Raw genomic sequence first — 72089 nt, 5'->3', positions numbered from 1 at the left:
GTATCAACATTGAACACTCTCGTTCATGTCCCTATTGGATAAGCCAGACAAAGCAAAGACGCATTTTACTCGTAAATGTAAAAAAAGTTTGTTAATTACCTCATACAGTGATTTACGACCATGGCACTGACAGAAAGCTGCTCTGACTTGAAATTGAACCATTCATCTTCTCAACTCATTTAAGAACAGTGTCAAGGTTGCGTCAGGATTCATGATAATATTGCCTTATAGTTTATGTTACAGTGTATCCTAATAGCAAGCGATAGGATAGGCCTGATTGTATGCCTATATGATATATGTTTATGGCCATGTGTGCATTTATCTTGTGAAAATAACATGCACATCTACGAAGCCATCGTTTCTATACGAAACTGTTTCATATACGCCGGTCGTCTCTTAAACAAAAAAACCCATCCTAACCATCATATCAAAATGCAAATGAAAAAGGAATTGCATATCGAAAACCATATATCATGCAGACCTGAAATGTAAGTTTCGCTACCACTCGGTAATGAAAGAAGGATCATGTTTCGATCGATATCAAGTCCAATCGTTATTTTAAAGATGTGTGTCATTTAAACAATCCGGGGTAGACAACACAGGTGCATTAACCACTAAATCCACATCGATTGCCCTTATAAAGAACATAGTTCCTTTCAACCGAACAAAATCAAATTTATTTGAACTTGTCTTCTGCTACAAGTACAAGATAAGAGTGGCCTAGCTACTGAAGCGGTGTCTGGTGTTCGCAAAAAAAGGGGCTGTGATTGTCATTCTCTTGGTGGAGTATCGATTGCCTTATACCAGACATGATTTAACAAAATAGTACACGTATGTATACGAATATCTAAACAAGGTATATTAAGCTAAAATCAAGGGGGGGGGGGGGGGGGTAAAGACTCGTGTGTCATATTGATGATACTTTTTTTTTCGTTTTGAAGGGTAATTGTTAGGGTATCTTTGTCAATATTGAAACATTTTCCGAAGAATGTCTGTATATGATGCATGTACAGTTTCGATATCTGTGCAGCCACAATATAAACATAACGACTGCCTGTTCCCTACACCACTACCAAACAGGAATATGTACTCTCCAAAAAAGTAGGCATCATGAACTATAAATGCAATTGCTGTTTCACATGGGTCTTGATTTTGACACTTCGGTGAAGGGTCGTCTAATCGCTCTCGGCAAATAGTATTGAGAGGTAGTCGGTAACTTCAACGTGTCTCAGGACAGTGTAGATTATTGCACTGATGTAGCTACTTGCATGCATGTATGTGAGTAATGGCGATTTGTTAGTGCTACCCCCACTGAGATACCATACCGTGGTTTAACATGAATATCCTACCAAGACACAGTTTACTGACTACCAGCCGATCAGTTCTTGTTTTAGCCCCTTTGTGCCAAGTGCCAGGCAGGGTAACAACACGTGCCATCATTTAACGTCTTTTGGTATGGCGGGGGATCGAGGCCATGGAGACCACAAAACCATGGACTATAATGATACGATGCGGGATCACTATGGCAGCCACTGCAAATTGCCCATGGAAGAGTCACTGGACAGTACTACCGAGACAACATACTGGCGCCAAAGATACTGCCGTTTGCACGCAATACTGGTCCATGGTTTGTCTTTCAAGACGATAACGCTCGTTCCTACCGTATCGTGACTTACTACCTCGAGCATAAAAAATATCACCACTATGCAACGGCCAGCCATGATTCCTGGCCTTTCTCCTAACAGATCACTTCTGGGACATTGATCGGGAGACGTGTACACCGATGTCAGTGGAACCCACTACGTTCGCCGAACTGGGCAAGGTGATGCAAAATCAGTGGAGAGGATTCCCTCAAATTGCCACTGGGAGATTGATTCGGACCATCACACGCTGTATAAAAGAAAGTTTGACCAATCGTGTGAGCTTAACCCGTCATTGATCAAACGTTAATGTATTTTGACTACACACCTCTGTCGTCGTTTTTGGTTGTTTGTAACCTTAATACAACGCCAATATGTTCTGTTAATTGTCACGTGACACCTAGTCTTCCTTTTTCTGATCTGCCCATTACCCTCAGTCGATACCTGGGAGCGCCTCCTGATGGCGAGATAGCACACACAGACTGACAGCTGTTTATCACCTGACTGAGCATTTTGAGTTCTTGTTCAAGGGTTGGGGAGGAAGTACAGATTTTGATGTGTTTTATAGTTTTTAGATTACTTTGTCAATTCCATTGGCGATGAGTTGATAGAGAATACTTTAGTTCCCAAAAGTGAGTTTCTCAAGGGGAATTGGAACAATCCCTTGGAGATACGAAGAGTGATAAGGATCCTGGTTGTAGGGGGATATCTGTGGATATATTTGTCCGCGCCTACATGTCGGGACATGTTATTACAATTATTTGATACAGTATTCATATGTGGCTCTAACCAGATCAGTGTGCTTTCGGCGTCAAAGGTAATCCAAATGATCCCTCTAATTATAGACCTATTACACTTTTAGAAATAGTAGGCAAATTATTTACAAAAACTGTTTGTAACAGACTAACAAAGTGATCTGCCCTTGAACATTTTATTGCTAATGAGCAACAGGATTCCGACAATATCGTTATTGTTATCCCCACCACGAAGAGGGGCAGGAGAACTAGGAACGGAGTTCGTTCGTCCGCCCGTCTGCTTCTCAAAGTGGACAATTTTTCTCAAAAACTATTTAAATCGGAGAAATGCTATTTTACACACCGATCATGATCTAATAAAACTGGTGTTGTAAATTCATTTTTTACAGAGTTACGTCCCTTGTCCCGTGATTTAAGTGCTTACTGCGTGAACTGGGGAAAAGTGTTCTCAGAAACTAACGAAGTTACATAAATGAAAGTTTGCATGCTTATCTGAGAGATATGTGTCAAGACTGAGTTCGAACATTGGTCCCGACAATTATTGTTTTACAGAGTAATGGCCCATGTTTCGTGCTTTTCAACTAAGTGCACATTGTGTGAAATAGCGACAAGTTTCTCTGAAACGTCTGATGCGACTTGAATGGTTTTTATGCCTATGTAAGAGATACTTATCAAGTGGCCTTTTGTGTGTATTAATTTCACATTTAATCATTTTTTGACATAAAGCGGCCAAGTACCTATCTCTTCTTTCGGCTTTATTGGACTCCTTTTTTATAGTTTATGTTCACTACTACATGAACAAACAAATTCTAGTGTGTCCCATGGCGGGGGATAGTGATAACGCTGTTTATTTATTACATAAATACTCGTCTCAAATTCTTCAATCCAAGCTCTTGTCTCTTGACGTATTTTTGATATAAAAGTGTTACCAATTCTAAATTACGTAGCAGAAGTTTGGGGATTTCATTCTTCATCCGATATCGAAAATGCACACCCTCGTTTCTGTAAACTTGGTCTGACTTTGCATAGAAACATGCTAAATAGAACATCAACTGCACGATGTAAAAGTTAGAAAAGGTGGCAGAAATTGGTAAAGCCTGTTGAGCTGCTGTTGTTAAATCTTTGTTATATACATATGGTTTTGACGAAGTTTGGTTACATCAGGGTGTTGGAAATGTAAATGCATTTATATTGTTTTTTAAGTAAAGATGTAAAGATATCTGCCAAGAAGCATGGCATAATAATCTAGTTATGCCCTGTCAAGGAAATTTATAATTATGACCATCTAATACAAGTATACATCTAATACATCTATCAAATAACACTTGGTAGGTTTAATTGTTCTAGGCATAGTGCATTAGTAAAAGCAGGTAGGCATTATAAGATACCAAGGCCAGAACGTCTATATCCCTTTTGTATTGTGCCATATATAGAAACTCCACTTTACACAATTCCACTTTTGTCTCGAGTGCCCATTTTATTCACATTTGAGGGAACATATGCCTCCTAGGTGTTATTAAACATGTCAAACTCTGGATAAACAGTTATATAACTGCAACCTCTATGTTCTTGATGACAAGAAAAGAAACATTTCTCTTAAAAATGTGGAACTATTTTTTAGTAATATGCTATTGTAATATTGTGAGGATGATTGTTGCCAATGTGTGTATCATGTGTTGGACTCGATCCACAGCGCGTCCGTATGTCATGATCGGCCTTAGTAACTTATAGTGCATCATTTTTTTGCGCTCAGAAGAGTGACCACTACACTCACGAACATTCGTGGCTTTGATCGTCCCCTGGGGTAATAGTCAGCTCTCTATACAGGTGAACCGATAAACCTATTGAACCCTGTATAATGGGCTGATGGCCCCTTTACGGAATAACCTCATTCATCCATTCCCTCGATACCTCTTTGTATTTCTATGTGATATTTTCGAATAGTCCCTACTTTTTTTAGATTATACGATTGATATTTTATGCCATGCGTGCATACAACATCCCCCCCCCCCCACACACACACCTCCCCCCCCCCCCCCCCCCCCCCCCCCACACACACACACCCCGTTGACAGCTGTTCTAGACTTCTTGATCGGCTGTAGCTGCGTCAGTATTTCTCGGTTAGATACATTTCCCAAAATGCAATATCCTTTTGTGCTTCACGTCCAGTAGACGGCTGCCTGCCACACAAGTTCGCAAGTTGTAGAAAGGACATTAAGAAACTATTGCAATCCAGACTCTAAGCATGACATAAATGTGAAATATGAGTGATCACATATCCAACTCTGGTGGTTTGTCTGAAGGTCAACTATATCATTGTCATAGGATCTCTTTGTCACAGCGCTTATCAATATTGATTTCAAGACATTTATTAGCGATGTATTACCAAAGAGTCTTTTTTAAGACATGACAGTGAGTGAGGTATGTCTGACGCAGAATTCCAGTTATATCAACTAAAAAATTGGTTCATTTTTCCTATATATTTGATCATGAATATTGAAACATATCAACAAACCAAATACATTGCAACACACTATTTGTATCTGTAACAATGTGTTTCGTATATAATATTTGCACTGCGCGGGGTCGTTTCCTGATTGAGCCATACACAGTTCGAAATTAGATGTTTAATTGTTGACAGGATTTTCTAACACACGCACGTTCATGCTCAGCACACTACTTACACAATCATGATGACTTAACGAAACTTTCAATAACCTTTAGTTGTTTCCTCTTATACTGCCTTCCTATGATGTCTTGTAATTTTTGACAAGACATTTAAACCACATTCAATGAAGTCGTTAACGATTTGGACCAGAAGGAATTTACAGGAACACGTGTACGCAGATTGGTCAAACAAAGCATGCAGTCGGTTCAAATGTGCTCAGTAAATATATAATATATAATAAAATATATAACGAATAATCAGTTTCAATTATCCGCCCAAACCAATTCCACTGAGCGTAACAGGCAAACTAGAAGTGAGAATCAAACGACCATGAATGGATAACTGAAAACCTGTGCGCATGGATGGTGACCATTTCCGCATCCATTTGCATATCCAGACTCTGTTAATTTTAACTGTTGATTCAAAGACCCAGAGGTCACTCTTGTGGTTACTACATGAAAGACTCTCAATATCTTTTTCAAGATATCATCATTCTGAAACACTACAGAGTGCAACAGGTCACTTTTGAGCTTGTTTAAAACAGTCTCGTCATTTGGGTACAGTTGGATTCCTTTGATGATGAGTGAGTGAGTGAGTGAGTTGGGTTTAACGCCGCTTTTAACAGTATTCTAGTTACATCACGGCGTGTCAGCTTACTGTGGGAGGAAAGCCCAAAGTGGTGCAGGTCTCAGACGTTTACTACTTTGGTGAAACCCACGAGCACGGGTATGGTGCTGACAAACCTAGAAACATAATCGGGGCGAACCGGGTCGAACCCACAATCACAGGTTTCTGGCGTGCCTTAGGGACGCAACTCTGCACAGCGAATCGCGGCGCCTTAGACGACTTGGCCACCCGTGCCCCCTACTTTGATGTTGAGCAATCTCACAGATTACAAAAACACCGAAGCTATCAGCACCAAAGACGTCAACAAACAATCAACAAAGACAACACTACCCCAACAGCTTAACAGAACTCATTAGACCTCCCAAACAGATATCGGAACTGTACCTCACCCAGACCACTATCAGCCGTATGAGAGTCGCATGGATGTCGTCAAAGATCGGGGCTTGTCATGCATCCATCGTATCAATTGCGGAGGTCGATACTCATGATACTTAATGATAATGTGTATAGTTAAATTGCGCCAGACTCCATACACCGAGATGCATGCTCAAAGAGCTAACATCATTACCCCTGTCAATGGATCAGTTTGCACTCGATTTTCATTCTCAGCCTTCTTGGGAGTACACAACCAAAGCTGCCCTGTGAGGTGCTAGAAGGTAAACAGTCCAGTTTACATAGCTGTACAGATATGTTTTACCTACATCTGTTTCTTCGTACACGATATTTAGCTGATGTTTTACTGTCCATATTCACAAATCACGAAGCTATGTTGTTGATATATCACCTACATGAGGTAACATAATAACACACGATTACAAATATGTTTAACGAACTACACAAGAATGTCGATTGTTAAGGGGTTGACGTTCTTTCGCACAAACACCATTAATCCCACGAGTCGATATACGACGTCGTGGATACATTACGCTGAGAGACTAAAACTATTACTTTAAGCACTCCGCTAATTGACTAGAGCCAACGCCTGACCCGGCGGACAGACAACCACCTTCAATAAACAGGAGAATGTCAGTTAATCACTAAATGAGTGTGGCACCACTTGCCAATATTCTTTACCATCACAAAGCCTAGACTGACAGTGTGTCCACTGTTCAAGCTATTGTTGTGCGATCGTGGTCTACGATGAGGTCCTGAAATTAGATAAACGAGATCGTCCAATCCTTGTGTATCACGGCAATAACCTCCACTCGAAGACATACTTGAGGGAATTAAAAATAAAACTCGTGGAAATGTTTCTGGTTTTTCTCTTTTGAATGCAATAAAAATGACACCCACATACCAGGCATTCAGAAAGACATCCAATGATAACGGCTAGACCCATATTCCTAGCTATTTATACCTAGGGGTATAATCTATCAGATCTTCATTTTTATCTCCCTTGGGAATATACAACCAAAGGCTATAGGTGAGGCGCTAGAATCTTAACAGTCAGATTATCGTGTCATCCTACCGAGTACCCATTACTGCTATTTCTACACTGAGACTGCGAGCCCTGAGTTTAGTTCCCTAAACTATATTTGATAGGTGTTCAGTTTCGAGATAATATACCATTGTATTCGTATTGGTTGGACGTTCGGCATTTTCGAGCATGGTATATGAACTAAGTACATTATCTGTCAGCGAGGTACATGGAACAGAAATGCCCATTAAGAAAACTATCAGAAATGAGCAAGATGATATATTTTAATTATATATTTCAATAACCTCTACTTTCTGACAGGATGAGTGAGTGAGTGAGTCGGGTTTAACGCCACTTTTAACATTATTCCAGTTATAGCGCGGGGAGTCAGCTTAATGTTGGAGGAAAGCCCGAAGTGATGCAGGTCTGAGACGTTACCTTTTCGGTGAAATCCACGAGCACGGGTATGGTGCTGACAAACCTAGAAACATAATCGGGGCGAACCGGGATTCGAACCCACAATCATAGGTTTCTGGCGTGTCCAAGGGACGCAACTCTGCACAGCGAATCGCGGCGCCTTAGACGATTGGGCCACCTGTGCCCCCTGACAGAATGAGACACATTATTAAATAATAATTTGAGCGATATTAGCGACGTCTTCGATGGTCCTACACAAAATGAAGTTACGACAAGAATATCCAATATATCAGTTCATTTGTAACGATTCCTTAATGACAACATTAAATACTGTAGACTATAATAATACATAACAAAAGATATTCAACTGATAACTGATGGTGTATAACGTATGGATTATTATGTATATTTGTATATTGCCTTGTATACATTTCTTGATCTTATGATGTAGTTTTGTCACTTTTTGAATGTTGCTATTGTAATTATTGGGGAAAGAATATCTACAGACATTTAGGTGTTTGATTACCAGTCCTCTCTCCCGTGTTTTGTATTTGGGATATAAAATATTGTTGAACGTAATCGGAGTCTGTGGTATTACTCAAACGAATCTAATTCGGAAATGTTTTTGTAGGCAATTCACTAGAAACATCGACATCAAAGAAGCCATGTATAATCATGTGTACTCTATCGTCGTCTGCAGACACTACATCAACATTTCAGAATTACAGAATGCAGCGAGGTGAAAGGGACGCCTGTGCTTCAAATTAAAGTGTTTAGCTGCGTGAGTTTAAATACAGCATGATGTAAAAATGTTATTTTGTTTTCTTGCTTCTAGATGCACAGAGCATCACAGAGCTTCAGAACTTGACATATATACTTAGAAGATCGCGTGCGCGCGTGCGTGCGTGCGTGCGTGCGTGCGTGCGTGCGTGCGTGCGTGCGTGCGTGCGTGTGTGTGTGTGTGTGTGTGTGTGCTGTACTTGTCTGGACTTATGTCAATTGGTATCAGATGGAGTGTTTTGATGTTGAGCTGTTTGTTTGTGTTGAGTGGGACCAATATACACACAGATGTTATTAGCATCAAAAGACTTCAAAAGAAATCAATGCAACACTATCCCAACAGCTTACCAGGAACTCTTTAGACCACAGATACAAGAGGTACATGGATGTCACAAATGTACATCTTCGTGATCCATGTCATTGTATCCCAGTTGCGGACGTCAATAATAATGATGTAGACTCTATACACAAGGCGCATGCTCAAAGCGCTAACATCATTACCCCGCCAGTGGATCAGTTTGCACTCGACTTTCATTCTCAGCTGCCTGGGAAGTATACAACCCAAGGCGCTAGAAGGTCACAAAACCATCTCATCACGCCGGGTACCCAATTTTACTGCTAGATGAATAGAGGACCAAAGCCCTAGAAACTGTTAGGAGTCAAGTGATGTCAATCACTGGATTAATTGGTTCAGACTCGACTACGGAACGACGTCATATAGCTGGAATTTTGCGGAGTGCAACGTTAAACGACAAACGAACAACCAAACATAAATGTACTCATTATTCACCCATGATAGGTGTATATGAATAATATATACACATATAAAAAAAAATTCGGAGGAAATCAGGTAACTGTTACTTATTGTAACGTTGCTAATGCTACTTGTATACTCATATATGCTCATTAACTAATCTCGGTGTTATAGTGCGAAAAAAACGTGCCAAAGTTTAACATGGATACGCAACTCAGACACAGCATACTGACTCCGGATCAACCAGTCTTTGTTATATCCCCTTTATGCTAAGCTCCAGGCAAGGTAAAAACGTTTTTCTTTTGGTTTTGCAAAGTCTCAAATACTCAAACACGTGTAGAAAATGTCCCTTGCCACTTCATCATATTAACCTGATTCCTTTGCGAAATAGACCTATTTATATAGTCTCCTGGCAAAGTATTAAGTCACAAACAGGGTTAATTCCTATTCACCACTGATACTCCACTTGTCGCAATCTTGTTTATCATGATTGGTTTCCGGATACAATATTGAAACATCTCGATGTATTTTGATCAAACGTAGTTTTCAACTGTCCGACATGAAAGCTATATGCTTAAACTGCAACATGAAGAAGAGTGAATTCCACATGATACTTTCAACAAATATTGCTAGATCCGCGTGTACACATGTCATGCACATTAAGTGAAAATCAACGGTCGAAATTTCTCCTGATCAAAGGAACAGGGGATGAGGTCGAACAAAAACGTATGGATGAATTTAGCTCAAACTGAATGTGTAAACAAAAACTGTACCAATTTATTATATTTGAATGCGCACTCTGAATAATAAACTTAAAATTGTTAAAAATAATACGTCTAATGTCTTTAATCCTTTAAGTTACTTCAGAACACATCGACTACAAATCAAACATCTGGCACATGAAGAAAACAAAATCATTTGTTCACTGCGACATATGATGGACACACAAGAACACACTAGTGTGGGCATCCTTTGAACGCCTGATAGCCATACATCAGTTCAGTTTCCGGAGGAACACCCATTCATCATTCAAAACTACAATGCATTAGCACAACAAGATCATAACGTGAACAAACGAAAATGGCAAACTACCAGCTTTTCTCTCATCAGTGTTCTTCGGTGTCCGATAACCAGATCAGTTTCTGAGTAAAAACCTTTCTAACCATTCATGTACTCAAAACCTGTGATTTGCAAACATGCTATGTGAACATATTTCGCGGTAAATGACAGACTACATTGTCAATATTATTCAATGGGAAAATTTCTGTCTGCAATTAGGATTATTACTGTTGTGTTTTCTAGATGCAATAAGGATTAGAACTGATGTGTTTACTATCTGCAATTATGTCAGGTACTGTTATGTTTACTATCAGCAGTGTGGATTGGTACTGTTTAGCTTTCTGTCTGCAATTTGGATTGATGCTGTTATATTTTCTGTCTGCAATTAGGATCAGTAATGTTGTGATTTCTGTCTGCAATAAGGATTAGAACAGATGTGTTTACTATCTGCAATTAGGTCAGGTACTGTTATGTTTACTATCAGCAGTGTGGATTGGTAGTGTTTAGTTTTCCGTCTGCATTTTGGATTGATTATGTTATATTTTTTGTCTGCAATTAGGATCAGTAATTTTGTGATTTCTGTCTTCAATAAGGATTAGAACTGATGTGTTTACTATCTGCAATTAGGTCAGGTACTGTTATGTTTACTATCAGGTATGGTGATCTACCTTCAGTTGCTGGCGATCTACACTGTATAGCCTGTTTTTAAAATGTAATGTATATGTATAGTGCTATTGATTTTATGATTACATACTAGTTTTAAATTTATTTCTGTGATAAGTCTAGTTGTTTTACTGTCCCTCGTTGACAGTTTTTTACATACGTTTCAATATATGTATTATATCTAACTTTTGATAGTCACGATATGGCTGAAATATTGCCGATGTGACTTAAAATTTTAACTCACTCACTCACTCACACTATCAGCAGTGTGGATTGGTACTGTTTGGTTTTCTGTCTGCATTTTGGATTGATGTTGTTATATTTTCTGTCTGCGATTAGGATCAGTAATTTTGTGATTTCTGTCTGCAATAAGGATTAGAACTGTTAGGTTAGGGTAGGTTTTAGGTTAGGTATTGTTATGTTTACTATCTGCAATTAGGATTGGCACTGTTGGGATTTCTGTCTTCAATAAGACTTGATGATCTTCTGTTTTGTCTACAATGATGATTAATACTGTTATGTGTTCTATCTGCAGTGTGGATTGGTACTGTTCAGTTTTCTATCTCCAATTAGGATTCATACTGTTATGTTTCCTGTCATAATGCCGTACTTTCACAAGTGTGGTGGTCCACGTTAAATACTTTTGCGTGCCTTCTTCAAATTTCTTTGTGTCAATATGTGTTTCACTATTGATGAATATGAAGCTTGAACGTCATTTGGGAAGAGAATTGTTTGCGTGAATGTGCAAATGTTAAATTTCCTATCCCCTCGATTTCCCGAATTATCTCGTTAATGTCACCTGGCACGTTTGTTAATTATCGTATTCTGTGATATGCTATCAAAGCATTCAAAAAACACAATGTGTGTGACACCATCAGTTACCGCTATCTCATGGCTTGACATTAAAATATTAATCTTCACGACCTTTTTTTAACTTATAAAATGGGCTATGTCGCTTTTATTTCAGTGTTCAAAGGAGTTCGATGCAAATATATACCCAATGATTTTAAAAGCATTTGAAATAAAGACTTGACGTTGTAAAACGCACTATCCAAATTATTTTCAAAATTGGTTTTTGATTTATAGCGATAAGCTTAAACTGCTCAAGGATGCTCACCGGATGATACTTCCCATAAATATTGATACATATGATTTTAACTTTGTTATTTTGAGCTTATGACTGTATCCTTTTTTAAGGCTAAATCTATGCAATAACATGCTACTTAATACGTTTTATACTGAAATCCTGTTTTCTTTGAACTCGTGGTCTTACGTGATCAATATGTCTTTGAGCGCAGCTTATGCCTGCACATCAATGCATATTCAGTTTCTTTGATTAGATTCTGTGTTTGATGTTGAATGGACTTGGCTTCGTAAATTCAAAAAGGTGACTTTACAGTCAAATGATAATGCTTCCATATATAATTATGATATAGAACGTCTGGTTAATTATGCTGAAAATATTGGAAACAGATTCCTCAGTGTGCACAAGAGGCGATCAATACTGTTATAATTACATTGAAACAAGAAAACAGCGTTATTACTATCCCCTGCCATGGAGCACATTAGAATTGTGTTTGTTCATACAATAGTGAATATACAATTATAAAAAGAGTCCTACACAGCCTGAAGAAGGGATGGGAACTTGGGCAGCTTTATGTCATCCAAAACAATGATTAAATGCGGAATTAATACACACAAAAGGCCCCTTCTCTGGAAAAAAAATATCTGAGGCTTGATAAGTATCTCATACATAAGCTAACGTCAGTAGTGGCTGAAAGAACCCGCCCCCATTGCACTTTGCACCAAGTAAAATAACATTGACCAAGGCCGTAACTCTGCAACAAAATAAATGACGTGACCAATTTTCTAACTCCGTCTTGACAACTATCTCTCAGGTAAGCATGCACACTTTCATTCATGTACTTCATATGCAACGTTTGCATTATACCACTCACTATTACAAAATACGCGACTGCCGTAAACATGGTATAAAGATTTTTCTTGTGATCCCAAATATTGCTTAACAAAAGACTAACATTCATTTGCCCCAACAAAGTTTATCACCCTGATCTCTCTACCACGTTGGCTGTACATTACGCACATGCGTTACACAGTCTGACTCGATAGTCAGACAGTTCGATGAATAGGAAAAATCGGTTAATCATTGATAGAGTTCTGCGATTATTGTCAAAAAGTGGCCATGGGAATCGTAGAATTTCAAGTTGTCTACTATCTATACTTCTGTCGTGATTTATACTCTGATCTGGACATTACATTGTACTTTAGCGAGCCTTGGTGAGATAAATACATATTGTTTATTCCTGATACGGAATATTTACCATCCCAAATCGCACGCATGTGATAACCTCTTTATCATATGATGTACTTCTTTAATTTTGTCGTCAAATACCTGTTCGCATCTCCCCAAAACATTACTTGAGTATTGTAAGTATTCCTCGAATGTGCGCATTAGTAGATATTATGTCAGAAGGTCAGTGATTTGTTAGTCGGACTGTTAATATAGTTCCGACTGAAACATGTTTCATAAGACAGTGGCATAACAACATACAGGCAAACTATCAATTGCCTACACATATTCTGTCTGCTTAGTTTTCGTGGCAATCAATCGGTCCGTACGCTAGGGTAACTACCCTCTATCAAAGGGAAGCTACTCTAACCCTAGTCTATGAGACGTCACCTTTGTTCAGAATCTGCCTAGCCTGTCATTACGTTACGAAATGCTGAGTCAAATATACACACATCGATAAAAGGAAACAAGGTAACAATTCGCACAAATTTCGGCCAAGTACACCTTTTTTAAATTTGGGTAAAGGGCAGAAGTCTAAAGGCACAGATATGGAAACAGATCCCGCTAGGCTTCGTGTCCTCGCCATAACGTTTCGAAATGTACATCTCCCATGTTGTTCAAACTTATAAAATGCCTCAGCTACATGTACGTTCCAGTTAGACACTGCTCTTCGGTATTTTAGTCTATTGTTTTGACAATGATACCACTTATCCCAGTAGTTTCTCAAGATGGTTCAGTCTGACTCGATCGCCCTTTGACAAGTGCAACTCCGTGTTTGTTTGTAAACACTGAAAGTATTACCTACCTGACCGCTCACTATTCACTAAGGCTATGCTCTTTTAAAGATAATGGACTTGAGTGATTGACGGAAACTGTGGACATTTCCAGACCTCCCGGATTCGATTGACGGTACATTCAAGAGAACCATAACTGCCGTACAACGCTCTTTTGAAAGTTCTGCAGCTATATGATGTATCATTATGGCTGGTGGCAATGAGAGGCGAAGTCAGCAGTCAGATAACATAGGTCATCTAAAGGGGTGTGAGTTTTTGAAGGCATTGAAGGTACACAATGGGAGTCTGCCTGTTGCAACGTATCAGAGATCTCTCAGGTTGGTATTGGAGTGTGTGTACTTAAAGTTAAACTGGAATTACACCATGGAGGGAATTTAAGACAAACAAATGCAGATTTATATATGTGTGTTGGATGATGATGATGATGATGATGATGATGATGGAGATTTAACGACCGCTTCCGGAGGTGCCGATTTCGGAAGCTGTTCTTTGTGCACTCTTTGGCGTATCCAGATTTGTGGATTTCATGAAGACGACTGCTGCAATAATCTAGTCATGATGTTGTGAATGCGTGAACTATTCATGTTTCACATACATGATTTCGTTACATCGTTTTATTTTAGACCTATAAGATATTTGAAAAGAGGACTCAAACCTCTGGTTATAACGCTTGGCCTATTTTTTAACCACACCCTCAACCACAGTTTTGCATGACGTTTCAGGGGATCGTTTACTGAGACACGAATACCACACACTTTTTGTAAAACGATAAGTATTAACAGAAAATCACCTCTCATAACAAGACTTATAGACGTAACTTGAGTTGAAATGATTTGATACATGAATATTTTCGTCAGGTTCGAGAGTAACTGTGAAGGGGTTTCAGATAATTTGAATTCAGTATCGTTAGATACAATTTCATCAAAAAGATGGCAAGGTAGACTGAGCACATTGTTTAATTATAAAAAAGTCACTGTGTTATATAAAAAAGTCGACTTTGTTGGTCACCCGATTAAATAAGCAATCCTTTGACAAGAATAGACAAATGTCCTCTAAATAGCGACTGGCTGTGGGGTGGAACTTTTGTTTGAGGCAGAAGACATTTTTCAATAAGCGCTTCAAGACAAACAATCCCTTTTCTCTGAAAGGAGTTGGAAAACATTTTTCTTTACCCACAAGACATTAAACATTAGAACATCCATCGTGTCCTGAGAACAAGTATGTTGTAAAAACTCAGGATGAATTAGTTTCCATCATTTTCTCAAGAGCCCCAGCCCCTATTCATTCGCATCAAATGTTTAAATGGAAATAAAAGGAAGTGAGATAGGAACATCAGTCTCGCAATGAAACACAATATTCCGAAAGAAATTGACTTATTACAACTTACAAACCATTTAGATTTTTATGAAAATATAATCATATTTTGCAATACAATAATGTTACAATTAACTGCTGTCTTTCACTATATGAAATCGTTCGATAAGAATACCTCCTGAAAAGCAAAAAAGGAACTTCTCATAATGACTTTCATTACATTGTCTCATTACTTCAGAATATAATGTTGTTACGTATCCAGGAAGAAAGCATGTAACCACCAAATGCAATCCGATTAATTTAAACTAAAAGAAAACCTCGATCAATGGAAGAAGACCAATAATCTTGCTGACATGATGGAGATCCTATTCTATAATTAGTGTAGTCCCTTTGGATAGATAATATTATGTTTTCTTATCCTAACGAGAAATGACGGAAATATGCATGTGTTTCGTAACTTTAGTCAGAAACAGACATTTTGTTATATGAAATGCCTCGTTAATTATGTCTTAGAAAGGAAACGGATTCCTCGTTATTTCCGCATAAGGGACATATGACACATTGATTTGTTCCCTGATGTCTTCTCGTTCTCGTATGATGCTTTTGTGCGACCGAAAGAATGCTTTATACCAATTATCTGTGATGTCTGATTGCTATCATTTCATGTGTAAATAGACTTTTGTCATGAATGCCTCATTAAACCTGTCGTTATGATCATTCTTCATTACTATAATAATGCATGAGTGTTTTGTATATTGTTTGACGTCGCACTCGGCAATATTCCAGCAATATGACGGAAGTCTGTAACTAATCACATGTTTACACTGAATAACAGTTAAACATGCGCTATCAATGTTGTTGGACACAGAATAGTGCCCCAGTACGATGTACCCTTCGCCGTGTGAGGTGACCAGTAGTCGGTCGGGAATAGTGCGTAGATGAGCGATCACAAGGTGGTTGTGTGGCATTGGAATGTAGACCTCGATCACTGCTTTTCAAATCCAGGATCTATCACTTGATGTTTCAGAAAGGGCACTCATCCACTAGTTGGATATATATATATCAAATTCAACAAATCAGGAAACTGATGCTATGTTTAAAAATGATAAAAGTGAAAAGTTTCAATAAAATGTGGATATAAAGAAACTTCATACAAACTATATGCCCAAATCCATCAACGTATCTGCGCAATGTTGTTCCCGATATAGAAAGCAAGGAAACCAAACAAGACTTTGTTTGGAGGCAATGATACAATTATTTAGGAAAACCACTGACCGGACCATCCATGAAATATTTTACGTTCGTAACTTCTGGGTTGAGTCAAATACGTTGATCTCTAAGTTTATTTAGCACTCGTGAAGAGCAACCTCCTCGTGGTGAGTGCTGGGTAGCGCTAATAGCTTTTCCCCTCTGTGGAACCGGGGTAAAATATTTCCACAGCACCCCATTGCTGGTCGTAAAAGGCGACCAAAGTGGGCAGCCTGTTTGCCGCGGGTTTCGTCCCTGTGTCGGCGGAGGACGGCAGTCTGATGGTTGAGGGCACTGGTTCCAGGAACAGCGTTCCTTTGCCCAATACACCACTTCGACCCTTACTTCGCCTAGACGGGTGGTAAAATGGGCCCGGTCTTATCAATCGGCTGGTCATGCCAAGCCCTGAGCACCTTAATTTTTGCTCACTTTTCTCGCTATTCAGGCTTGGACATTTCTATGTATAATTGAATTGTTTGAGTTTATGACAGAAATGTTTGAAAATACATGTATATTGATTATTACACTACTTGATAAATTCAAAATTTGCCTAGATGCCAGTGCCAGAAGGCGGTGGCTCATGGGCCAATCTGGTGGAACATTTTTATGATGTTTCAGCTTGAGTATATACTCTTGGTATCCTTGGTGTCGTCTGTCGGAAACACACAGACATATGACATTGTCCTTGTTGACACTCCATGGTGGGTGGGGACCCAAGAGGATGAATCAAAATTACTACCACCACGGAACCCCCACTAAAAAAACGTTCACATGAATCACATGATTCGTTTGATACAGACGAGGATAATCCGAGGACGCCTGCAATAACGTTTGAAAACTGGCCTAGATTCCTAGTCATTTCTTCTTTGGATGACACTCCACTGAAGCTGAATCCATTTGCTGTTGAAAAGGCTATTCAAGGCATAGCTGGAGATGTTGAAGATGCCCAAAGATTGCGCAGTGGTTGTTTGTTAATCAAATGTAGGCGACACAAACAAGCCGTTAGTCTTCTCTCTATAAAAACACTTGCAAATGTTCCTGTTGTTGTTACTCCACACAGGTCCCTTAACAGCTGTAAGGGAATTGTACGAGATAGAGGCCGTTTCCTGGCTGATATGTCCGAGGATGACATTTTGGAAGAACTGAGAAACCAAAATGTACTTTCTGTCAAACGCTTTTCCTCTAAAAGAAATGGTGAGATAATTAAGACCAATACTTACATGTTTACTTTTGGTCTTCCCAAAATTCCAGATTCCAACAAAGCAGGATATTGTAGCATCAAAGTGGATATGTACATACCTAATCCGCTGAGATGCTACAAATGTCAGCATTATGGTCATGGATCAAGAACTTGTGATAAGCAGAGTGCTTGTCACAGATGTGGCGGCGATTGTGCAGACAGTTCTCAGTGTTCTAAAGATCCCTCATGTGTGAATTGTGGTGGACAACATGTTTCTTCTTCTAAGGAATGTCCCACATGGCAGCGTGAGTCTAAAATTGTTAAACTCAAACATGAACGGAACATCTCTTTTCAAGATGCGAGGAAGATTGTTCGAGATGAAGAACAGTCTTCTCGAAGTTCTTACTCTGTAGCTGTTTCCCAACCAAATTCCAAACCTGCTCCACAACATGTTCCACAAACTAATTTCTTGCATATCTGTGGGTTGTCAAAAAAATATACCTGGACTAAAACGGTATCACCTCAACAAATTTCCCTTTCTGTTGATTCAACATCTGTTTTAGAAACAACCAGCTCAAAAACAATTTCTCTGGATCAATCTCAGTCAGCACACAAACAACAATCTGAAACAACTGTCAAGCAAGTCATAAAGAACAAACCCAAACCAAGAACAGAGTCATCAAAAAAAGTATCAGAGTGGTAGACCCTCAAAAGGATCAGACAACCATCCTACTATTTAACAAGTTTTGATCCCTTGAGGATATGGATGTGTCTGACAACAGCCACCATAGGACACATAGTTTGTCGCCTTCAAAGATCCCCAATTAAAATTCCGAAAAGGTAATGTCTTCACACATTATACAATGGAACTGTAGTGGACTCCGAAACAATTTTAATGATTTACAACTTTTAACTCAAGATTTCAATCCATCAGCATTATGTTTGCAGGAAACTTACCTAAAATCCACAGACAAATTTGATTTCAGACATTATGATTCCTACCATTGCTTCTCTCCTCCTGGTGAGAAGGCTACTGGGGGGGATCTTCTATTTTGGTGCGTCAAAGCACCATTCATAGCCCTGTTCCGCTTAATACCCCTCTTCAGGCAGTTGCAGTGCGTGTTACGCTACATATTGCTTTTACTTTGTGTTCACTCTATATTCCGCCATCATATTCTCTACGTCAGTCAGATCTCCAGGCCCTTTATGACCAACTCCCCCAACCCTGCATTATAATTAGGAGATAAATATTTCGTTTTGTAAGATTTGCGTGATGTTATGCTGAATGGATGTACGGAAAGTTTTCATTTGAACACTCCGCCTTACGGCGTCGTGTTCAAATGAAATTTCCGTACATCCATTCAGCATAACATCACGCAAATCTTACAATACAAAATATTTATCGACATTGTAACACGAACGTTAATTAAAATCGATATTTACGAGTAAGTAATTTACTGAGCGCATGACACAACAAGACTGTCGTTAGTAATACGTCTCCTCGTGCTCACCTTCGAAAAGATGCATGATATGGGCAAAACCGATCAATGGTTTCGAGGTACTCCAATGATGATGGTCCATTTTACGAAAGGGGTGGTCACATGTTCAAGCCCATTTCTCAGAAAATAAACAAACAACAGGAAATATCACAAATTCAATTCTTTATCACAGTTCCTCATCTTACTTGTAATTTATAGTTATACGTATCTATAAAATACAAATAATCAAAATTAGAAAAGACGTACATACTGTTTGGCCCCTGTACAAGATAGTGTCAACTCGCCTGAAACTGAGGTGGTGACAAGAGACGTCAAACATGTGCTTAATTTCAGACATGCAGCTTAGCTGGGATGGAAAAAGTTGTTTACTGTTACAGTGGAATAACATATGTGAGAGAGACCGTGGGAATTGTCAGAAGAATTAACCTGGAAATTATTCACGGGAGCAGTGGACAGTGTCAGGATATTTGTATCTTAGACAGGTACCAAATTACGTTCGTTAGCGAACTGCTGCTGTCCCTGAAAAATGTTCGAATTATGTCGTTTTTGAGCCGAGCTCGAGTCAATGGAATACGACTTCAACGATTCATCGGTTTTGTGGCCGGTAATTTTGCAAATCTCTCGATTTTCAATACCTGCGTTTGACAGCAAAGTGACGGCAGTTTGCAGTGTGAAATTCCCGGTCTTGGATAATGTTTATGCTGCGCTCAAATGGCGGTCCCCTGATATGCCTGTGTATGGCAACACGCAACCCAACAAAACTCGATTTTGAGTAAAGGTCTCCCTCAGCATTTCTGACTTCGGCATAAAAGAACCTCAGTCTCTCATTCAGTTGAAAAGCAGGAAGCTCTTCGAACGTGGGTTCAAAACCTCGGAAACCAAGCCATTCTGGAAGTGAAAAGATTGCCTTGTTCAGGGTACAAATGTGACAGTAAGTGGGAGTAATTCGTTATTATTACGGTGTCGTGTTTAAATGAAATTTCCGTATATCCATTTAGTATAACATATCTCAAATCTTACAAAACGAAATATTTAATTTATGTTAAGATTTTGGTCAATCTCGTTATATTATTGCCAATTTTTGCGATGACACATTGGTCACGCTTTACATTGCTATCATGGCAATGGTGTAAGGGAGGTAACTCTCGCTGATGTTAATCGAATCTGCGTAGGAAATTTTGGTATGTGTTCATGTATTCTTTTATGATTCAATGGCTTACGTCGAAATATTTTAACTGCCTGTAGATTTGGAGAGGTTCTCATCCATGATGTCCTGTACTGCTTTTTTATCAAGGGACGTGAAGCGGTCACTGTATCCTCAAAGGGGGTTGAAGTAGTGTAAAATTATTGTCCCCCTGAGAGGGTATCGTAAGTCCATATCATTCAAAGAATGTTATTCCAACTACTGTTTTAATCGTAGAATATGTGTTCCTTTAATTTGGCTAAATTTGTCAATTGTCGCCAACACCTGAAGGGATGATGTAAATCCGGCTTGGGTCCATGCAGGTAGCAAAAGTACTGTAAGTCCCCATGGACCCTAGCATGGTGATCTACCTTTAGTTGCTGGCGATCTACAAATGTATAACCCGTTTTTATAATGTCAAGTTTTGAAAAGTGCTATTGATTTTATGATTACATACTAATTTTAAATTTATTTCTGTGATAAGTCTAGTTATTTTACTGTCCCTCGTTGGCAGGTTTTTATATAAGCTTCAATATATGTATTATATTTTACCATTGATAGTCACGATATGGCTGAAATATTGCCGATGTGACTTAAAATTTTACCTCACTCACTCTAAGTTTATTTACATGTACACACTTTTGTGTAATTTAGCAGTGAAGATATGAATACCTATATCTAAATCTAAACAGTATAATACCGTAAAGTGAAGGAGTATGAATTGGGTTTGTTTCTTAGGTTTATCCATGTACACTCTTATATTTTGATTTAACAACATAATGGAACAAGCTGTGTGCAGTGCAGCCGTCGACATCGCTCACACAAAATGGCCAACAATTTATCATATACCAAAATCACTTACTATATAATATTACATCTGCAATAACCCGTGAAAATCAGGATTAGAATAGGTCTTCAGCAACCCATGCTTGCCGTAAAAGGCGACTATGCTTGTCGGAAGAGGTGACTAACGGGATCGAATGGTTAGGCTCGCTGACTTGATACATGTCATCGTAAACCAATTGCGTAGATCGATGCTCATGATATCAGTCACTGGCTCGTCTGGTCCTGAGTTGATTATTTACAGACCGACGTCATGCAGCTGGAATATTGCTGAGTACGGCGTTCAATTACAAACAAACAAAACATCTGCAATAACCTCTAACTGGCTTACCACACGTAACGTTTGTTTGTTTGTTGTTTAAAATGTCTTGTCAGAATGAAAAGGGTTTTGTCGCTTCTATTTAGTAACTTGCTTTGACAACTTTGATTCAAATAGACATGGTAGCAATGTTCCCGAAAATGTCACTCGGTAAGTTAGTAAATTGCTTAATGCTGTGACATAGGTCCCAGACATGCTTGCAATGCAATTTATTTCACATAATGCCTGAGGCTGCTCTCAGCAGCAAGCTTGAAATTCAATCTCCGTTTTCACTTTGTCAACAACATTGGCCCTGATTGCAGCCATGGTAAACACTGAGATGGTACTACTTTGAAAAGTGCGACCACATCGATTGTGTAAGATTACAGAAATGTTTTATTTCAGTTGATTTCTGTGATTAATGGTCAAATCTTGCTGTATGATTATCTCGTATATTTCCATCTACATTTTGAAGTTGAAGTATAGTTTAGAGCCTTTGTAATTGTAAGACATGACATAGATATCTGCACTAATCTCCTCACAAACGGATTCATGTCCTTAAATGTTCTTCACAAGTATTAATTAGTGTCCCATTAAAGTAACTCATTATGCTTTAAGTGGCAATTTGCTGTTTTCTTATTCCATATTCCCTTTGTATTCCCGTTAGTCCATCTCTGAGTATAAATTCAGCTTCGAGACATTCATCCGTTGATAATCTAATCAAAACAAATTTCAAATTTAATGCATTGTTGCCATGTGAGTGAGTTGGGTTTAACGCCGCTTTTAACATTATTCCAGTTATATCACGGCGTGTCAGCTTAATGTGGGAGGAAAGCCCAAAGTGATGCAGGTCTCAGACGTTTACCACTTCGGTGAAACCAACGAGCACGGGTATGGTGCTGACAAACCTAGAAACATAATTGGGGCGAACCGGGATTGGAACCCACAAACATAGGTTTCTGGCGTGCCCAAGGGACGCAACTCTGCACAGCGAATCGACTGGGCCACCCGTGCCCCATGTTTTCATGTGAAGAAATGCGAAATGGTCCTGATTTATCTATCATTTAGTTGTGACGTAGCCTCTTCTTAATACGAAATTTCGCAACTATGCTTAAATAATAGGACCGCCTCCGTGGTCTTGTGATAGAGCGTCCGCTCGGAGAGCGCAAGGCTGGGGTTCGATCCCAGACAGCGCCATACCAATAGACGTTAAAAGATGGTACTTGTTATTGCCCTGTCTGGAGCTCGGCATTAGGGGGCTAAAACAAGTACTGGTCAGCTCAGAGTCAGTATACTGTGTCTGAGTGGGGTAAAGCCCATTTCACCTCACCTCACCTTAAATAATAATACATTGCCCATACGTATGTCTAAGCATACTGAGATGAACGTATTTCTAGTGTTGCTATATTATTAAAATGATAATGAGAGTGGGAGATGAAAAGAGGTCTCTTTGTTTTCATTTTGTAGACGATCCAGGAAACAAGACTCTAGTAATCTCCAAATCCGAATATTTATGAATTGCAACTTGCTTTCTTTAGTCATAAAGCGCATGAGATGGGCTTCATTCAGCTGTTATTTCAGTGATATCACGGCGTGACAGCTCAATAAATTGTTAAACATTTGGTATCATACACGAGGACGAAAATGCCAGACCTGCTTGCAAACGAAGAGTCGAAATCGTGGTGAATCTTAGTTTCGATACCACGATCGGCATTTTAGATAGAGCCAAGTGACGAAGGTCTGCATCGCAAACTGTGGCACCTAAGACGAACGTGCCCCATTCTTACAACGAATTGATTGGCAGGATAAATACAATAACTAAGATTGTTAGTGGCTGTATCCTCGAAGGGGGTTGAAGTAATGTAAAATGATTGTCCCCTGGAGAGGGTATGTAAGACCACGTCATTCAAAGTAGATTTATTCTTACCATTGTCTTTAATCGTAGTATATATGTTATTTTAATATGGCTAAGTATGTTAATAATCGCCAACACCTGAAGGGATGATGTAAATCCGGCTGGGGTCCATGCAGATAGCAAAAGTAATGTAAGTCCCCATGGTCCCTAGCATGGTGATCTGCCTTCAGATGCTGGCGATCTACAGCCCTTTTTTATATTGTACTGTTTCATGACTATGTAATGATATCTTTTTATTGTTGTATGCTAGTTTTAACCATTCAATCTGTGATATTCTAGTAATTTTACTGTCCTTCGCTGACAGGTTCTTATTTGGTTTACATATATGCTTAAATATTGTATAACTTCTCGTCACGATATGGCTGAAATATTGCCGATGTGACGTAAAGCATAAACTCACTCACTTACAACGAATTGAAACTTCCATGACGAGAGACGACAGTTTACCTTTCACTGCACTGATGTCAAGATCATGTTCGGTCGCTTTTTCCATACAACTAGTGATCATGCTTGGAATACATATATTAGACAAAAACTTACATCCATTTATTATATCCTCCGCCACTTAAAATAAACATTTTAAACAAAAAATGTTATCCATTAAAATATAGCCACATGCTTTGAACACAGATACAGTTCATAGCTTTATTCAAAGGTTCAGGACAAGTTGTCAAAAATGAACAGTCGACAGTTGATACAGTCGAGCATGCTCTTTCTACCAAGATTTTTCTCGTACGACTCTTGCTCAGAAGTTGTTTGATCAAGGTTAACATTCAAGGCCTCAGTAAAGCTTTCAAAAGTTTTGAGGTAGACATGTGGAGGACATTTCCGAATTTTCCAAATGTTCTCCAAAGCAATTCCCTATTTTGACTTGTACCATATGTTCTCATGTTTTTTTCAGGTGAACAACTGACTTGCCGTTGCATGTGTTTGTGACAGGTGCCTGCGTTGGGGCAGGATACTCTCACCTTTTCGCGAACACCTGGTAGCATCACTATTTGATAGTGATTCATAAGCTCATACTCAGGACATAGTCGGAATCGTACAATCGACGCTGCCTTTAGCAGATATTCCTATTGAATATTGATTGGCTTCTGTCGCTGTTTTTGAAACGTGCAGTTGGTTGTTGACGATCACACTTTAACAGCACATCATGTATGATACCAACATTTTTCATTTACCCTTAAGCATGACATGTTTCGTATTCCAATTAATCATGAATATAAGGAGAGTTTGCTTACAAATGTGAGCGATATACTAATTATCCAGGTTTCAGCGTGAGAATCTGTTTCCAACCATGCAGATGAAGTGTTCAGGAGAGATGGCTATCGGCGTTAAAGGGTACTGTAATGTGCTTGATGGTTAATTACAAATGCAACAGGCACATGAACTGTGGTGTGGATGTGGCAAGGAAAAAAAGAATTTTTTTTTGAATGTGCTATTTGTCCCCGTTACGCGTCCGACGGTGTCAATATGCCAACGAAAATTTCGAACAGTGTTTACTGGACTCGACTGATATACCGTTCAAAGAAGTGCATGCATTTTGAGTACTATATTTTACCATAACTTTAATGAATGCCTGATATTGATGGTTAAATAGAGGTATCTTTTTACCTACTGAAACTTTTTTTTAAGGTCAGCCTTTTCACACAATAACTGTGTGAATGATCACAACGACAGTATACATATCGATTCATAAAACATGGCTGCCGATAACCAATCAGAACTGTATACCGTATTTCCTGTATTACATGCTGCGACAGCAAATACAGAAGAGAGGCCGCCTCATAAGTTAGATATGTGCATAAAGAGTTAACGTGACAAAAAGTCTTCCCACAAGACTGTAGGACTAGATGGATAACGCCAACTTTTCTATCGTCCACTTTCCGACCATGTCTGGCAATATTCCTGCAGCTCCAGCCTTTGGTGTCTACATTTCACGGACAGTGCTCTTTCTATGAAAATTCCAAAGAGTCCCATACCACTCTTGCTCAAGGATCAACATTCAAGGGCTCAGTAAAGCTTTTCAACGGTTTTGTGGTTGACACGTTGAGTATATTTCTATATTTGACTCATCGGTGACAAAAATGAATTCAGATACATTTCCCTATTTCGGCTTGTACCATGTGTTTCCATGTTTTTTTCAGGTGAAGAATTGACTTGCCTTTAAATGTGTTTGTGACGGGTGTCGCCGGTGTGGCGGGCTACGCTCACCTGTTAACGAACGCCTGGTGTCATCACTATTTGATAGTGGTTCATAAACACATGCTTATGGTAAAGTCGTAGTCGTACAATCGAGATTTCCCGTGGCTATGGAAAGTGTTTCGTCGCTTACATTTATGTGGTGATAAATATGCATTCTGCTCTTCACCTACATAATCCTTCATATCATATGTTGGACCTTTCACTCTTCCACACTCCATCTGTTGGAATCCCTGATCGTCCCGATTATGTTTCTAGGTTTTGTCAGCACCATATCCTTGCTCGTGAGCTTCACCAAATTGTTGAACGTCTGAGACCTACATCTCTTCTAAATCAAGTGGTCACTATAATCACCTGATCATGCACAATTTAGACGGCTTTTGAATTTCTAAAAGGACCATTACATGTCTTTTGGTTTGGTGCAACTGGTGGGTCAGGATACGCTCAACGTTTCGCAAATAATGAAACATCAGCTTACAATAATTTGATTGTAATTCACAAACACATTCTTACGACATGGTCGGTATCGAACAATGGACTCGAGATGTCTTATGATTCTGGAAAGGGTTTTGTCGATTATATTTGGATATTGTCTGTCACGAAATCTTTTGTGTTTAAGGGAAAGATATAGAAGAAATGTCAAAGTTTCTCCCTTTGGTGCCGCTTCGTCGGCGTTAATTTCCTTTTGTTTAGACCCTTGGCGACTCTGCATCTCATCACCGTCACTGAGTATTCATGAAAAGCATTGTCTATATATCTGATTGTACTGTTGAAATTGAATTCGAGTAAATAAGTCATCAACAACGATTTATTCGGGAGGTAGAAGTAACAAGCCATGTTCAAACCAATTGAAACAATACTAGCTTTGCTGAAGGGATTGTGAAATTAATCGGACGTCAAAGGTATCATCTTGATTCACAGGTTCGTTGTGTTGAACTGATTTACATTATCCAATTGATTGTGAGCTGATGTTTCATTTTAAAGAAATGCCTGTACGATTTAATCAATTAGCATTTTAACGAATCTTCTAGCTAAACCCAAAGATCTTCCACCTTGACAAACAAGTGCGATAAGTGAGTCAAAATGATGCCAGATATGTATTTGGGAAGGTGTGATTTTAAGCACTAGGAGCTGTTTAAGTCTTCGACATTCATAAATCAGACCAGGGTTCCATCGACTGACATTAAGAAAATACAACATCAAAGACATACGTCCTTTTCAAGAAGCAAAGTATTTGCAAGATGATGTTAATGAATTATAATGTTACAATCGTGCTGAAAAATCAGAAGCAGTGAAAGTCCCCATGATTCCCAGGAAAGTAGTATCTTAAATTAAAGCGACGCAATTTTATTCACAAACATAAGACATATCTCCCAATAGCAGAGTCCATTGTACGATTCTGTGTGTTTATGAATCACTTACAGCCCCATCAGTGTCACTCGTCACAAACACATATGTCAGTTCAGATTCAGCTATATTCTAGTTTTATCACGGTGACATTAAGACCCTGGGTAGGATAGGTCCTCAGCAACCCATGCTTGCCATAAAAGACAACTATGCTTGTCGTAAGAGGCGACTAACGGGATCGGGTGGTCAGGATCGCTGACTTGGTTGAAACATGTCATCGTATCCAACTTGCGTGGATCGATGCTCATGATGTCAATCACAGTATTCGATTATTTACAGATCACTGTCATATAGCTGGAATATTGCTGAGTGCTGCGTTAAACAAGAAAGAAAGAAAGACATGTGAATAATCGAGCCAAGGCAAGGCAAACCAGACGTTGATAACTGAACATGATCAACGACGTTGGGGTAAGCTGGAGCACACATTGTGACGATCGGATTCTAGTCGCACCCTACGTCATGCATAGCGTGGCTATTCTGACAATAAAATATCATCAGGTACATCGACATTTGTCACCACGGAGTCAAGACGGCTGTCGCTGCAGAGCGTGGTTCTAGAGTAACACAGCATTGTGTAGATACACGTACCAGATCCAGTTAAGTACATTCAAGAAGAGGAACAGAAATGTCGGAAAAGGACAGATTAAAATGGTATATGTCCTGCATTGTAGACATGTACAAAAGGCCAGTGGCCAATACATGCCGAAATAAAAGAGATGCTGATTGATTGAACAAAACCATGAATATTCCGATTACAAGAGCATGGATTGGAATCATTTCAATTTTAAGACTTACCCTCTTCAACGTTAGGCACGTTTCGTGCTGACAGTACAATTCTCTGACCTTAACATTTAATTACAACGATGAGAAAGGCAATTACACACGAACATTATTTTTTGGGGTCTCTGACATGGTTGCTTCCATTATGTTCGAATTTGATCTGATGACAGAGATACCAGAATGACTCTCCCTACAAGTCTGAGTGTCCGTTGATTTCAGTATATGCATAACTATTCTCTGCATTTGACTAAAACGATAAGTTTGTTGCAGTGAATTCTATAGCGCAGAGGTTGCATGCCAATAAAGCGCCAAGACCCTTTCCATATCCAATAGGAACATCTGCCATGCCAAGTCCTGTAGTGCGCATATTGTTCAAGTATCAACTGGTGCTGCGTGCCTGGATCCAGTTATCGTTGATTTGATTCCTTGATAATTCTAACTTTCGATATCTTTGAAATCAAAGGCCAGAAAATTAATACGTTAAAACATGTGCCGATGATCTTTCACGTGTGAACCTGTGGGAAAATCTATTTGACATTTCTTACACTAATCTATGATTCTTTGTAGCATCGTATGAGCTACAAATAGGGAATATACCATTCAAAACTTGAAGCCTTGACCCTGAAGTTTTCAATACTGCAAGTACATGTACGTGAAAAAGCGAGTTACAAAATATCAGTCTGTTAATATGATTGACCTGAGGGTACATAGCACATCCAAAACAGTTTAATCCGTCAATGTACGTGCAGATTGTACGCGTATATATATATATATATATATATATATACTTTGCAATTATTAGTATTTAACAGCAATACATTAATACGTGGGTCTGTTGTACTTCGCTTTTACCAAATTGAATACTCCATATTCACAATACTCCACATCACGGCGGGACAACAACAAGAGTTTTAACATATTGTATCTCTGTGTGGAATCGAACACGGGGATATAAATCGCCTTAGGCAATATTCAAGCCATGCCCCTTCAGATTGACACCAGAAATGGCCTACATATTTCAAGAATGTGGGATTCGCACCCGGATCGTAACCATGATGAGCTAACGCTTTAACCACAAAACTACACAACCGCCTGGAACAATATATCAACATGTATTGTAACTATACTGACGATTCGTAACAAATATTGTTCTTATAATTTGTGGTCATTTGTAGCCCTCACATGATAGGTGACTTTTTTATTATCTTAAAACAAGTAAATCAAAACAAAAAGTGACAGGGCTCACTAATAACCCCGACTTCGACTCCAACATATTTCTAAGTTCAAAACATGAAAAAAGCAACATTTCTCATAAAATTCCACTTTAAATCAAACTTTGCACTGCATCTCTCCAATAACAATATTACCAGTTGGAAAGGAATCCATGAAGTGGTCTTCAAGTTATAGGTCGCACAAATGTTTTCAGAAAATACACATAACAAAATCAATCTGCACCCCTTCTTTAGTTTAGTTTAAACATATTTTATTCACATGAAAAGGATTGGGCACAAGTTATCACAACTTAGAATACCCTCTCCCGTAGATTTACATGTATGCTTATTTACAGTTAATAGATCAAATGACAGAAAGGAAAGGAAAGAGATAGAGAAACGTATGTACATTCACACTGCTCACTCAAACCTTTTTGTTTTCTTTATATATGTATGTACATTCCTAAAAATGCTTTCGTTCACATGATTAGGTAAACTTGCATTTCCAACTAGCATCAGGTCAATATTTACGTGCCAAGTACCCTTTCTTTAGGTATAAGAAGTGTTCACCAATTTTGAGAAGAATTAATGTAGTAATTTCCAAGTTAAATGTCGCACAACAAATGTGCTTGGAACAGACAGAAACTAAACACCCCTGCCTTTTTAGGTCGGGGTATAATAATAAGTGGGAAATATTGTGGAAATGTTATCCAGCTAACATATTTTCTAAGTGAACCAAGACTGCTTTGTCGAATTTGGTGAACTTGTCGTTACCTTTGGCGTGCCTTAAAAACTGTTTTTGGACGGTATTGTAGCCTTGTGGAAACAGAGTAATGCCCAAATATCGTGGGTTAACCCCTTGTAATTTCTGGAATAGTGCTAAAATGGGCGTACAATCCTAGTACGAGATGTTAGGTCTTAATGAGACCTGTGTATTATTGATTGTAATTATAGCTACTTACTTGAACACTAATATCAATGCTAATACTACTCATTTCACATCAATATGCAACACAGTCCAAGTCCATGTTCAACAAATGACTGAAATAATGCCATTGAAAATGTCTGGCAGCTCGTGAAGGACAATGTTGAGAAGTTGAAGCCTGGACATCTTGCGCGAATGAAGGACACGATCGGCGAGAGGGCGGTTTAATTTTCCTTACCTACCATAGACAATTTATCAGGCAGTATGACCAAGGCTATAAACAAGTGTATCGACAGACACAGTACTATAACAGAACGTTCATGCCGTGCTTGTGAAAGACTGGACCCTTACACAGCTTATCATATAAGTATATTGAAATATATGCTGTATTCCTTTTATAAACATATTTTAAGAAATTCGGTTTTATATACTAACAACGCCTTATGTACACATTGTGAAGAGAAAAGACATCGTGACATGAAAGTGTCCTATCGGGGGCACGGGTGGCCCAGTCGTCAAAGGCGCCGCGATTCGCTGTGCCCGTGCCCGTGCTCGTTGGTTTCACCGAAGTGGTAAACGTCTGAGACCTGCATCACTTCGGGCTCTCCTCCCACATTAAGCTGACACCCCGCGATATACCTGGAATACTATTAAAAGCGGCGTTAAACCCAACTCACTCACTCAATTTGACGCTATCTCTCCCAATCCATACATAAGATCTGATACATAATAATGTAATGTTCTTTCGTGTCCATATAGTGTGTTTCCAAGACACAGTAAACATGACTGAACGATGTCCTACTTGAACATCAAATGAATTATATGGGTTTTAACAGTGTCATGTCACGACAGGGGCAAATTACCTTTGTTAAGGACATGTAATTAATGTAATGTTGTCAAGCCGATTATCTATAGGGTAATTAAAACAAAGTATCAGCGAGGACCTGGTATTGAACAAGGTATTGAATTAGGTTTTTCATAATTATCATGAACAGGTCTTGTAGAGATGCAATAAGCATGGATAGACATTGTTCACTTAATGTGAACAAGTGTGGAAATAGGGGTCTTGGTGGGGTTGGGGTATTGAAGGGTCGGAATAGGTCCAGACACCTTATGGTTGTCATATGTGCATGGATGTTTCAGCGTACATTATTGTGCGTTGATATGAAACTAACGGAGGTTCGAGTATTTACAGTCCGTCGCTGCAAATCTAGGGTATTGCTATCAGTGGTGTAACATACCAGTATCAGATCTGGATCGATCTTGTATATAGCAACAACCAAATATCATACAACTTCATAAATGAAAATGTGTATGCAGACTGCAGACGACTGCATGGTCCATGTCTATATGGCTCATGTCATAATAGTATTATCTACATAATGACGTGGAAATATTAGATCTGTAATTTGCTATAATTATCCCTAAATGATTTTGGATCTCCTTCTATGCTCTGGGACATGCCGGGACGGGTTGGTATTTGCGGTAGTTCTCAAGCACAATACAAATCTTCAGATTCAGTCATTACTCATTTTACTAATTAAAGGTTAGCTTCTGGGTAAATAAATAGCCAATACTGAAGATTCACAAGAGTAGCCAGATATAATGAACAGCCTGGTGATATATCTTAATGTAGTCGCCAGATAACGACCTCCTTTGAAGGCTTCATTGCATATTCGACTTCTTTTCTATAAAAGCTTGATGAATACAGCCGAATAAGTACTTGGTGTCGTGCAATGTACCATTCAGGGATTTGCTATGATTACGGAAATGCTTTTGTCGCATTTATATACAAACCCTAAGGTATCGATGATATTCACGATAAAAATCGTATACCAAAATAATAAAGGATAAAAATAATATTCTTCTTCTCAGAAATCACAACACCTGAAAGCAAAAGTAACAGAATCTTCTTCTTCAAAACCAAAGAGGCAATTAAAGAAGCAGCAATGTAACATGGGTGGTTTCCATCGTGACTTCTCTGACATTTGTTTTCAAATCGTTTCCCCTGAATGTTTTGCAAGTGTAAAAATGTAATATCTAAAATCAGATCGAGCTAGATGAGCTAGGATTTTTAAGCTATTTCCATACCGTGAATGAGTACTGTGCAACAACCTGCATAACTTTAAATTTCATTTGCACAGGTGCCGGAAAAAAACTTAAGAAAGATTCTCCGGTACTTCGTGGTCAGTAAACGTCGGTAGCTCTGATGAATCTCTACTGTGTAATAAGCTATTAGGACGACCTATATTTGCTGATGTATGTCATAGTTTATAACATTATTTACAAGATTAGCGTTCTCCAACATCACAAATTAAGTATACAGAGGAAGTCTATGGGTGTGCTTAGAAACAGCAATTTACTGGTTTCTAATTTGGTGTTGGACCAGTTACCACATTAACCGACATTCAGCTTATGAAGGCATTCTAACTGCCTCATCAGCTTTTAGATAACCAACTGTTATTTTGACATACAATCATTAAGGACAACCATGTTTTGTCTATAATTCAATTTGTATTGACACAGTTAATCTGCCAAGAAGCAGCTGCGCCATCGTATTTATTTTTTTATGTACATGTATAGAGAAGTACGTTTGTCTTACCTTTACGAAGTAGCTGTCTTCTTAGTTGTTGCATTACATTACATTAATACATTTCTTGGTAATATTACGTGATAAGATAAGTATCTTTGTGTTGCGTTTTGAGACGTATTCTACTCCCTTACCAAAGAAGGTCGAGAACACATTACCTCACACGGTCTTCTGGTTCGGGCACTCGTGAAGAGCAACCTCCTCGTGGTGAGTGCTGGGTAGCGCTAATAGCTCTTCCCCCGTGTGGAACCGGGGTAGAATATTTCCACAGCACCCCATTGCTGGTCGTAAAAGGCGACCAAAGTGGGCAGCCCGTTTGCCGTGGGTTGCGTCCCTGTGTCGGCGGAGGACGGGATTCTGGTAGTTGAGGGCACTGGTTCCTGGAACTGTGTTCCTTTGCCCAACACACTACTTCGACCCTTACTTCGCCTAGACGGGTGGTAAGATGGGCCCGGTCTTATCAATCGGCTGGTCATGCCAGGCCCTGTGCGTAATATTGTATATGCACTCCTGTGTTGTATTATAATGTATATTTTGGACTTGGCCATGCATACTTTGTATGAATTACCAATTTTTGATGGAATAAATTGCCTAGAGTCTTACGCCAGAAGGCGGGCCAATCTGGTGATGTTGACCTCTGTATTCTGTATGTCTCCAGTTTCTTGTCATGGACTGAACCTGCCTGGCACTACATCTGGTAGATAAATATAGCTATTCAAGTCATATTTGCTGGAGTATAACATCCCTGTATCCCTGGTGTTTGCATGCTGGAAATCCGATGCGCTACAACACTGTCCTTGTTGACACTCCATGGTGGGTGGGGAGCAGGTATGCTGAAACACTTTTCTTTCGCCATGTCTACCAAACAACCTTGTTCAATTCGTAACGATAAAAAAAGACGTCTTGAAGATGATGATTCTGGGAACATTCCCACCAACTCCGATTCATGGGCCCGATTCCTGGTGATCGAGGCTGCTGACAAACTACCTTTAAAACTGAATCCGTTTGCTATTTCTAAAGCTATTAACGGACACTGTGGAGAAGTGAAAAATGTCACTCGTCTCCGTAGTGGTTCTATTCTTGTGGAGTGTCTGAAGAAACAGCAATCTCTAAATCTCTTGTCGATCAGTCAATTTGCAAATGTTGAGGTTGCTGTTTCAGCACATAAAACTTTAAACTCCAGTAGAGGCATTGTTCGAGACAGAGCTCGATGTCTTTCGGACATGTCTGAACAAGAAATTGTTACAGAGTTAAAGGATCAGGCAGTGACAGCTGTTAAACGTTTCACCAAAAAGGTCAATGGTGTTATCACTCCCCTGAATACCTATCTCTTCACATTTGACAGACCAAGTATCCCTCGTTCAATTAAAGCTGGTTATGTTAATATCGGAGTGGAGGTGTATGTCCCCAATCCACTCCGGTGTTATACTTGCCAAAAGTTTGGTCATGGTTCCAAATCTTGTGATCGACCTCATGTTTGCCAGCGTTGTGGTGGTAAACATGACAGCACTGAATGTAGGGAGGACGTCAAATGTGCCAACTGTAATGGCCAACATGAAGCCTGGTCCAAATCCTGTCCACTCTGGAAGACTGAATCCCAGATATTGAAACTCAAACATCAAAACAACATATCATATCTGGATGCCAAAAAACAAGTAGCAAATCAGCTGCCATCAACATTAACATATTCTGCTGCAGTGTCTCGTTCTGTTGCCACTTCATCCATAGAGTGTCAGACTGAGCTGACATGGGTTCACTCCGTTCAACCAGTTGAAACAACGTCGGTCATTCAGCCAAACAAATCAGATTGTCAGCCCACTACATCATCTTCAGAATCACAGACTGATCCACAATCTTTACCTGTTATTGAAAAACCAGGACATGTTCACATGTCAAAGACAGAAAGAAAAAAACTAAACAGACAACATCTTAGGACACCCTCTCCTTCAGAGGTGCCTGTCCATAACTCCTTTGGACCTTTGGACATGGAGGTAACTCCGTCTTCTCAGGCCAGTGCTAGGAGTTCTTCACGCTCGCGTGTGAGATTACCTATTGAGCCGCCATGACCCACACGCCTCATTTGATTCAGTGGAATTGCAGAGGACTCAGGAAAAATTTTAATGAGATACAATTGCTAATTCAGGACATTACACCATTAGCACTGTGTCTCCAAGAGACTTATCTTAAGCACAGCGATGTATTTGATTTACGGAAATACAATTGCTATCATTCCTTTTCACCTCCAGGTGAGAAAGCTACTGGAGGTTCTACTATATTGATCAGGCAAGGCATCATCCATAGTACTGTTCCCCTCAACACAAATCTTCAAGCTGTAGCTGTCCGACTTACCTTGCACATTGCACTTACTTTGTGCTCCTTGTATATTCCTCCTTCGAATACTCTTCAGCAGGCTGATCTTCAGAATCTCTATGATCAGTTACCAAAGCCCTGTATCATCATGGGCGATCTAAATGGGCATAACCCTCTATGGGGAAGTCCAACTACAAACAGTAAGGGAAAAGTGCTCGAAGACTTTATTTCAGGCAACAATCTCTGCATATTTAATGATGATTCTAACACTTATTTGCATCCTGCTACAGGAACATATTCAGCACTAGATCTCTCCATCACAGATTCAGATCTTTACAACGAATTTGAATGGTCAGTTCATGATGACCTTTGTGGGAGTGACCATTTCCCTACCATCCTTAAAACTGTTAACCCTACTGATCGTCCACCAACAACACGGTGGAATTTTACAAAAGCTGATTGGTCTTTATATGAATTATTATCCACTGAAAAATTAACACCTGACATTTTTCAACTGGTTCAAGATCCGATACAGTTGTTTTCGGACTTGCTGAATGAAATTGCTGATGCAGCAATTCCAAAGTCCTCTGTAATTCCACATATTCGTAAACCATGGTTTAACAACGAATGCAAACAGGCACGAAAATATAGGAAGAAAGCGGAAAAGTATTTCCGCCGCCATCCTACAGTCCATAACCTAGATAAGGTCAAAATTACCAATGCCGAGGCACGACGTGCTTTCAAACAAAATAAGCGTCAGTCTTGGAGGAACTATGTCTCCAAAATAAATTCCTGCACGCCCATTTCCAAGGTGTGGAATATGGTGCAAAGAATAAAAGGCAAAGGTTCAAAGTCATCTGTTCACCATCTTAAGGAAGGTGACACGTTATTAACGGATAAAACTGATATTGCAAATAAACTTGGAGAAACGTTAGCGAAACATTCTTCAACATCTAATTATGTCCCGGAGTTTCAAAAATTTAAGAAACAACAGGAAAAGATAAAAGTTAATTTCTCTTCTGATAATGGTGAAGACTATAATGAAGTCTTCTCATTACATGAGCTACATACTGCCCTTGGGCAAGCTCATGACACAGCAACGGGAGCTGATAACATTCATTACCAGCTTTTAAAACATTTACCAGATTCTTGTCTCGAGACACTTTTAGATATTTTTGACCAAATATGGACATCAGGGAATTTTCCTACTTCATGGCATAATGCCATTGTAGTCCCAATACCGAAGCCTGGCCGAGATCATTCAGATCCCTCGAACTATTGACCTATATCCTTAACAAGCTGCGTATGTAAAACCATGGAACGAATGGTTAATAATAGATTAATTTGGTATCTGGAAACCAATAATCTAATTACAAATATCCAATGTGGTTTCCGAAAAAATCGATGTACTATCGACCATTTAGTACGCTTAGAATCCTTTGTGAAAAATGCTATTGTAAACAAACAACACGTAGTATCAATTTTCTTTGATCTTGAGAAAGCCTACGATACTACTTGGAAGCATGGCATTCTAAAGGATTTACATGACTTTGGTTTGAGAGGCCGTTTGCCTCATTTTATATCACAATTTTTAACAGACAGACAATTTCAAGTCCGAGTGGGTTCAACCCTGTCTGACCATTATAATCAAGATCAGGGTGTCCCACAAGGCAGTATTTTGTCTGTCACCTTGTTTAGCATTAAAATTAATAGTTTGTCCCAGGTTTTAAGTGATTCAGTGGATGGATCACTGTTCGTGGATGATTTTAATGCATCTTGTTGTGGTAAAAATATGCATACCATAGAGAGGCAGTTACAAATCTGTCTCAATAAAATTCATAAGTGGTCTCTCGAAAACGGGTTCAAATTTTCTATGTCAAAAACTAACTGTATACACTTCTGCAGAAAATATAAGCCGCATAAAGACCCTGAATTATTTTTGAATGGCACCCCTATCAAAGTTGTAAAAGAGGCCAAATTCTTGGGACTCATCTTTGATAGCCATTTAACTTTCTTACCACACATTAAATCTCTTAAAGCTAAATGCCTGAAAGCACTCGATTTGTTGAAAGTTGTTTCTAATTCCAAGTGGGGAGGGGATCAGACTACCCTCCTACACTTATACAGGTCACTGATCCGTTCCAAACTTGATTATGGCTCCATCGTCTATGGTGGAGCCTGTAAAAGTAATTTAAAAAAACTTGATACTATCCATCACCAAGGACTGAGGCTTTGCCTTGGAGCCTTTCGCACTTCTCCTATTCCAAGTCTGTCTGTTGAAGCAGATGAGCCGTCTCTAAAACAGCGCCGTTTGAAACTTTCTTTACAATACATCACTAAATTATATTCCAATCCGTCAAATCCAGCCTTTAATTGCACATTTAATCCTCTTTACGAAGATATTTACAGTCAGAAAACATCTCTTGTTCCACCCCTAGGAATAAGAATTAAATCAGTCGTTTCTGCTGCGAAAATTAACTTTCAGGATATAGCTCCCACAAAACTATTTTCATCGCCTCCTTGGCAGATGGTAAGACCAACTGTAGACCTCACATTAACTAAACTAAAGAAATCTGATACAAATCCACTTATTTATAAACAAGAATACAATCAATTAAGAAACACTTATGACACATATAAATCTATATTTACAGATGGATCCAAGGATGGTGGCGCAGTTGCTAGTGCCACCATCATTGGATCCAGAACAGTATCTTCACGTTTACCCGATAATAGTTCCATATTCACAGCAGAAGCGCACGCAATTTTAACAGCACTACAATATATCAAGAAGAAATCAAAATCTAAAGACTTCATTATTTTTTCAGATTCACTTTCGTGCCTTCAGGCTATTAAAAATATGTCATGTAAACATCCATTTTTAATTGAAATTCTTGAGTTATTTAATGATCTTGCGACTGGCCAATATGACATCGTTTTTTGTTGGTTACCAAGCCATGTTGGGATTGTTGGTAACACACTGGCTGATGCTGCCGCAAAAGCAGCACTTAACAAATCTGTGACACCACTTCTTTTACCATACAGTGATTATAAACCTGTTATTAGATCGTACATCCGAGATCTAATGCAAAAGAAGTGGGACACCCAAGTAGGTATCAATAAATTACATGAAATTAAACCAAATATCGGTTACACCTATTTGGGTTGTCAGTCCAGGTTTGAAGAGGTCATTCTGCGACGATGTCGTATTGGCCATAGTAGATATACCCACGAATATATTTTAAATGGTGAAGATCCTCCATTCTGCATCCCTTGTGATGAGAGAATCACCGTCAAGCATGTCCTGCTTGATTGTGTTGATTTTTCCATCACAAGGGATAAATATTTCAAAGTTTCATCCTTAAAGGATCTTTTTAGTATCAATGCTCGTTTAATTATTGCATTTTTAAAGGAAATTGAATTGTTACTTAAATTTTGATTGATATGTTTTGTATAAAATATAGTTTTTATAATTGGTAAAATAAATTTGATGACTGAGATTGTTAGTGGCTGTATCCTCAAAGGGGGTTGAAGTAACGTAAAATTATTGTCCCCCTGAGAGGATATGTAAGACCACATCATTCAAAGTACATTTATTCTTGCCACAGTTTTAGACGTGGAATATTTGTTTATTTTAAGTGTTGGCTAAATTGCATATAATCACCAGCGGCTGAGGGGATGGTGTAAATCCTGCTGGGGAGTCGTGCAGGTAGCAAAAGTATTGTAAGTCCCCACGGTCCCCAGTAAGGTGGCCTACCTTTGGTTGCTGGTGATCTATAGCCCATTTTTATATTGTGTTGTTGAATTGTTCCATTGTTCTTTTATATACTCTCAAACTAGTTTTAACTAAAATCTGTGATACTCTAGTTATTGTACTGTCCTTTGTCGACAGGTTTTATGGTTCATTTTTTGTGTTTCATGACTTTATAACTTGATTTAGTCACGATATGGCTGAAATATTGCCGATGTGACTATAAACCATAACTCACTCACTCACTCACATCAGAGATCTAATGCAGAAGAAGTGGGACACCCAAGTGGGTATAAATAAATTACATGCAATAAAAGCGAATATCGGTTATACCTACTTGGGTTGTCAGTCCAGATTTGAAGAGGTCATTTTAAGACGATGTCGTATTGGCCATTCACGTTATACTCATGAATATATTTTAAAAGGTGAGGATCCTCCATTCTGTGTCCCTTGTAATGAAAGAATCACGGTCAAGCATGTCCTGCTTGACTGCATTGATTTTTCCATTACAAGGGATAACTATTTCAAGGTTACATCTATGAAGGATCTTTTTAATACTATTAGTTCTCATTTAATTATTGCTTTTTTAAAGGAAATTGAATTATTGCATAAATTTTGAATGTTATTTTCTGTACATAATCAGTTTTTTTATAATTGGTCGAATAAAATTAAAAACTGAGATCGTTAGTGGCTATATCCTCGAAGGGGGTTGAAGTAGTGTAAAATTATTGTTCCCCTAAGAGGGTATGTAAGACCGCGTCTTTCAAAGTATATTTATTTGTACCACGGTTTTAATCGTAGCATATGTGTTATTTTAATGATTGCTAAATTTGTCAATAATCGCCAACAGCTGAAGGGATGATGTAAATCCGGCTAGGGTCCATGTAGGTAGCAAAAGTACTGTAAGTCCCCATGGACCCTAGCATGGTGATCTCTCTTCAGTGGCTGGCGATCTATAGCTCATTTTTATCTTGTATTGTTTCGTATGTTGTTATATTTTTATTGCTAACTACTAGTTTTAGACATGATCTGTGATAAATCTAGTTATTTTACTGTCCTTCGTCGACAGGTTTTTATTTCGTATAATTATGTGTATCATTAATGTACTTCTCGTCACGATATGGCTGAAATACTGCCGATGTGACGTTAAATCTTAACTCACTCACTCACTCACTCTTCTGGTTCGTTAATCTTACATGCGAGTCAGAAAATTATGGACCACCACCTCTCGTGTGTTAGTGCGTGAATACATACATATGTAATATCAAAACTTGCCTCATTCAAATGTGGCGAAAGTAACATGCAGTTAGCAGGCATGCTATACTGTGCAGAATGATCTGCATAACAATGACCTTAATGATGCAGTGCGAATAGGGATTCGAACCCACGACAAGCGGATCCTGGCATGGCTACTGGAAGGTACGTCTTTCGTGTTATAAAACACTGGTATTCTTTAAGGATCTTAACAATCAATGTAGAAAAGGAGACATCACTCTGAAAGTACCGACGAACGCTCCAACAATACCTGATTCCTTCATTGAAATACTAGTAGAAATTTAAAACATTAAATGACCAGTGTTTGAAGACATAACATAATTGTCCCTGCAATTAACCCTGATTTCTATCGACCTGAAATAATTACTTCAAATGTAACCACCGATTTCCTTAACCTAATCAGATATCTAGTAGTATGTCTATTAATTACCTAATCAGTCCTGACATGATCATGTTCCACATATCCACCTCCAAGAACAACAGAAATCCACTATTATGTTTTAGATTATACACTTACATGTACATCTTCCATTATGATCTCATTTCAAGCAACATAAAAATTGTCACTTTGATGGTTATCTATTATTTGAATGACTAAGAGAGAGAATACGTCTTATTAATGTAAGGCTCCGAGGAAAACTATTACATTTCCTGATTCAATATTCAGAAACAGGCAACAGTTTCATTGTCCTGTTAGAACACCATTGCAGCCAGGTTGTTCAATCATACGTGTAGGAAAGTGTTGCAGAACGTGGACATGGCAGCTGATGATGTAACCTCTACGGTATTCGGCTGCCAAGACTCATCATACTGCTATCGAGTTGGTCCTTGACAGTAAAATTATTAAATCATATATTGTGAACTGTCAGCAAACGATTTGTGTCACGACTGTAAATCATTTTGGAAGTTGTCGACGACATGGGCCAGAAGACACTTTTTGGAACTGTTTACTGTCTTTCGGAATTGGTTTAGTCAGTGCGGGATGTTAGCCTTGGCAGAATGCACAAACTAAAAAAGAGGAAACACAACTGGAGTAAACCCATTGTCTCCTAGCCCGTTTTAATCTTAAGTGCGTCTGCCATACAAGAAAAATTTGTTGTTGTTCCTACTGACAATGCATCAAATAACATAACAATTACATGAAAACATCACGACATTCAAAATTATTTTTGATCAAAGAACTTGATATAAGTGACATACCAAATTAAGCCACATCTAAGGCCAGTATGTTACTAGAGGACGAAAACTGCCCAAACCACGTGTGAGTACTATCAACTTTTGACTTGACTCTAAAACCTAAATACAGATATCCACTTCTCTATTTCACTGGATTCAAAAGTTTAAACAAATCCGCACAAAGACAGGTATATTGCCGGGTCCAGCAAATATATCACCAAATCCCTGTCTCAAAGATTAACCACAATTCTTGATACAGTCAGGGAAGGACTTTCGTCATAATCACAGAAAGTATTTTAGACAAGATGAATTTTATACCATGTGGATTCTCAAAACTATTAGATATTTCATTGTGTACACCACCATCCCATACGACAAACTTAAGGGAAAACTATATTCCTTAATCCATGGGTCATTTCTCCAATGGTTTCCGAAACAATTCTTTATTTTGACTTGCACCATATGTTTCCGTGTTTCGTTTCAGATGAGCAATTGACTTGCCTTTGCATGTTTGTGACGGGTGCAACCGGTGAGGCAGGATGTGCTCAACGTTTCACGAACACCTCGTATCATCACTATTTGAAAGTAATTCATAAACACATACTCATGATGTAGTCGGAATCGTACAATGAACTATGGTTTTAGCAGGATTTCTTTTAACAGTGGAGAGGCCTAGGTATTTTGTCGCTTTTGCTTACTAAACACGGTGAGATATCATTATCTTCATAGGTTCAGAACAATTTGTCAAAATAAAAGCAAAACATCTGAAGTCGATATGAAATTGATGATAGGACATTTATGCAGTAAGTAGGCACCCCCGGTCCTTGGGCACAAATTGTGCTCCCCTCCTGGCTGATCTGTTTCGTTATGCATGTGGATCGGAATTTCGTTTTGGTTGTGGCAAAATCAAATCAAGGTAATTACCCCCCAAAGTGTAACTTAAGCGTATCGTTCAATAATCATCAAATGGACAATTCCCTTTACTGATTTACTGATCCACTGATTTATCCACCTGATCAAAACATAAAGATCTGAGCAAAACAAAAAACCATCCACAAGGCTGTATGAAAAGAAGGATGACTTCAACTTTCAAATAGTCAATTTCGAGCAATATTCCAGCAACTCCAGCCTTTGGTGTCTACATTTCACAACTTTTGAGGTACAATCGAGCATGAATTCTACGATGATTGCAAAAAACATCATATGGCTCTTGCTCGAAGGTTTCTTATTGTCAGTTTTACAACATTTAAGGCCTCAGTAAATCTTTCATGTTTCTCATTTTATAGTAGACTGTAGAGGACATTTCAAAATGTGACGCATCAGTGACCAAAATGATGTCCGTGCATTTCCCTGTATTATTTGAACTATGTGTTGCCGTGTTTCTTTTCAGGTGAACAATTACTTGCCTGTTACATTTGTGTGTGTCTGGTTCCACCATTGGGGCATAATACCGTTTCTTGAACAACAGGTATTATCACTTCTTGATATTGATTCATAAACATATGTTTATGACATAAGCTGAATCGTACAATGGACATTACCTTTATCAGCGATTGTCAAGCAGGGATCAGGTTTGACACAGATTTGAATTTTGATGTTGTATAAGTTCATGCGAATGTAGATGTAAATGGTAAGGAGACAACAGATAAATGATTCCAGTCTGTCTTTCAACATTTCAGGGATCGGGTGGTCAGGATCGCTGACTTGGTTGATACATGTCATCGTATCCCAATTGCGTAAATCGATGCTCATGATGTCAATCACTGTATTGTCTGGTCCAGACTCAATTATTTGCAGACCGCCGTCATATAGCTGGAATATTGCTGGGTAAAAAACAACAACAAAGAAACAAAAAATATTCTCCTGAAGATGTCTGCAAAGAATCTGTATTACCCTGACCTTATAAAACATCTTGCACAAGAATTGACAAAATATAGTATCCCAGATCGTCATGTTTCTTCTTGCTTCGTCAAACGTGTTGGGTTGTTCTGATAACCAGCCTCTTTTGAGTCTTTCCAATAGAAAGGCTACATGGTAGTTTCTATTTTGATTTCAACATATTGATGCTGTAATATGACAGTGTATTATATTGTTAAACAATGATCGTAACTGTATTACAATGCTTCTGTTGAAATTCGGTAGAAGCTCATTGCATTGTATCTGGACAACGATTAGTTGGCGGGGATGTAGTCCTATTTAATGTTAGCAGTTTTTAGGAAGTTACTATATCTGGATGCTAGTTTGATGTGTAAACCGGTATACATGGAATGAGATGGAAACATGTGGAATACTCTGTGATGGCACAGAGGAGAAATGTCCTGACTCTAGTTAGGATGCATATAAGGGGACAATCTCGTACATATTTCATTACATCAAGACCAGATTTCTTGTGAAGATCACTCATAACCCCCGATTCCCTGCTTAGACAAATATCAGAAGCTTGACCACTGTCGCCGTTGGGTGAAAATATTATTATCACTGACTTTTGCTATCACCACTGTATTTTTGTATTTGATACTGACCACTGCCATCATATCATATACTGTCACTGAATATTGTATTACCACTCTATTGTGTACTGTCTATGTAATCGCTGTGGAGTAATTTGTGTTGATGTGTAAACCTTGTTACGTACAGTTGTTGATTGTACACCACTTGTTGGTCGTTGGTTAGTTTCACACAAGTTCGTTAACGTAGAGATTTCTGGGCTGACATATTGTTTCAATTTGGGAATTGACACGTAAAAATGCTTTCAGAACTAATTCACCCGTCTGCTCGTGTGTTGATCAGCAGCAAGACAAACATGTTAACATACAGATGGCATAACATATAGTGAGTTGGGGATTTTGATTTGTTGTTTTGATCAATATTTTAGTTTTACCATCTGGTGTCAGCTTCATGAGAGAGGACAACCCAAAGTGACGCATGTGTTTTTGCCGCTGATGGGGCAGGATACGCTCACCTTTTGGCGAACACCTGGTGTCATCACAATTTGATAGAGATTCATAAACACATGTTAATGATATAGTAGGACTCGTACAGCGATTTCTTATGAATATGGAAAGGTTTTTGTCGCATTATTGTAGTACACAGGAGTAAGGCATCCAAATCTACACAGTGAATTCCGATGCCTTGGACGACTGGGCCAAACGTATCACCCATAACTTATAATTATACTATTCAGTCAGGCCTTATAGGGCGCCAATCTCCATTAATATATACAACTACCACAACGACTACAAACGCTCAAATACTTTCTTCGTGACGCTATAAGCCTGAAGGAAAACTGAGCACACAGTGTTAAGTTTTCAGTATAGTCGCTATCAGATTGTCCAGTTGATTAATGATATATGAATAATGTACGTTCGCACAAATATATGGTTGTATTGTTATAATCTCGGAAACCTAAACAATAATATATACCACTTACCACCAATTAAATTCTTAAGTGGTTATCGACAGGCGGCATTTAATGTATATATGTTTTACTTGTGTATTATCAATAAGAAAATATCTTTGAACTAATTACACTTCCGCAAATTTTTCAAGATCTCCTTTCTTGAAAGGCCACTTCAGAAAAAAGCCACATTTTCATGTACCTAATTGGGCTTCATCTCATGCGTAAGGAGGTTACGAATGGCCCGAATAAAGGATAAAGAGAAGATAAAGCTTCTTTAAAAGAGGCTGTTTTCATGCGACTGACTGTAGTTTCCCTGATCTGCACAACAACGTCGTGCCCAACTGGTAATTTATTAAACGCTTATTTACGCATGAAGTTCTTGCATGCTGGCAGTTAAATCAATGAAGAGTTTTCTCAAATTTGACTTCGAGGATGTGAATGATGACTTTGGAAAGAGTTTAAACTGCCAACAGTACACGTTTCATAGTCACGATTTGCATGAAATGCAACTTAATGCTCTTTATACTTACTTATTAGGGATAGCGATTTGAATTTATGAGTATTTTACTGAGAAATGAAAAAAGTCGAAGCAAGATTCTTCTCGATTGGTACCTCCTTGGTCACGCCCTATGTTGTCAGTGGGTGACTGGTGTCTCCTCCACATGATAACGGCGTACCAAGTCTGACGCCCTATGTTGTCAGTGGTTGACTGGTGTCTCTTCCACATGATAACCACGTACCAAGTGTGACGCCCTATGTTGTCAGTTGTTGACTGGTGTCTCCTCCACATGATAACGACGTACCAAGTGTGACGCCCTATGTTGTCAGTGGTTGACTTTTTCCTCCACATGATAACGGCGTACCAAGTCTGACGCCCTATGTTGTCAGTGGTTGACTGGTGTCTCCTCCACATGATAACGACGTACTAAGTCTTTTTTAGATGCCCTTATCTCAAGTAGCCCTATGCCTTTTGTGAGTGGCGGGTGCTACCGGTAGGGCAGGACATGCTTAAACCTTCATGCGAATACCTGATGTCATCACTTGATTTGTAGGTGATCTGTTCATAAAATTTTCACCCCTATATTTTGCCTTTAATGCTCAATGGAACGGCTTCGTCGGATAATAAAGAGTGGTTATTCTCTAGCGTTGACGTTTTACATTGTCCCCAGTCAGTCACGACATAATTGTTAAGCATTTAAATCGAGAGATATAATGTTTTTTTCGCCCATCAATATTGGCACTCATGTAAAACACAAATAAAGTTAAATTCATCGTAATATCCATTTTTGATATGGTTTATTATGATCACTTGGTAAATGTCAAAATGCGAAATGAAACACGCTTTATTATTTGCGTTCATTTTCTTCGTAATATTATAGGTTCAAACTATTCGTAAGGAAGTGACACATTTTTTAAATCAGTAAATATCCACATGTCAAAATACTTTTGCCTTGGATGTATATAGGGAGGAAATTATTGTATGTAATAAGTAGTGACCAAAACATGACCGAGAAGGCTTAACAGTGTCCATATAATAATAACTGAATAATTTTGCTAGTGAGGGGGAGGACACCTATGGATTTACACTGATTCCTTCTATTAACTGACCAAAATGTTTGTCTTCGACGAAATACTTTATTAAGTAAATGATAATATGCTCAAGTGCTCGAAGTGGCATTGACAAAATGAATACATGGTTGTTATGCGATACAAATTGTTTGTCTTCTACGAAATACTTTATCAAATAAATAATAATATACTCAAGTACTCGAAGTGGCATTGACAAAATGAATATATGGTTGTTATGTGGTACAAATTGAATGTCTTCTACGAAATACTTTACTAAATAGATGATAATATACTCGAGTACACGAAGTGGCGTTGACAAAATGAATATATGGTTGTTATGCGATACAAATTGTTTGTCTTCGATGAAATACTTGATTAAATAAATAATAAAATACCCAAGTACTCGAAGTGGCATTGGCAAAAAGAGCATATGGTTGTTATGCGATACAAATTATAGCATACACTGTACGAGGATGAGTATAACGCTAACCGTACATGCTGTGTGGAATCAACAAGGACAACCAAGGGTCATCTTGACTCCAATTTTGTCAGGTTGCCACACAATAATTGCCTCTCCACTAATAACCTTCTATCATATGACAAGCAAACCGAAGTGGGGATTCTCATTTCAAAAGCGAGAATGCATAGGATGCCGAGGTTCAAACAATACTCATCACTTGCGGCCATTACAATCTGTTTGGCAGATAATCTAAATGGAAGAGGTTGATTGTTTTGAATTTACGTTCCCGGCTGATATTACGCTTTACTCACTCAAGACTCAATAACAACTACGTTAAACTTTGCAATTATACACCATGATTTCTTTTAAGTTTTATGAGCATGCTTCATCAACAAATGCATGAAATGCCAATGTTTCAACGTTTCCATTTACATTTAGTGCTGGTGTCATATTTTACATTTATAGCAAGACTTAATAACAACAACGTTAAAGATCATGACTTTTTTCAAATTTATGTTTTGATTGTTTCAACTAGGTTGCGACTGTTTCTTTCATGTGGCGGAGATACGACTAGAAACATCCCCATCTCTGATGTTTGAATTGAATGTTTGATCCTTGAAATATGTGTATTGTTGAAACGTATCCCAAGGGAATTTCCGTTTAAGCAATGCCATGTAATAATGTAAATTGCGAACTTTATCGATTGGCCATTATGTGAGTCAAGAAAAGAAACTATACCTCTCAGTTGATTTCATCGTATATTTACGATAAGCGATATTATGTCCAAATAATATTTTCTCAGTGAATAAGTATGGTTTTACTCCGCTGTTAGCAATATTCCAGCAATATCACGGCGTGGGTCGCCAGAAATGGGCTTCACATATTGTACCCATCGAACCCGGGTCTTCGGTGTGACGAGCGAACGCTTTAACCACAAGGCTTCCCGACCGCCCTATTTTCTCATAATACACAACTGCTGAGGAGTATCTTATCTTTTTTCGGCACAAATTTTAAACATGGTAGGGGTCATGTGGTTGCAAATTCGTTTCTTACCACAATCGTCATTGAACCAAATTGTTTTGCACATAATTATCCTGCCAACAGATTACGATTTTTACAAACTGATGCAGGAATGAGTGATGAGTGAGTGGGCAAAATCTCGGCCAACTTTCTTTCGCCCCTCAGTTTTTATCCGTTAACCAACGGCTTGAACGTCAATTATTTGTTATATGTCTCATGTCTTAACTATGACTCATGTCGTAACTATAAAGCAATCTGGTAGACAAAGCCCTGTGAAATGTAAGCTGTTGCCCTTGCGGACATACGGTTTTGATGTTAAATGTTATACAAAATCCTTGTAATAATTAGTCTGTAGCGCTTAATTGCGATTATTGTCTGCAAGATCTCCAACCACACACTTTCCTAACACAAGATAACCTTTATTTTGTAACGTTATTTTTTAGCTATAGTTGGTCTTTGGCCATGTACACAAGGTATATTGGTTTGGCGTAATGGACATAATTATAGTCACAAGATACTTTTATTGATACCGAATAAAGTTCAGGATATCGTCACGGATAGACAATAAATATTTATCTCAGTTGTTTCTTATTCTTAACAGTTCCGAGACATATGTGGCTACGTTTCATTGTCAACCAAATATTAATAAAGGGAAAATATTTAATACTGATGGGTTCACATAATAATATCCCTTAATATACAAAAATCTCATTTTTTTTACAAAATGAATCATTACATTTTTAAACTCTTTCTTTGTCCCTTGGAGACCATGTCTCCCAGTTTCAATTCGGGGGGATTGAGATGATGGCGACTCCATGATCATAATTTAATACATTGCTAATATACTCTTCGATTCCAATGATGCTGCTGCTGCTGTGCAAGTATGTGGGTTCGAAGAGCTACCTCAGCCTCCATACTATCCAAACATGGCACCAAGTGATTTCCACCTGTTTCCTAAACTGAAAGAACAGTCACCTACGTGGGAAGCGCTATGACGACAACGATGACATCAACGCTGTCGTGAATGTTTTTTTTCAGGGTGGCTTCAGAAAACTTTAGTTCTTGTCAAATAATATTTTTATCAAATCGCGTGACTGAACCACTCATGAAAAGATCCATTTTGCCAAGTCATTCGATGTGATAAAGGTGCTATTTAACAAAGGTCAAATGTTCTCAATGTAATCAGCTTTTCATAGGGTATGCATAAGATTCTATATGCACTCTACAAATATTTTACTGAATTGAAAAGAGCATGTGAAACGTTTAACGTGGTATTTCTGAAGACGATAATGGCCCAATGTGACAAATGGACCTGAATAAGCCTTTGGTGGTATTGACGGGAAACTGAACTTTGAGGGTGAATATCAAACGCCAATTAAACGATTAGTGCATTTATATTGTTTGATATGTCACTGACTAACTTCAGTTTGATAACAAAGAGTCCAAAGCTGCCATCCCCAGGGATTATATATGTATTCTTTAAAATCAATTTTAGTTCTCGTTCAGGAAAAACGTGTAATTTTGCTATTTCGGTATATCCCCGTGTCTGAAGTGTAATGTATAACTTGATTTATTGTTGCCAAACATTTTAACAAGCTATTCTAATATAAAACGCAGAATGTTAATAATTCAGTTGTCATGTTAAAAAGATATTCTTGTAACTACGAAGTAAAGAGACGTGCTTTGCAGATCGAATGGTCAATTGCGCATAATTGACTTTTTGTTTGCTTCTCACAAAAAATATTCAGACAAATAATGTATTATCGTTCTTATTGTAACTCAACCTGGTAAATTACAAAGATATTTCCTTTGGAGTTTCCACCTTGTATGTACGTAATATGGAAAGAAATAAAAGGCCAAACGACGTAATGAGGACAAATGTATGGAAACATGCACAATCGTGAGCAGCCGTCGAGCCACGTCATGACGACAAAGTCATATAGTTTCTCTGAAGAAATGACGACGTTTTACAGTAGCTTCACGAGGGCTTAAGGAAAATAACAATGCACGTGAATTTTACCTGTTATCAATATGCAATATAAGTTGGATGCATCTGACATTGCGCAGGCGACAGTGTGCGTCTGCAGCTTTTACTATGATTAAATCTTGCAAATGGATATCAAATCAATTCATAAACATCAGAATAGGAACATCACCAACGAAGGAGGAGGAAACAAGAAGTTCTATAATCATGTGAAACACCATCAGTTACACATCCCGTGGGCACACTTCAAGCAGCCTTTGTGTAGTATGTCTGTCACTGGATTGTATGGTCCAGACTCGATTATTTACAGACCACCGTCATAAAGCTGGAATATTGCTGAGTGCGGCGTTAAACAACAAATAAACAAACAAAACATTATACCAGCTTCTGATATCAGGTCCTAGTTAAATATTCTTGTTACACTATTGTGCTTGCGATCTAATGGAAGGACGGGAAACTATTTTGAGTAAAACATGCAGTTGGTTGTTACCTTCAGAGAAAACAGATATTACTTTAATTAGGGGCGTACAAATTTAATCCAGTTAATTCAGCAATTGTGACAACATACTCATCGAAACTCTGGTCACAGCGTCCTTTAAATTTGATGGCTCTTGGTATTACAAAGCTGAATGATTTCTGGCATCTTATTTTTATTGGTCCTTATCACTAATGCCTTACGGCTATATTATCATTGATCCGAGAATCTGTTATGTTTTGGCTGGTACTAACCTGCACAATGCTTATTTAATGTGACGGTTGATTAACGCCCCATGGAAGTAGTTTGTTGTTTAACGCCCCACTCAGCAATATTCCAGCTTTATGACGGCGGTCTGTAAATAATCGAGTCTGGACCAGACAATCCAGTGATTGATATGATTAGCATCGATCCACGCAATTGGGGTCAATGACATGCTTCAACCAAGTCAGCGAGCCTGACAACCCGATCCGTTAGTCGCCTCTTACGACAAGCATAGTCGCCTTTTACGGCAAGCATGGGCTGTTGAAGACCTATTCTACCCCGGATCTTCAAGGGTCCCAACGGAAGTAAGACAATAAGGGAAAAGGGAAGTGATGGTGTGTGACAAAGAGGATTATTATTGTTTTCCTGTTTATCAGAGCACAACGAAAGTATCTGCATCTAATTGTGTAACTGAAACAAAGAACAGTGAACTCGTTCTCCACTGACTTAAAAAATTGTTTTAGGATTATAATGTAATTGACATCATATAAGTAACGTCACTGGTTATTTAAAATATCGTACACAATGTTTTAAGTAAGAATAATCTAAATTGAACAAATAACAAAATAAATGAACAAATGTTCCACGACAATCTATTAGCATTATAACAGTAACAACAAAACACAATATGTATTCTTTAAACGTGAATGTTATAAAATGCCATTCCACTAACATCAGAATCTTTAATTCATTCCTCTCCGAATATTTATCATTTCGGACGATTTGATATTCATGATCAATATATGTTCTCAAGCCACTTCCATAAATCGCCAACATGTTTGTCGATATGATACCCTCTGCCCAGGCGCGGAATATTGCTTCGAACGTCTTTCAAATTGCTTTAGCCTCTCAAACAATATCTACTTACTCACTCATGTAGACTACTATATAAAGTCAGTCTACTCCTTCCTGGTGATGGGAATGCCATGCAAAAGACAGCAACAGTCTATGCCCTGCAGTGGGCCATCAGAACATGGCGTTTCAAGGATCAGATGCCTTTAACAACGGATAACACATACGACATCACCAGACGGACTTCCATTATTCAAAACGTCAACGTGAGAGAATAATCAAATTCAATTCAAGTAATCAGTATGAACATTGATCTACAGAAGAAGAAGGTTTTGGAAACTGTTCCCTTCTGTCCAAACATATTACTTCACTGTTTAAATTCTCTTGTGGATACTTTCATGCTTGTGGTTTTGACACTGAGTGCAATCCATGGTACGACCCAGAATAAGTAGAGGGCGTCATAGAAAATGATAAATACAAAATTCTTTCGAATAGACCCGTATACAGCCTCAGACGTATCCACGTCAACAAACCTAATCTTGCCCTTTTTTGATAAAACCAGTGAAATCATTTATATCATTGGATTTTCTATCCCTTTTGACACTACTTTGATTGACAAGATTCAAGATTTTGAAGAGTGTATAAAAAGTCTAAAAAATCTAATGGGGGTAAAGTCTTTAAAATTGTGTTTTGCTTTATCCTATGTCAGGATTTTTGCCCTCTTTTCATATTTTTTTATCACAAGCATTTCCTTAAAATAGGGTGCGGTCTGGTAGCCTAGTGGTTACGCCGTCACGCCTGCGTACTAACAACAATGCGCTTGAATTACCAGAGGTTGAAAAATTCTTCAAAAAGGATCTTGAGCGTCGGTGCTGTTATGTTTGCAAACACAACTGAAAGAGCATTTTGCCTAGAAATATCAACAATGCCCATATTTAGGCATTTATCAATATTCAGGCGCAACCTGGTTTTGCAACCGGTTTAAGTCTGGTCTGCAGACGAACGAAAATTGTTATGTATTTACACTTAAATATATATTTAAGGTGGGCAATATATAAAATACCACACTCATTCTCGTTAGATACCATGTTTATGAAACTCGTGAACTATCTATGGTATTTGACCTCGCTTTCGCTCGGTCAGATACCATAGAAAGTCCACTCGTTTCGGAAAAATGGTATCTAATGAGAATGAGTGTAGTATTCTCTATGTGTGTTTCAATATTACAGCTAATCGATCGCAAAGAGATTAATGATGACATTTCTTTGTGACCTACTGTAGTTAACGTCTCCAAGAAGATGATATTGTCTTTCGATAAGCATTAAAATGTCTGACAACTTCTTTTTTTCGCCGTTCCTGTTTGCAGCATACCCACTGCTCGTTGACGTTGATTTTCAGCAAGCCGTGGAATTGCGTAATCGTTATTTACGGTAAAAACAAAGTGTGTTCATGAACACCTGGTTGCAAATTGTCTGCTGTTCACATTACAACCATGTTTGTGAGAACCATGCTCCCAACAAACACGCAAACATCCATATTGTGCGCCGTGCATGAACATGCACGTGCAAATTGTTAATCTCGACCTTAAAGTCTTCATGAATATGTATTGAAAGATGCACATTTTTTATTTCAGAGTAAATATATTTTTTATTGAACTTTATATGAAGCTCAGTTACTTTTTCCCGTGAGTATATGTTTAAAGATGTGAATAGATATGCATTGCCGAAACATTTAATGACGTTAATGTTATTGAGTTTCTCTCAATTAAAAGGGGGCAGGTGACCATAGGTTCACGCGGCAATGTGGGTACATATAAATTAGGGGGGGAAAGTGTGTGTAGCTTTTACTATGATCAATGACCTCTAACTTAGATATCAAGGATATTCATTAACATTGAAAATTATGTTGGGGAAATTTGATTTAGATGAAAGGGCAGTAAAATGGAGTCTTGCGTGAAGTGCATCGTAATCGTAGCCCACATGATGTAAGTAGGTAAGCGACCCCCTCTGGTGTTGATCGTGATATGGATTCAACACGTTCTGATAACGCTTAGAGTGTTGAAATCCATATCGCGTTTTCGGAGGTTGCTATGGTGAGCATATCCACAGTTGTCAAGGCGGAATATTATTAAGTGCAACACAAACTTTGATCACTTTGATCCTGGGATAGGAACGTCATATTATAATATTTTCGACGTGTGTATTGACATGCGCAACACGTCTGCACTTTGATCACTTGCACAGTATTTTATTAACATTGTTTGTGAAAACTGTGTGGCGTGTTTTCGCGAAGATTTGGGTTCATCTCTGATTTTCTGTGATTCATTCATTTAATTTTCATGACTACTATGCCTTCCAAACTACTTTTCAAATCGGCACTAATCTCAACTCACTCACGCACTTTGCTTTTTTGCGTCCTGTGGGATCTGTTACGGCAGATAATTGAAATTGGCGTTGACGTGTAGAATTTCGATGTTGCGCCAGAATGTTTTTTGTGAACTAAAGTGCCTTGAAGTGAATCGCAATGATGTCTGCTCGGATTGATCTTCGCATTATTCTTTCTTGTCTTTCCGTCTTTTTAGGGCTGGTCTAAGGCGAATAATTTTGATGGGTCGATTGTTGGAATAACAGCACCGTGTTTAAGAAGTTTCTAATATACAGTGGCTGATAATTTACCGTCTTTTCCTGTGTTGGTTCTTGTCCCCAGACAAATAACTATTCATCACAGTATACAAAGCACCATACATGCACCATGGAAGACAACCTTTATAAGACGTTATTTACACCTGTCTTTGTTGTTTGACGAATAGCTCATGTTCTATGATGGCAGCCTGTAATTGGTCGAGTCTGGAACAGACAACATGATTTTATGATGAGATGGGGTATGACGCGACATTATCAACAAGCACAGGTTACTGGGGACCAATCCCAACCCGGAATCGCCGTGGGGTTGGAAATTTGCACAAAATGTTACACATTAGTTTACAAAATTTTCAATTGAACAGTTTATTTATATGCTCCTGCACGTCCCACATTAGCCTTGTATTGTTCAAATGTGCTCCAATCAACCAACCATTTAGTCGCATCTTACCAATTGCAATTGTAGGTTGCCCTCTGACCAGGGGTCGCTAGGGGGTTATTTCCACCTCGACATATTTTCTATGCGTGTCCATAGCATTGTAATGTCATTCTCACGCTCTTTCGAGGCGCAGAGGATACATGTCCGTTCAGCAGAGGAGAATTTGCATCAATTCTGCCGTAAACAATATGCATCATTACACTGATGGAATCGCCAAGATATATGAAGACCACTTAGATTCATATCCGGAATCTTCAAACATATTGTGTGACGCACCTTCCAATTTAGAACGTGTTATTGAAATAGTCATTACACCTCGACATTTATTTAAATAAATAAAGTGAATACTATTACCCGCCGTGTTATAACGTTGTTCATCCACGTGATATAATGTCGACTGCAGAGTAAAATTACAATCCAACATTGGTGTTCTGAATTGTACAATTCACAAAATGCATCAACTATAAGCTTCCATAGAGCATTCTGCTGGCAACCATTAAATTCAGTTTCTCTGTTTTTACACTAAACTCTCTTATGATCCACGTGGTGAAGATACAGGTGGTGAGATACTAAATCCTCAGATCACACGTGTGTCATACACGTTTGACCTTAGTAGTTAAGTACCTCGGTCTAGAACCCCCTCAGGATTCTGGAACCACTCAGGATTCTGGAACTAAGATGGCGGCACATCCTCTGTGACGTCACTTCCGGTCACGTGACCTGCGCAGTGCATGATGGGACTCTGCGCGTGCGCATCCAAGATGGCGTCGCTTCCGTTTCCGGTGGCGTGCGCCTCCAAGAGGGCGTCGCTTCCGTGTCCGGAGGCGCGCGCCTCCAAGAGGGTGGCGCTTCCGTGTCCGGTGGCGCGCGCCTCCAGGGGTGGCGGTGGTGGAGGGAGGGAGGGAGGGTGGTGGTGGTGAAGGGAGGGAGGAAGGAAGGAAAGGAGGAGGAGACGGGTTCATGGTGTGGGTGGGTGGGTGGGAGGGTCGTCAAAGCAAAGGAGGAAAGTTGTCTTTCGGGAGAGATGGGTGGCCCTGAAAAGGGCCGTTTTGATATTTACATGCATGTGCACGCCATGGTGCAAAGGCACGGGTGGACTTTCATTTGACGTCTGACAGGACACCTACTGGTGTGCGTTAACCGACGCACGTAGGTGTCCTTCAGCACAGTGCCGCAGTACACACATTCGAAAGTCCCATCCCGTGCCCTTGTGCCAAGGGCGTACACAGGCAGGCCCCCTTGGCATCTGTCGCATTGCCATGCTGGAGACCATGGTGGTGGTGGTGATGCTTCTTTCCACCCGGGCAAAGGTTGTTTCACTGTGGCGATTTCTAAATCCCAGTTTTCAGACTTGATGTTGTTGCTGTTGCTGTTGCTGCTGCTCATCATGATGAATCAATTTTACAAGTGACACTGACCCACTCGAATCCACTCTTGTTTTATAGGAGAGGTACTGACACCCACCCTCTTGGTTGGTTCGCCAGGCCGCAGCTCCGATTGGTTCGTTCCGGGGCCTGGTCAGCACCTCGGTTTTCCAAAACGGACCGACCCCTGTGTTTCTTTTCCATAGGAAATGGATTTTACCATGGGAGAGAAAGCACAACCCCGGTTCGACCAATCAGAGCCCCACCTGGTCCGAGCGCCGCTTCTGATTGGTCGACAACCCAGGCTTCGGACTGGTCCGTTTTCGATCCGGTTTTTTTTCTTCTTGGGTAGCCTTGGTATTTTTTTGAGGTAGACGGTCGTCTGAATGCTAAAGGAAGGTGGACCTTCATAGGTAGACATGAACGTGGGAATGCCTACGTGATGTACGTGTGTGTCACTCCCATGCCAATCGGAATGTCATGTGTGCGTGTGTGTGTGTGTGTGGGTATGTGTGTGTGTGTGTGTGGGTATGTCTTCAAACAGACGTTGACGTTGATGCATAGAATAGCGTGTGGTCAGGCAAAACGTGGTGTCCTGTGTGTGTGTGTCTTCAAATTATTATTATTATGATTATTTAAGGATACCGAGGTGTTGACACCCGTGTAAGTCGACAGACGTACTGCAACACGTGTTTTCATGCACACGTGATGTTTGACTCGTGTCTCCATGCACACGTAGTGTACTACGTGTCTCTATTGATATATTTATATTTATACCTATTTATTTTATTTTTAGACGTGTGCCTCCAAGAGGCCTAGGGGAGGGTGTGGGTTCTTTGTTTTGGATTGTCATTGTTTGGCAAAGCAAAGGTAGAAAGTTGTCTTTTGGGTGAGATGGGTGGCCCTGAAAAGGGCCGTTTTGGGAAAGAAGAAAACTTTTCTGCTGCTGTCCAAGAAGAATCATCATGTCCAAGCTTATGACAAGACAAGGATCGTCGAAGGGGTACTTGCTGTCATCTGGGTATACCATCTGGGTATGTCATCAGGGTGACCACCGTGACACCACTTGTAGGGTCCAAAAAAAAAGAAAAGCTTGTAGGAAACAGGAAGCGGAAACAGATTGAACCATCCACAACAACAGCAGTAGACAAACGGGAACTTGAACGGGGAACTGGAACGGGAACTTGAACGGGAACGCAGGACACGGGAAACGTCGTCCTCCTAGGCAGCCGGCTCTGCTACGTCATTCGTGTACCTCTGTTTCTCTTCGCAGAGATAGTGTAGTTGTAGTTGCTTCTGGTGTTTCACCAGCCCGGTTAGCTTGAGGTAATCGCAGTCTGGGGACCACTTGTGATGTGCCGCCCAAGGATTGTCGTTGGGTGCCCATTGTCTCAGCCGCACACCACATTGGAAACAGCACACACCATCGGCACCCTGAGTGTAGACAAAGCCCGCATGAGCCATCTCTTCAGCAGTCTGATACATTTGCGTGGGCCACGTCTCAAACGAAGCGAGCCTTCTTTCAAAGCGCAGATAATAGTGCGATGGTGTTTGACTGAGCAGTGACACCGCCTCCTCGGCATGACTCTTACTCCAACATCCACGAGTATCTGTACCATCCATTCCCACATCTTCGCCACGCGTCGTCGTCGTCGTACCACTCTTCTTTGTTTCAGCCATTCTTGATTTTATCACATCAATTTTACAAGTGACACTGACCCATTCGAATCCACTCTTGTTTTATGGGGGAAGAACCGGATCGAAATGGGCTGCTTCCTGGTTGGTCCAAAACGCAACGCACCGATTGGTTTGTTTCGGGGCCTGGCCTGCACCTCGGTTTTCCAAAACGACCCGACCCCTGTGTTTCTTTTCCATAGGAAATGGATTTTACCATGGGAGAGAAAGCACAACTCGGGTCGGGTGCTGTGTTCTGATTGGTCGAGGCTGTCTTCTGATTGGTCGACAATCCAGGCTTCGGATTGGTCCGATTTCGATCCTGTTTTGGGGAAGGGTTGTCCATCCATCAGACGTTCAGACCCTCTTAGAGTACAGGCGTTCATCAGACACACATCGCTATCATGACGAGCAACCAAAGTACGCCCTATCGTTTGGAGAGGAAAGATACCACCCGCTCCAGACGGTTAAGAACTGCTAATCATACCTATCGTTTGACTTTCAACCCAGACTACTTGGACACCGTACCACCGGAACGCGTCCCCCTGGAACTGCCAGCTTTATTTGACAGGGTGATCGATGACTTTTATGAACAGATGTCAGGTCAGAAGGGAGATCGTATTGGTCTAGGTATCGATCATCCCGCTTTGAACACCCCCATACGGATTCCCTTTCGACCTACAGAGGTCCCTATCCACCAGCCGTCACGTACGATCCCGATGGCATGTCTCCCGCGGAACGCTCAGCCTTCCTCCAGTGGCATACCCAAAAAGTGCAAGAAGGAGCCTTGTTCGACTTACAAGAAGAACTTTTAGCTTACTGCCAGAGCGATGTGGACATTTTGAGACGGGGATGCGCCGACTTCCGACAGAACGCCATCCACTCGGTGGGCATGGATCCCTTTGTGGAAGTGATGACAGCTGCTGCGTTCACCATGAAATCCTTCCGAAAACACAACCTGAAACCCAATACCATCGCCATTCTTCCACCTCAAGGCTACCAACCCAAGAGAAACTATTCCCAGGCCTGTATGCACTGGCTCCACTCTCTGATGGAAAGGGACCCCCATCTGCACCTCCAGCACGCCAGGAATGGCGGTGAAAAAGAGTTCACCTGTGGAGAGGGCCAACATCGGTACAGCGTGGATGGGTACGATCCAGCGACAGGCACCGTCTACGAATTCCTGGGCTGTTTCTGGCATGGGTGCAAGACCTGTCACAAGACCCGACGTGGAGAACCGCATCCCGTCCTGGGCACGTCGTTGGGAGCCCGTTACACCGACACCCACTACCGCTTGAGTCTCTTGAGTCAACACCCTGAGGTGAAACGGGTCGTCGCCCTGTGGGAGCACGAATTTACGAAAATGCAACGGGAGGACTCCGCTCTACGTGCTTTCTTGCAGGGACCCCACTGTCGTCACGTCCCCGGGCCGCTCAACCCTCGCGACGCCTTCTATGGAGGACGCACCAATGCCACGCGATTATGCTACGAAGCCCAAGAAGGTGAAACCATCAAGTACATCGATATTTGTTCCCTTTATCCCTACATTTGTAAGACCGGAGCGTTTCCCACGGGACACCCGACCCTTCTCCATCAACCCCCTGTGGACACGTTGTTTGAACTGAAAGGCCTGATCCAATGCCGTGTCCTACCCCCGAAACGACTCTACCATCCGCTACTGCCTTACAGATCGGGTGGCAAACTGCTCTGTCCTTTGTGCCGTACGTGTGCCGATACCCGGTCAGACTCCCCCTGCGAGCACACGGACGAAGAGAGGTCATGGGTGGGGACGTACGCCACCGTAGAACTCCAGGAAGCCGTGAAGAAGTATGACTACCGGGTGCTTCAGATCTACGACGTTTGGCATTTTGACACCTTTGCACAGCATGGCCCCGGCACCCAGCAAGTGGGACTCTTTGACACTTACATCGATCGGCATTTCAAGGAGAAGCTCGAAGCCAGCGGATACCCCGAAGGATGTACGGATCACGACGCTTACATCCAGGAGATCTACGACAAAGAAGGCATTCGGTTGGACAAGGACCGCATCGAAAAAAATCCAGGACGTCGCACGATTGCCAAGATGCAGCTGAATTCGCTCTGGGGCAAGTTTGGGCAACGGGTAGACTACAGTCAGAACGTCTATATGAACGATCCTGTACAGTTCTTTGCCTTGTGGAGGGATGACCGCAATACCATCGAGGATGTGACCGTTGTCAACGAACACATGGTGGAAGTGACCTATACCCAGCAGAAAGAATTCCAAACCCCTCATTCTCATTTCAATGTCGCCATCGCTGCTTGGGTCACCGCCCAAGCACGTCTCAAGCTGTACGAGACCCTTGCCCTGGTGGGCCGCAGGGTCTTGTACTTTGACACGGACAGCGTCATTTACATTCATCGACCCCACGACGCGAATCCAGAGCTGGGTCATTCGTTGGGTGAGTTTACGGATGAACTGGACGGAAACACCATCAAGACGTTTGTGTCAGGAGGTCCCAAAAACTATGGCTATGAGTTAATGAACCCCAGACCCGATGGAACGCGCACGACCTGCAAAGTGCGAGGGTTCACTTTGAATTACCGAAACCAACGCCATCTCAACTTTGACACCATGAAAGGACTGATACTGGGACAACGGTCTGGGAAAGAGGAGGAAGAGAAAATCAGTTTGGATTACCCTCATCAGATCATTCGAAAAGGACCTCGGCACGAAAACGCACTCGTGACCCGTCCCACCCGAAAAGACTATCGTACCGTGTACGACAAGCGACGTGTCGTCTACGACGAAACCACAGGCCTACCTGTAGACACGCTCCCCTTTGGGTACAGAGACGACTTTCTATAATTTTTTGCATGACAAGGGGATCGAAACTGAATCGACATGAACCCCTTACAGAAAAAAAAACGGATCGAAATCGGACCAATCCGAAGCCTGGGTTGTCGACCAATCAGAGACCGTGCTCGAGCCATGGTGGGCTCTGATTGGTCGAACCGAGGTTGTGCTTTCTCTCTCACGCTACAAGCCTAACCCTATGGAAAAGAAACACAAGGGTCGGTCCAGTTTGGAAAAATGGAGACTCAGACCAGACACCGGAACGGACCAATCAGAAAGCAGGACCTCCGTGGCTTTTAATACGCCCGATGCTCTCCGGTCATCACTTTTCACTGAACGGACCAAGCAACCACATCGCCCCCCTCTGATTGATGTTCCTCACGTTGTGTTGGTTGTTGGCGTTTTATCTGGAAGAAACACGTGTTTGGAGAGAGTACCATCAAGTGTTGACACACCTCCGTGAAGACTTGGAAAGAAACAACAACGAACAGAACATCCGGACAACATCATGTCGAAACGATTGAATGACAAGACACGAAGCGACATGAGTGGCCAAGGAAGCAGTGGAGATGGGAACGGTGACATGACTGCTGAACTGTGGGGTGAAGTGTACGACTTGCTGTGTTTAAAGATGAAGACCGACGACGCGTACGCCAAGTTACGTGCGAAGGGCGACAACCTGATGTGCGAACAGATACGTTCAAAGATGAGGAAGCTGACTGAACCCGAGAAAGGCACATCGAAGAAGACGATAAAGAAGATCCAGAAGAAAAAGACAAGCAAGCCCACAGTCGTTGTGATCCCCACAGCAGCAGCAACACCCACCACCACCACCACCACCACAGCAGCAACAGCAACAACGGCTGCAGCGACCACAGACATCGAAACGATGGGGACATCCTTTTTGAAACCTGCAACGCCTGCAAAAAGACGATCACGGAAGAAATTATCTCTGAAGATCTCTCCTCAAGAACAGCTGTAAGTACCCTTGCTCTTCTTTGTCTCAATCATTCTTGATGTGATTCATATTCATGACCTATTCCTATGATAAATGGACTCTGTCCTATGATTGACAGGACCCCTGATGTCAGTTCAGCCCAGGGCGTGCTAGAACAGTGGTGGGAACAAACCCCTCGGGAGCCCACCTATTCACCGAATGCCCCTGCTGTGACGATGGCGACGGGTGACCGTGAGGATCATGAAGCGCTCAAGCTGGCCACTCTCCCTTCCATGGATCTGGACACGCTCCCCCTGCTTGAGGCTTCTTGGTCACCAACATCCCCGGAAGATGTTCATGTCTACTCCTCAGGTACGCCCCTGGTTTGCGACGATAATGAAGATGATGATGATGTTGATGACAACGACGTTGACCTGGATCCTTATGGAGAAGCTCAACTCACTCCCCTACAACGCGGATGTCGTATTTGCCGACACAACAACATGCTAAGATACATCAGTTGCAACAGCGGGCAAGTGATGTGTCATACCTGTGGTCTGGAGCTCATAGACTGTACTTGTAGTATGTTGACCTATGACCGCATAATGACACATGATGACATGCCTATCACATCTGCTGAGGATCACATCTTATGGTGATCCTCCTCTTCACTCGAAGAACTTGTCAACACGTAAGCTGCAACCGTGATCAAGTGATGTGTCATGTCTGTTTCAGGGAGACCATAGACTGTACGTGTTGAACGGATGGACCTCTCACAGGGTTGAGGGAGGACCACCTCTTATGGGCTTGAAGATGGAAGAGGAAAACGTTGTCGCGTTATTGTTGTTGTTGTTGTGGTTGTTGTAGGGACATGCATAGCACTCCCTCCTCCATTGACTTTTCGTATTTCCATTGTATCTGGTTGTGATTGGTTTTTTTTCATGATTAAACAGTGATTGATTGAACTGACTCTTTGTGTCTTGATTGATCTCAACTCCAATAGAGTGCCGAACCGAGGGTAGAGGTTGAGTTGAGATGTCGTTGACGTTGTCTGTCCGTCTGTCTGTGCATCTGTCATGTCAGTGCACACCCAAGTGTAAAATTAAAATAAAAATAGATAAAAGAGAAAGGCCATGCTTGAAAGATCAGCTGCCTGGTGTCGGTCATTCCAGTACGCATCGATCCCCACACCCCCCTCCCCGTGTACCATGTCATGTCATGGATCGTGTCACGAATCATGCCGTGTGTCCGTCAACCCAAAACACAGGATGACGTCACGTGATGAGGTGGAGGAGGTGGAAGCTAAGGTCATGACCTTCCGTGGAAGGGTGTAGGGTGGAGAGTTTCATAAAAGCAGGCGAACCCTCAGACCTTCTTTCAGTGAAGTCACCGTCATCATGGAGCAAAGACGTTCTATGAATGCCATGTCATCCTCCCGAGATGTCGTCACCGATTCCGAGTGGGTGTCTGAAAAGGCGAGAGAACAAGAAGCGAGAAAACGTTCCCTCTTTAGGGACGACACGTGGCGACTCAGTGACATTCTGGAGGGACCTTTTCCTTCTTACACCCTGTGTCATCCTTCTCATCCTCACTATGATTCATTTCAAGAACGTCTGAGATCTTTTAAAACGTGGCCTCAACAGATGACCCAGACCCCGTATGACATGGCCATGGCTGGCTATTTCTATCCAGGACAAGGTGACTGTGTGACCTGTTATTGCTGCGGTGTGGCACTCCGCCAATGGGAAGCCACAGACCAACCCTGGAAAGAACATCTGAAGCACGCCAAAGTGCCCTGCGAATACTTGTGTGTGTTTTGTCCTGATGGAGAAGTGAACGAAAAATACAGACGTTTGGTGTCCCAAGAAGCACGGAAGAGAAGAGTCGAGTGTCTTGTTCACCCCAAGTGACAACGTTTCTTTTTTCAAAGTGTACAGACGTTCATACCCCCAGTGTTCACAAAAGTCACAGGGACGGCCCCCTCATCCTGTGACTTTTTGTTTTGTGGTGTTGGTTCATGTGAGCGAGGGGATTAAATTTTTTTAAAAACTCATAGTCGTGTTCTGTGGTCTGTAGGATGAAGAAAAACAAAACAGGATCGAAATGCACACCCCGATAAAAAAAAAAAAAACCGGATCGAAATCGGACCAATCCGAAGCCTGGGTTGTCGACCAATCAGAGACCGTGCTCGGGTCATGCGGGACTCTGAATGGTCGAACCGGGGTTGTGCTTTCTCTCCCATGGTAAAATCCATTTCCTATGGAAAAGAAACACAGGGGTCGGTCCGTTTTGGAAAACCGAGGTGCAGACCAGACCCCGAAACGAACCAATCGGGGGCGCGGCCTGGGGAACCAATCAGGAGGGTGGGTGTCAGTGACTCTCCTATAAAAAACAAAACAAGAGCGAAGCCACTCACACACACACACACTGCATTCTATGAAACCCATCATGCCAGCTCGATACAGTTGTATGAAGTGCCAGACCGACAGTCACAGTTACCTGTACTGCCCTGAAGTGACATGCCTCGAGTGTGGCACTCAAGGTCACCGTCACTATGTCTGTCCGAAGATGAACAGTCAAGAGAAGCAGGAGAATCGGAACCTGGGTCCCTGTTACAACTGTGAAGCCATGGGTCATTTCGCTGCAGATTGCCCAGAACCCAGTCGAAAGAAGACTTCCCATCGCCTGGACCACTGTTACAACTGTCAAGCCCTGGGTCATTTCGCTGCAGATTGCCCAGAACCCAGTCGAAAGAAAACGTCAGCAACACCGTCCACGTCGACACCCGTGACACCCGTGGCACCCGTGACACCCGTGACACAAGTGGTTCATCTCATCGAAGACGTGCACGTCGATGTCCTCGACCTAAAAGAATGCCTCGCACAACTCCGGGCGGACATCACACCTCTTGTAGAGAAAAGAAAACGGGCCAGAAGCCTCTCAAGAAAGCACGCTTCAAAGCGCCGACGACACCTTCAGTCCGAGGATGAGATGGAAGTAGAGGATGAAGAAGAGAGATCATCTGAACAAAGTGACTAACGCATGGGGCCATGCTACCCCACTGTTTTTTACCACTGTCCCATCGTTTGCAGTTTTTCCAGTGTTCCAGTGTTCCAGTGTTCCTGACGTTTCCTGTCGTTTCCAGTTTCCAGTTTCCAGTTTGTTTTCCAACGGCCCTTTTCAGGGCCACCCATCTCTCCCGAAAGACAACTTTCCTCCTTTGCTTTGACGACCCTCCCACCCACCCACCCACACCATGAACCCGTCTCCTCCTCCTTTCCTTCCTTCCTCCCTCCCTTCACCACCACCACCCTCCCTCCCTCCCTCCACCACCGCCACCCCTGGAGGCGCGCGCCACCGGACACGGAAGCGCCACCCTCTTGGAGGCGCGCGCCTCCGGACACGGAAGCGACGCCCTCTTGGAGGCGCGCGCCTCCGGACACGGAAGCGACGCCCTCTTGGAGGCGCACGCCACCGGACACGGAAGCGACGCCCTCTTGGAGGCGCACGCCACCGGAAACGGAAGCGACGCCATCTTGGATGCGCACGCGCAGAGTCCCATCATGCACTGCGCAGGTCACGTGACCGGAAGTGACGTCACAGAGGATGTGCCGCCATCTTGGTTCCAGAATCCTGAGTGGTTCCAGAATCCTGAGGGGGTTCTAGACCGAGGTACTTAACTACTGACCTTGTTATCGCCGTTGTGATGGGACAACCGAGACCCTGGTCACACCGGAACTACTTTTTTTATTCAAAAATAATCACGAGTGGTCATTCAATTTAACAACTTTTTACTACTGGAGACAAAAGTGAAGGAATCTCGTGAAAGGAGGGACATTAATGTACATGTAATCACAAGCAATTTGATAACATATGATGTTGAACCTTTTTCTATTTGGTAACGAATAGACTAGACACTACCTACACCTCCTACGTGATCGTCTGCTAACATATTAGTGGATATCGAACGATGGCTACCGCAATTCGTGTCAAGGATTTTGTCAAATTTGACTAAGAAGTCAGAGCACGAACTCTTCACTATTGTTCCGCCACTTGGAACATTCAATGCGTACGATGTCAAAAGCTCTGAGTGAGTGAGTGAAATGGGGCAAGTAGGACATAATAGTCTGACCTTATCGGCTTGCCGTATCGTCAGCTACTGTCTCCGTTTTTAACCCCTTTAGATGTGACCCTGTTCCAGAACATGTCCATGATAAAAATAATGTATATAAGGATGGTGGTACACCAGATGAATATGTGCAAAATGAATTCAGCATGATCAAAATCAAAATCAAAATAAAAAAATCAAAACACCTGGATAAAAGCTCAATTTGACAAAACATTTAGGATAAATTCAAAAGTTAGACCGGTTGTAAAAAGCGACAAAATCCTTTCCATATCTAATAAAAATCTTTGCAAAAAAGTCGATTGTACGACCCCGACCACCACCACTATGCCCCGGCATGTGCAGCTCTTTTAACTTTTATCTAATTGAATATGAATTTTCCTGCATGAAATGAACTGATTAAATGAGATATTTAATAAATATATGTTCGGTCTATTCCGATCGAATTATATTGAAACATTGTCGGAAAGGATTGTATCTACTTTATTTAGACAACTCTCCTGATACCAACATTTAGTTTTCTTCGATGGCAGTGCACTTCTTTTAAACATGAGAACCTCAAAAGCATTGACAGCTTTATTTGTGGCCTCCGAAATAATTTCCTCTGCCCCAGTAAATTCTGGATCCTTTAGGCTACCAAATGTTATTGACAGCCCGCCTAACGTGCACAAATCAGCCACAGTGATCATTCCCGTGACAGTCAAATCAGAACAAGATGACCCCGCGGCCAAGCTGGCGTCAGCAGCAATGAGGAAGGTGTAGGCTTTCGACACGGGACCTTGGTGCTCCTCCAACAACTGTTCCATTGTATAGAAAGATACTGCTTGCGTCAACAGTCGTTTATCGCACGGAAGGCGGTCGCAATTGACATAAGTACAAGCACGCTTACCGGGAACCACGCCATTTTGATATCGTGACCACTGGTACCGCACGTAGAAAACGATGATTTCCGAATATTAAGTGTTGCATGCCGCTAAAAAAATAGGGTTACTCAGAAAACACTAGGTGATTGTAGTCATCTCAGTTATTGGTACTCCAGTTATTGGAAACGTCCAAGGTGAAGTTCAGCTACCATCAATAACGCGTATGTCACCCGTTGGAATCGATAGCGGCCTGACATCTCCTGTCCATGGAAGAGACGAGTATGCGAATCATATCCTGGGGAATGGTAGCCCACTGGGTCTGCAACGAAAAAGCCAACTGCTGCAACGTCTGGGGTTGTGGTGGACGTCGGCGTAGCCGTCTATCCAATTCATCCCACAGGTGCTATATCGGGTTCAAATCCGGGTATCTGGAGGGCCAGGGGAGAACATCAACGTTGTTGTTGTGTAGAAATGCTCTTGTGATCCGTGCTGTATCCGGTCGAGCTTTGTCCTGCTGGAATACACCGTTGTCGTTGGCTGCAGTTGGGTGGACGTGTGGTAGGAGAATGTCGTTGATGCATCGTTTAGCCGTAAGATTGATATGGACCAAACCTGTCCTGCCATGATGCGAGATAGCCGCCCACAGCATAACGCTAGCACCACCAAACCTGTCCACTTCCTGTACGCAGTTTCTGTAACGTTCTCCCCGACGTCTCTAGACCCTTGCTCTTCCATTCCCTCGACGGAGGATAAATCTTGATTTGTCGCTGAACGAGACATCTCTCCATCGCAGTTGAGGCCATACCCTATGTTGACGACACCAATGCAGTCGTTGTTGACGATGTTGTCGACTCAATATGACGCGTCGAACACTACGTCTTGCTCGTAAACCTGCTCTCAAACGGTTTCGCACGGTCTGGTCCGAAATTCTGCGCAGTCCGGGTATTTGGGATGCGGTTGAAGTGGCTGTGGTCGTCCTCTCACTTAGGTGGCGCAGTCCGATGTAGCGATCTTGGGCGGGGGTGGTTACTCTTGGTCGTCCCGACCTTGGCCGATCACGTGTTGACCCATGCCGTTGAAGCCGAGCCCATAGCCTTGTGATGATGCTAGGCGCTACATTGAAACCCCAAGCTACAGTTGATCGGGATTCCCCTGCCTGCAAGCGGCCTATGACGTTGTTTCTTTGCACTGTTATTCTTGGCATGTTGTTGAACTGTCACTGTTCGATTGACACAGATGCCAGGAAATCAAAACACTTTAATACCGTTAATAGTGCTGCTGCACGTGCAGTGGGTGCAGCTCCATGGCCCTTTTGTTAATGAACTGGGTGCGGTTTTTTTTCGAATCGTACGTGTTTCCCGACTTATGATTTTCATATCCTTGTTGTGATCATTTTGATCCGGGAAATTTGTCACTGACACTATAACACATTAAACCTCTTCATTTTGCACCCCATTGTCCGCTAATTTTGCTTTTTATGGCCAAATATATCCGTATTGCGTTTCGTTTTTTAAGAAAATATCTTACGTGAACGAGAGTAGTATAATAATTATCTGTACATGATGGCTTGGATAGGTCTGAGTCTCTAAGGGAAGAGCGAGGGTGCTGGGATCTATTGTCTGACTTGATTCTTCGTTTTAGGGTGTCAGTACCCTGAATTTCTTCTTTCGTCGAATCAACAACACCAAAAGAATACGAACGACGGGTAGGGCATAAGAGTTTATGGGTTTGACTTTAATGCGAGCGTTCAGCTCTGAACTCCAGATTTTATTGAGTGTCCTTTTGGCATTCTGGAGTCTGTCTTTAACCTGCATCCGTAAGGACATGTATTAGGACTGACCTTCCACGAGCTGGTAACTATCGACTCTATCGATTTTATTTTAGTGGATTGACTCATTGAATGTTTTTTGACTGAACCATTGGCATAACTGGCTTTGTTGCTTAAGCTGTTTGGTTTGAAGATGTGCTTCAATCAAGTAGTGCATTCTTAGAGATGCTTGTTAACCTCGGGCGTTGTCATTAAGCTCCTTAAATATACTTTAACTGAATTCAAAGATGTTTTCGCGTCACAATTCTGATGGAGTACTGCTAGGGGTATTTAGCCATAAAATATTCACTGCTTTGTTCCTTTGATACCTGTAGTGCTAATATTTAGTAAAAGAAATATTAAAGGCCTCAAGATGTGACGAGATTTCAAACACGTCAAACACATAATTACCTTAAAAAGATATTTAGTGCCTTAAGGTACATGTCTTTCAGAACACCTGTTTCATAACAGGAATATGATACAATAGCAATGTTGCATTGATACAGATGTAATCTGTTTTCTCTGAAAGTTGCAACTAACTGCGACTCACGTACATGTTTTGATCAAACATTTTTCTGTCGCCCTTCTATTAGATCTAACGCTCAATGGTGTAATCAGAATGTGAAATAACATGTCATTCTCTACAACGTTGTGAAGGTGACGTCGTTCATGTAGCCTTTCAAGCGAATGCTTTTGAGAGTAATTTTACTTACAAAATAACCAATCAAGATGGCTCTGTAAAATAATCAATGAAAATGGTTATGTTATCATTGATTTTAAATATCAGAAACATCATGTGGATACATATACTATATGTATCGTATCGAAATCTAGGTCGAGTAACTATATTAAATACATGCGTGTTTGAAACGCAATGTTTATTTCAGAGTTTTACTGGTAAGGAGGTACAATCCCAGTGCAACCCATAGGGAACAAATCGCATCACTGTTATATCTAGTTAACCCTGTACTGCTTGGGATGCTGCTTGATCGAACTGTTGATGCATTGCACTTGACTGTGGCCTGTATAACCAGCTGATGACCATTATTAGTCCTTACAGCATGTGAAGTTATTATGTAATGTGTGAAATAGCTGTATGTTCACTGAACAATGGAGAAGTAATACAATTTCTTGTGTTGTAAAATATCATATATTTGTCAATATAGCCGATAGTAAAACTATCTTAAATTGAAGATCAATTTTCTATACAAGTAATCACTCTACGTTAAGTGAGTGCGTTGAAGATATAATGTGTCTCGAATACGTCAGTGTGTAACCAAAACAGGGATATATGTACGAATACATACTTCTTTATCAAATCTCAATCACCTCTAAAAGAGAGACGAAAATTTAAAAACTTACGACAGTGCACAAAATAAAGGAATGTCCCTTATATTTAAATGATTTGTTACCCCACAATAAATCAGCTGCTACGTAACAAACAGAACATGACTGTACCTTTTGCCAGAACAAGTACATTTCAGAAATCATTTATTATAGACTCTTTAAAACAATGGAATTCACAAAATGAAATTGTTAAAATTAGTATCTCTGTAGCTGAATTGAAGAGCGAAATTTATCCAAATGTTATTTAAATCTCCATATTATTTCAGTTATGGGGAACGTGAAACTAGTATTATACACACAAGACTCAGACATAGATGTAGCAATCTAAATGATGATTTATTTAGGGTTAATTTGTCAGACACTATTTCTTGCCCTTGCGGTTCCCCATGCGAAAATGCTCTTCACTATTTTCTTGAAAGTAAAACATTTTCGACAATAAGACAATCTTTGTTTATCAACATTAGCAATATAAGGACTCAGCCCAATTTAGAAACAATTCTTAATGGTAACAGAAATCCATTCCAGGAACAACAATAACTCAAATTTTAAATATGTCTATCAATTTATTGAAGAAACAAACATATTTTAAATTTATCTTAATGTAACAAGAATTATATTTATCCCTAGCTGTTTTTCTAAATTATCTTGTTTGACGTGTGACTTGCACATTTATTACATGGTTGTTCAAGTACAAATAGTCTTAGTTATATTTTTATTTAAGGATTGACTGTGTATTTTTTTCGGTTCATTGAGGTATGAATCGAAAAACCGATGTGCAAACTTTTGTAAGAATCCGCTACACGGATTCATACAGTTTGCACATCGGTTTTTCGATTTATACCCCAATGAACCGAAAAAAATATACAGTCAATGCTTATAATTAAATTCGACAATGTTAAACATGTTTTATCTACAATAGTTTAACCCAAAACAGTTGCATTAATCAAAACGGACAAAAATGACGACATTGATAAACATACAGTGGCGTGACATGAATCAGGTGATCGTTTAATTTATGCACATAACTTGACACGCCTACACAGTCAGTAGCCAATCAACGGAGAGTGGGATTAAAACAATTTTCATTGGACCTGTCAATTAAGGCAAGAGGCGAAAAGAACTGCAACAGTCAGACTGTAACGAACCGGAAGAAATATGTCCGAGAGAAGGCGGCTGTTTCAAATAACATGGTCATTTACTGCAAGATTCAAAGGGTAGTTGAATGACAATGAATATGCATGAAAGTCAATAAATATCCTGTGCATGGCGATACACGTGAGCAGAAAGGGAATTCGCTCGACTGTAATATTGGAATTCCCCGACATTCCGCAGTAATAAAAGTAGTGCGCCGCGGTGGGCGTGGCTTAATTCTATATATTCATCGGGAAATGAATGCAATAACACGTGACCAATTCAGCTAATCATAATGCGGGAATTTCCATGAACACAACGAAAATGTAATTATATTTCATTTATTTTTTCTGTTAGTTTGGATATGCGTTAAATATGTCTATTAGTTTATTAACTACTGTGTTATCATATAAATGTATCAACTATCGTTTACCATTGTATACAAATTGATATAAATGTGTCCCATGATCATGTATGTATGTGTATATGTATGTGTGTGTGTGTGTGTGTGTGTGTGTGTGTGTTCGTGTGTGTATGTGTATGTAGGTATACTAGTTTTTGTGTAATTACGTATATATATATATATATATATATATATATATATATATATATATATATATATATCTGTGTGTGTTTGTGTGATTATATGTTCTCATTACTTGTATATAATTCCTATGCACTGTACATTTATTCTGAACTATAATTATTCAAATATTACAATGTAATGCAATGTGTGTAGGAGAAGGCCTCGTAAGTGTGACAGTTTGATATTCCGCAATACAATATGTTTAAATCAAAATCCCATTGTGTCGGCTTTCATTACCATCTGGCATTCGGTAGCCTCAGGACAATAAGTTTCAGGAACCTTTGAGATTAAAAACATGGAGACGACATATTCTTAACTGTCCATTACTGGATTGTCTCGTCATGTCTCCACAAAGTTGATAAAGTTGAAATCGTGTTTACTGTGCCGTAAAATAGCAAACAATCAAACATTAGATGTTCATAGATCTGGAATGTCACCCCAAAAAATTTGATGTCATGAATAAAATACTTTTATTAAAAATTAAATATTTCAATGCATGAAAGATGTTTCAGCATAACGAGGATCCTATGGTTCATGTCTATGATGAACAGGACCCATTTGTATAACATACACAATTACGTGGAAATATGGTGGTGATATATTTGCAATAATTGTCCCTGATATTATTCTTGACCACCTTGTATATATGTTGACGGCACGCACTATGATAACGTGACCGTACTGGCGTCTGTTACCTGGATAGATCTTGCATGTCACCAATAGGAGTCAGCGAGTATAAAAGTACACACACACACAACGACACACACATCTTCTCGTCTTGGTGTATAAGAATAAAGAGAACGACTCTGATCCATTGCTTTCAGCATCAGTGGCACAAGTCTGGCTTTCATATTATGTCTTATTTCGGAAAAGCTGAAGGTAACAAATCATTTTCTCAGCTAAAGGTTATATTGTAGGTAACCGAATCAGCATTGCATTCAGTACTGACGATTACCACGAGAAACCAGAGTGCAGCCTCCTGCTGATGCATCGTGATGTCAAGCTTTCCAAATTTTCTATTTCTGTTCCATAACTGTTTGTGAATTAAGATAATTTGGTTTCTAACCAGAAGTTGTTGAAGAGAAAATTATTGAATAATGGAACTACCAAGGATAAAACAAATATTTCTCCTTCGACATAACAAGATCTCCGAAACTGAACAGACAATGAATCTGAAACTTTGCATTGATCATATCCAAAATGATTTATTTCAAACCGTATCTAACGTTTTGCAAGTGTTTCCAGGAACATTTAATTATATTCTCAATTACATCGTGCTCTCTTAATAAATTTAATCAGATAGAGCCAGAACTAAGGGTTTGTGTATTTTTCTATGCAAGATTTCCCGGTACTTCGTGGTCGGTAATCGTCAATAGCTCCAACA

The 72089-nt window shown here is 40.3% G+C and overlaps 3 protein-coding genes across 4 annotated transcripts; all 3 read left to right on the top strand.

The window, feature by feature from the left end:
- Window positions 1-33334: 33334 nt before the first annotated feature.
- Window positions 33335-34546, top strand: LOC139475669 (uncharacterized). The gene has a single exon (XM_071258858.1). The coding sequence runs from the start codon at window positions 33335-33337 to the stop codon at window positions 34544-34546; it is 1212 nt and encodes a 403-aa protein (XP_071114959.1).
- Window positions 34547-57796: 23250 nt separating this feature from the next.
- Window positions 57797-59920, top strand: LOC139475668 (uncharacterized). Its single transcript, XM_071258856.1, has 3 exons — window positions 57797-58393; window positions 58922-59308; window positions 59519-59920. Exons 1-3 carry the CDS (start codon window positions 57797-57799, stop codon window positions 59918-59920), a joined length of 1386 nt encoding a protein of 461 aa, XP_071114957.1.
- A 74-nt stretch (window positions 59921-59994) lies between these two features.
- Window positions 59995-61707, top strand: LOC139474854 (uncharacterized). 2 transcript variants are annotated; one of them, XM_071258007.1, is made up of 3 exons: window positions 59995-60886; window positions 60985-61217; window positions 61581-61707. In XM_071258007.1, exons 1-3 carry the CDS (start codon window positions 60417-60419, stop codon window positions 61589-61591), a joined length of 714 nt encoding a protein of 237 aa, XP_071114108.1. In that variant the 5' UTR covers window positions 59995-60416; the 3' UTR covers window positions 61592-61707. The 2 variants fall into 2 exon arrangements, with proteins under 2 accessions (XP_071114108.1, XP_071114107.1); XM_071258006.1 differs by having other exon boundaries at window positions 60985-61707.
- The last annotated feature ends 10382 nt before the right edge of the window (window positions 61708-72089 follow it).

This window comes from Haliotis cracherodii, unplaced genomic scaffold (genome assembly GCF_022045235.1).
Source record: "Haliotis cracherodii isolate W230 unplaced genomic scaffold, xgHalCrac1.p SCAF_3, whole genome shotgun sequence".
Taxonomy (NCBI): Eukaryota; Metazoa; Mollusca; class Gastropoda; order Lepetellida; family Haliotidae; genus Haliotis; species Haliotis cracherodii.
This window is presented reverse-complemented; position numbering and strand designations above follow the sequence as displayed.

Bases quoted from the DNA above. Each gene is read 5' to 3' on its own strand.
- LOC139474854 (XM_071258006.1), top strand. From the start codon at position 60,417: ATGTCGAAACGATTGAATGACAAGACACGAAGCGACATGAGTGGCCAA. The intron at 60,887-60,984 runs GTAAGTACCCTT...TATGATTGACAG, and splicing joins ATCTCTCCTCAAGAACAGCT to GACCCCTGATGTCAGTTCAG.
- LOC139475668 (XM_071258856.1), top strand. From the start codon at position 57,797: ATGTCTCCCGCGGAACGCTCAGCCTTCCTCCAGTGGCATACCCAAAAA. The intron at 58,394-58,921 runs GTGAAACGGGTC...CGGGTGCTTCAG, and splicing joins TCTTGAGTCAACACCCTGAG to ATCTACGACGTTTGGCATTT. The intron at 59,309-59,518 runs GTGACCTATACC...TCGTTGGGTGAG, and splicing joins TCAACGAACACATGGTGGAA to TTTACGGATGAACTGGACGG.
- LOC139475669 (XM_071258858.1), top strand. From the start codon at position 33,335: ATGTCTACCAAACAACCTTGTTCAATTCGTAACGATAAAAAAAGACGT.